Below are 72089 nucleotides of genomic sequence, written 5' to 3' on the forward strand. Positions count from 1 at the left end.
GCACGGCCGTGCCAGGCATTAGCACGGCCGTGCCAAATTCAGCACGGCCGTGCCATAATTGAAGATATTGCGGATCAGCTACTGCCATGCTTGCACGGCCGTGCCACTTCCAGCACGGCCATGCTGATTCACGAAGGGCAGCCTGCGATTTACTTTCCGATTTAAAACATATATATATAGCCCGATTGTAAGGGTTAACAGACAGTTTTAGAGATAGTTTTGAGAGCCTTTGTAGAGAGTTAATGGAGAACGTTCTTAGTATTAGAGATTCATTAGTTTTCTTAGAGATATTTCTAGAGATTTTAGTTTTCTTGGATTGATTTGAAGCAAGATTTGCGAAGATTCTTTGTATTATTCATTGACGACGGATATCAAAGTTCTGAACTTTTCCATTGATTCGCATCAATACAATTGGTATTATTCATTCTTGTTTATTAATCAAGCTTTATTATTCCTTAATCAGAATTCATGTTTATATCTATTATGCTTTTGGAATTCATTATTGCTTTGATTATGAATATGTGTGAGTAGTCTCCTAGCTAGGGTTTCGGGATGAAACCCGGCCTAGGTAATCTATGTAATTGAGGATTGATTTTGATAAACAGATTGTGATTAAATTGATTATATGCGATTGCATGTTAATTCATTATAATAGGAGTAGCTAACCTAGAATCTTGAATTTGATTGCATGATATTCTTGATTTGAACAAGAGATTGTGAATTGAGTATTTCATTATTGAATGTGGTTTGATTATGTATCGAGTAATGTTAAGTGCATGAGAAATCCAAGCTTAGTATTGCCCGTTGTCTTCCTATCACATGATATTGATCAGACATATAGTCTTTGCATATCCCGTTTGTCTCTGTGATTCCTTGTTGCTTAGTTACCAATGGTTAGGCGGATTCCCGTTCTCCTTAGTGTCTTAGTTTATTGATTTATTCCATCTTATTAGTAGTATTTTAGAACACCATTTTTCCATTGATTTCGAACTAGCTTAGGTTTAAGATTGATTTGCAATTACTCTCGTTCCTCGTGGACCAAACCTTTATTTGCCATTGTACTTGGTTATAGGGTGTTCGTATAAGTATTGTTTGATTAAGAGTTAGATTGTAGCGACCGATTTAACCCTCTTCAAAATGGCGCCGTTGCCGGGGAACGGTGTTTGTTAATTGCTTTTTGATTTCTTGAGTCTAGTTCATCATAAAAAAAAAGCACAAAAAGATTTTTCCCTTTTGGCTACACTTGTAGCCCTGCTATTTAATTGGTTTGGTTAGTGTGTATGCGCAGGTCTAAACACAGAGAATTAATACCCTTCGATCCAGAAATCGAAAGAACTTTGAAGAACAATCGTAAATCTCGATTGACGTCATCAAACTCTCAAGGAAAGGAACACAACACACAACAGGTTCCAATGGCAGACATACCGCGCCAACCCAATCGGCCAGCACCACGACCCCTTAAGGAGTTGGGAACTCCTGGGGCGTATAGAGCTTCAAGTGGGATTGCTCCACCCACTATTGAGGCCAATGATTTCGAGATCTGGCCGGCTATGATCACCCTCATCGAGAGAAGGCAGTTTAGTGGTGCCAAGCATGAGAGCCCTTTGGCTCATTTGAACGAATTTGAGAAGTACTGCAATACCATCAAGGTTAATGGGGTGAATCAAGAGTTCGTGAGATTGAAGCTTTTCCCCTTTTCACTTATTGGGAGAGCTCTCGAATGGTTAGAGAAGGAGGTGAAGCCAAACTCTCTACACACTTGGGATGATGTCACGACAGCATTCTTGGGAAGATTTTATTCCCAAAAGAAGACGACCGATGCTAGAGCTTTGATCCAGGGATTTCGGCAAAGGAGTGGGGAGTCAATCTATGAAGCATGGGAAAGGTACAAGGAGTATCAAAGAGAGTGCCCACACCACGGAATCTCAGCATATCAAGTTTTACAGATTTTCTATGGAGGATTGAGTCCTCAAGGGAAGACCAGTTTGGATGCGGGAGCAGGTGGCCCCATTATGAACAAAACCGAAGAAGAAGTCATTGATATCATAGAAGATGTGGTACGACACCACATGGATTGGCAAGATGGAGAGCGAGAGGCCATGAGCAAGAGTGGAGGAGCGGTCTATTCAGTGGACCACTTCAATGCCATTAGCAACCTGACATCACAAATTACGAACCTCGGGAAGGAGATGTCAGTGATTAAAGCCAAGCTCGATTCCGTGCCATTGCAAGATCTTCCCTCCCAATCTAAGGGGAGAGGTATGAATCCTAATCCTTCCGTTTCTAATATGCCTGTAGGATGTATTTTCTGTGAAAACTGTGGGTCTTATGATCATTATACTAATGCTTGTAATTTTGATCCCTCATATGATCCTAATAATAATGATGGTAATAGATATAATAATGAACATGCCAATTCTATGTCTTATGATAACGGACCTAGGAATGACAATAGTAGATATCTGCCACCTAATCAAAGAGGGAACAATTATAATCAGGGAGGTAATGATTTTGATTATCAAAACCAGTGGGGAAATAGGGGCCAAAGGGACCAAAATTCCCAAGGACCCTATAATCAACATGGTGGTTTTGGAAATCAAAACCAATACCAACAGGGTAATCAAATGAATCATAATTCCCAAGGGCAATTCAATCAAGGGGGAAACGACATTAATAACAGGGGAAACTGGAATAATAATAAGGGGTACTCTAATCAAAATCCCCAACAATCCAATGTGCGTGGTTCCCGAGCTACAAATGATAATTATTATGCTCATGGACCACCACAGAGATCTAGCTTGGAGGAAATGATGGAGTCCCAGGCCAAAATGTTCAACACTTTTATGTCCACCACTGATAAAAAGTTTAGTGAAGTGATGACACATAATAAGATGCTTGAAACCCAGATTTCTCAGTTGGCTAGTGCTATAAAAGATGGGGTTGGAGTTTCAAAACTACCGCCTCAAGGTATTGACCCTAAAAACTCTGTAAATGCTATCACCACTAGGAGTGGAAAGACATTGAGGGGGAGCGATGAAGTAGTACCCCCTAGGAGTCAACCTGTGACTCCACCTATCACTGATAATGTTGTAGGAAGTGAGGATGAGAGGACCAGAGAAAAAGATAAAATTAATGAGGTCCCAAAGGAACAGGTGGGAGCACAAACCAATGAACCCGACCTATTACATAGACTCCCCTACCCCCAAAAATATGTGAGACATAAGCTAGATGCCCAATTCGGGAAGTTTTTAGAGACCTTGAGAGAAGTCCACCTTTCTATACCATTCACTGATGCTATCAAGAAAATGCCTAACTATGCTAGGTTTTTAAAAGATATATTGAGTGGTAGAAGAAACTGTGAAGGGGTAGAAACTGTTAACCTCACTGAACACTGTAGTGCTATAATAATGAACAAAATGCCTCCTAAGTTAGGAGATCCGGGTAGCTTTTCAATCCCTTGTGCTATAAACAAAATGAATATTGATAATGCTTTGTGTGATCTTGGAGCTAGTGTTAGTCTCATGCCATATTCTGTTTATCAACGATTAAATATAGGAGAACTTCTTCCCACTAACATATCCCTTCAATTAGCCGATCGATCGATCAAATTTCCAAAGGGTAAAGTGGAAGATGTTCCCCTAAGGGTGGGGAAGTTTGTCATACCTGTTGACTTTGTGGTCCTAGATATGGATGAGGATGTTCATATACCTATAATTCTAGGACGTCCTTTCCTAGCTACTTCGGGGGCCCTTATTGATGTAAAGGGTGCCAAGATTTCATTGAAAGTAGGAAAGGAGGTTTTAGATTTTGATTTAAATAAAACTATGAAATATCCTTGTTCTAATTCTGATAATTGCATGATGGTTGACACTGTTGATTCCATTGTCTCTGATATGCGTAACGAATTATTCTATACTAATCATGATTTTGAGTTGAATGAGAACAAGGAAAACAGGGACATGGAGGAGAAATTTCTAGATGCATTAGATGTGGCCACTGAAAAGGAGGCTAATGAAGCACCAAAGGTAAAGCTTAAACCCCTTCCAACACATCAAGGAAGGGTTTCCCCTGTGTTTGTAGTACCTAAGAAAGGGGCGGTGACTATTGTCAAGAATAAGAATGGTGAGCTTATCTCCACTGCAATGGCAAGTATTGATTATGGGTAACCTGTAATCCATGTGTTGCGTCAAGCTAATGACATTAAAGAAGCGCTTCCGGGAGGCAACCCGAGACCCAGTCAATGAGGTACTTTTCTCTTCCCCTTTTTGCCTTCTAGGTAGTCTCTCGATGCCTGACATTGAGGACAATGTCTATACTAGCTTGGGGGGGTGAATGGTTTCCTTGTTGATTTTCCCTTGTTTTCTTCATATTCCTATAAAAAAAACGAGTTTCGTTTTGTTTCGTTTTGGTTTGTTCCTATCTAACCTGTGCAGATATGAAGACTCATGGAGGTAGCATTAGGAGCTTCGCCGCATCTCATGTTGTCTTAGTGTGTTTTCAAGAAGCATCTGGTGAAATCTTTCCCTTTTTCCTTTAGTTTTTTTTTTGTTTTTGTGTGCTTAGGATAGTTTAGTTTAGGAAGAAGTTGAATGGTTCGAGGATGTTTGATCGGTTCTAAAGAACCTGGGATCATTGATGTTGATATCAATTGATCACTTGTTTGTCGATTGGGATTATTATGTGATTTTCATGCCTCTTTATGAGCCATTTAGCTTGTTTAGATTACTTAGTTGTTTATATATGTGTGCAATATAGGAAAAGCTTCTGTTATGAGAATGTGTAGTCTAGTTTATATGATTTGCCTCATAGTCTTTTCCTATATTTTTGGATCGTGATAAACTTGTCTAATTGCATAAACTTTTGGAATAATGCTCATATTTGGATTCAAAACGTGAATGAATGTGTGTGGAATATATATTTCTACTTAAGCCAGTGATGAATACACAGTTTGAGTCTATTGTTGATCAATGTAGACGAGTCTAGGCGAAGGTAGTTGGTTAGAACACTTTTGTCATGTGAAACTCTATGCCTTTGGGCTGTGGTAAGATGGAGTCGCTTCCCATTTGTGGATTTGATCCCCTTAATTGGTAGTTGCTTTGTTTTTGAATCCCGTGAGGTTTTATTGTTCTAGCCTTCATCATTCATCTTGAGTGACATATTTGGATCTTTGATTACGCATGTTTAATAATGCCTAGACACATAATCTAGGTTAAGAAAATTGGCCGTTCAATTCGAAGTTTTCCCGCCTGATCGCGGTATCCATGTATATCCGAAGGCTGTGGTTAAGTCAGACTATTACGGTCGGGTAGAAGCTCTCACTTTCTGCCCATTGGCCTTTTGTGTTGACTTGTAGCTCCCAAGACCGACTTGACACTTTTAAGGGAGGAAGAGGGCACCCTTTTTCATTTTTCTTATTCTTGTTCCTTTTGTTTTGTTACAAATTAATTTTCTTTTTACATCATCCTACTTGCTAACCATGTTGAGGCTTTAATTCCATTCTTGGTTACCCATGTTACAAACCCAATGGCCAATGTTTTACCAACCCGTAGTTGTGAAGCGTTTACCTCGCAAGGTTTGTTTGAGCTTATTGTGTATAAATCAAAAATAATGATCGATAGTTGGTTTGAGCAAGTTCGAAAGTGACCTTAATTGTAAAGATGTAATATGAAAATTTGTTTTTGAAAAAAAAGAAGAAAAAAAAAGAAAATAAAATCAAAATAAAAAAAAAGGAGAAAAGCCGTCCGAATTGTGAAAAAGGCGAGGACATATGAATAAAAGCTTTGAAGTTTGAAAAAGGTGATTTGAGTGTGTATAACATAGAGAGTTTGGGATGTGTAAAAGTGTGATCAATGTTTATTGTGGAATGTGAATTACATCTTTTGAACTATTGTTTTTGAGAATTGTGATTCTTGCGCTTCATTTAGGAATTAACCCCATTTTTTAAATTGTTTTCACCTACCTTACCCATTGGCAATACATTACAACCCTTTAAGACCCTTAGACTTTAGAGGTGTTCGGTTCTCAAACGGTGGAGGGAGATACCTTTCAACCCTATGGAAAGATTATGCGTAATCGAGATGTCGGGATACCTTTGTTATTTCCTCAAAATATCACTTTTTCCGGTTCCTTCGAGGAATCACGAGGGGCCAATTAGGGTGGTGATTTGAAGCAAAAGGGGAGGACGTGGCCGGTTTGGTTGGGTTTAGAGGGAAGCATGACTTCTTTGTTCTCTATGCTTGGTTTAGGTTTTGTTTGCATTTTGATCAACAGTACCTTGGATTGTGTGTCTCGTTGCTTGTTTGAGTGAGTTTTCATTCCGTGCATGGTTGTTCTAAGTAGGATCCATTGACTTCATTCCGTGCTAAATTGGATTTATATGTAATGGCAATAGTTTATTTGATCCTGTGTGTGTGTGTATCCCTTAGTTTTGCTCGAGGACTAGCAAAAGTGTAGCTTGGGGGATTTTGACAAGCTCACATTAGGGCGCGCTTTAAGGCATATAAATGGGTGATTTTGGATGTATTTAGGCCCGTTTTGGTCGTTTATTTCCTTGTTACACTCGTTTCCTTCATATTACGTGCTTCACGGGTTTCGGTCTGTTTTTGGTGTGTTAACAGGTATAGTTGACAAAGTTATGTCGAGTCCCGAACCATTGGTGCGTAATCAGGCTATTATCGATCCTAGTCCACCAAGCTAAGGCTTTGCTGCGGCTCTCAAGGCCTTGAAAGGCAAGTTAAGTAGCAGGCAAGGCAGAACAGTTCACAAATATGACACCTGTTCACTATTTTGCTCACAACTTTCGGTATACAAATGATAATGGGGTGATTCCAATTGCATTGGAAAGTAGACTTGAAGAGCTTTCCAACGATATATTGCTCGCCTCAAACGGAGCTCTGGATAAGAAGTTGTGACTGTTTTAAGAAGACCAAAGTGCCTGCAACCTTCCTGCCTATGCTGCACGGCCGTGCCACTTTTAGCACGGCCGTGCCAGGCATTAGCACGGCCTTGCCAAGCCAATTTCCATGCCCGTGCCAGTGCCAGATTCAGCACGGCCGTGCCAGATTCAGCACGGCCGTGCCAGGCATTAGCACGACCGTGCCAAATTCAGCACGGCCGTGCCATAATTGAAGATATTGCGGATCAGCTACTGCCATGCTTGCACGGCCGTGCCACTTCCAGCACGGCCGTGCCGATTCACGAAGGGCAGCCTGCGATTTACTTTCCGATTTAAAACATATATATATAGCCTGATTGTAAGGGTTAACAGACAGTTTTAGAGATAGTTTTGAGAGCCTTTGTAGAGAGTTAATGGAGAACGTTCTTAGTATTAGAGATTCATTAGTTTTCTTAGAGATATTTCTAGAGATTTTAGTTTTCTTGGATTGATTTGAAGCAAGATTTGCGAAGATTCTTTGTATTATTCATTGACGACGGATATCAAAGTTCTGAACTTTTCCATTGATTCGCATCAATACAATTGGTATTATTCATTCTTGTTTATTAATCAAGCTTTATTATTCCTTAATCAGAATTCATGTTTATATCTATTATGCTTTTGGAATTCATTATTGCTTTGATTATGAATATGTGTGAGTAGTCTCCTAGCTAGGGTTTCGGGATGAAACCCGGCCTAGGTAATCTATGTAATTGAGGATTGATTTTGATAAACAGATTGTGATTAAATTGATTATATGCGATTGCATGTTAATTCATTATAATAGGAGTAGCTAACCTAGAATCTTGAATTTGATTGCATGATATTCTTGATTTGAACAAGAGATTGTGAATTGAGTATTTCATTATTGAATGTGGTTTGATTATGTATCGAGTAATGTTAAGTGCATGAGAAATCCAAGCTTAGTATTGCCCGTTGTCTTCCTATCACATGATATTGATCAGACATATAGTCTTTGCATATCCCGTTTGTCTCTGTGATTCCTTGTTGCTTAGTTACCAATGGTTAGGCGGATTCCCGTTCTCCCTAGTGTCTTAGTTTATTGATTTATTCCATCTTATTAGTAGTATTTTAGAACACCATTTTTCCATTGATTTCGAACTAGCTTAGGTTTAAGATTGATTTGCAATTACTCTCGTTCCTCGTGGACCGAACCTTTATTTGCCATTGTACTTGGTTATAGGGTGTTCGTATAAGTATTGTTTGATTGAGAGTTAGATTGTAGCGACCGATTTAACCCTCGTCACTTTTAGATGATGATTTCATGCCTTTGAAACGCTGTAACAGTCGCTAACTTCTTTGCCTTAAAAGGTGGCAATGACCGACAATTTTCTATGCTTGGTAAAAAACTTGTCTGATTGAAGATAGCTTCCTCGCCTCAGGAAAAGCTATCGTGAGTTACCTCGCCTCGAGTAGCCTATTGAATGAAGATAACTTCCTTGCCTCAGGAAAAGATACCGTGAGCTACTCTGCCTCAAACATCCCATTGAATGAAGATAACTTCCTTGCCTAAAGAAAAGCTATCGTGAGCTACTCCGCATCCAGCAAACTATCGGATGAAGATAGCTTAGCTTCCTCGCCTCTGGAAACATTATCATGAGCTACTCCGCCTCGAGCAGCCTATTGAATGAAGATAGGTTCCTTGCCTCCGGAAAAGCTATCATGAGCTACTCCGCCTTGAGCATCCTATTAAATGAAGATAGCTTCCTCGCCTCAGAAAAAGCTATTGTCAGCTACTCCGCCTCGAGCATCCTATTAGATGAAGATAGCTTCCTCGCCTCAGGAACTACTATCGTAAGCTACTCCGCCTCGATCAGCCTATTGAATGATGATCATTGTGTATGTGATGATGTTTTGCTTTTTCATGAACATGGGGCGTAGATGGTTTTCTTTTCTTCGAACGTGGGATATAGATGGTTGGCTTATCCCAGAATGTGGGCTATAGATCGTTCGCTTATCCCTAAACGTGGGTTATAGATGGTTCACTTATCCCCAAACATAGGTTGTAGATAGCTCACTTATCCCTAAACGTTGGTAGTACCTGAGACCCACAAAATGGAATTTACAAAAGAACTCGCACAAACTCTTATTGACCTGACCAACTGACTTGGCCAAGCTTAACTAGACATGACATTTGTATGACTTGTGATTGTGTGTGTGTGTGTGTGCGTGTGTGTGTGTGTGTGCGTGTGTGTGTGTGTGTGATTTGAGTTTGTGTAAAGACACATGCAAATGAAAAGGCAAAAGAAAAAATTTTCGTCATTTATGGTCTTGATTGGAGGGTACCGACTTTCTCCCGAAAAAGAAATACGTGAAAAATAAAGTAAGAGTTTTCGAACTTCCCTCAAAAAAGATTTTGAAAAAGTTTTTGAACTTTTGCAAAATAAGATGATGAAAAAAGGAAATGAGTTTTGAACTTCCTCACTGAGAAAATTTTAAAGAAGTTTATGAACTTCCCTAAGAGAAAAGACATGAATACAGGGTGAAGTTTTGAACTTCTTTGTTAAGCAAAGGGAGATGAACTGCATAGATTTTCTTCTTGTCAAATTGACTCGTTCATCTTTAAAAAATGTATGCATGATTGTAGGGAATATTTCAAGCATTACCCAAAACTTGAACCCCACTATGATCATACACTAAAGTACGGTGGCGTCCAAAGGGAAGGAAGCTAGAGCAAAAGAGTCGCCAACAAGTTTTAGGAACTTGTAAACCATTCACAGGGTGAAAGTTACACCCCTTAACGATCCAGGAGATCGTTAACTCCAATAGGTCTGGAACCATGACTGGAAGTTCGGGGATGAAGGTACAAATTTAATTTAAAAGAGAAAAAACCTGCCTTAAAATGGGCCTCTACTTTATTCTTCTCGTATTCATGTGCACTTTCTCACTAACATGCAATGAATATGTTAACATTACACCCGTTTATCTATGTTGGTTGAATATTAATGCACAAATAAAAATATTATTGGAGATCACTTGAATTATAAACAAATTAACCCTAAACAAGATTATTAATTATCTTATTAGGTGTGATTACAAGTACAAATTCCCTTTAAACATGCATAAAAGGTGTGATCAAGCAATAACAATAAATAAGCATCAAGCAACATAATAAATAAAATAATCATGTTTATCATAAAGCATAATAATAGCAAGATCCTAGGCATGATACTAACAAGATTAATAACAAACCCTAGCATGTCACTAAACAATAAAGATCAAAGCCTTAGCCCTAACATGATACTAACATGCTATTAGGAAAGAAAGTAGGAAGCATCATAACAATCATACTTGATATTAGGAATTTTTAGGTATAACCCTAAACATGATACTAAGAAGCAAAATAATCTAAGCATGATTTTTATATAAAAATATCAATAAAGTAATTAAATTACTTACTTGGATTCCTCGTACCTCTTTCTAATAACAAAATACACACGTTAGTAACTTCAAGGAAAATAATAAAATCAAAGAATTAAATTAAATAATTGAAAGAGGGATTTGGGACCAAACCCTCAAAAATACCAAACCTTTTACGTCTAGGGCGAAGTCAACTTCGAATTGGGCTAGGTGTGTCTAGATCTTGTGAATGCGAAATTTTGTTTGTGAAAAGGTTGGTTTAGGAAAGAGAGAGAGAGAGACAGAGAATATCAAGAAATTCTTGATGAGAGTTGATGGAAAATTGATTAGAATTGATGATTAAAAACGAAGGTTTAAGGAGGCTATTTATAACGAAAATCAGCCAAAATATGATAAAAAAGAATCAGAGTTTCAAGAAGAATAAAACACGACGATATCGCCGCACAAGCCTCTGTCGCGAGGCGACAACTTGTGGTGCGGCGCTGCAGGCAGTTTTTTCACACGTTTTCATATTTTGATAAAATTTAAGCGTACGAGGGGTAAAAATGTAATTTCCTTTAAAACACTTCTTTTATTTTAAATAAAAATCTTAAAACTCAATTGTCAATGCTAATCACATTAGGATTCAAAAGAACCTTCTAGAATAATCTAAAAGACTATAATCAATCCTAATTGCATTAGGAATGATAAATCATAATAGGCGCTCCTCTAGATCATTGGGCCGCATATAAAGATCAAACCGATCCCAATTTAGTAATTTGGCCATAACTTCCTCATTATTCATCGGAAATGGGCTTATAAAATGTCGTTGGAAAGCTCTTTTCGAGCCAATCCAACTACACTATTATTGGACCCTTGCCATGGACCAAACTAAACTGGATTGGCTATTTTCATAAAATAGGTTTTCAAAACCAGAGAGAAAGAAGAGAATTAAAACTAATCGTAGAGTTAGACTTTCCACACTTTCATTTCATTCGATTATGATTCGACGTGAAAGGTATTCATCACTGGGTTTGGTTTTAGGGAGACACATTTTGGTGTCTACAGAAGCCCCCACTTTGACTGAGTTTGGAGAAACTCAAGTTTTGAAAACAAAAGTCAAAGTATCGATAGGGACGGAGAATGATTCAGAACATTCTGCGATCCTAAATCATTCTTGTAACGCCGATACCTACAAACTAGCGTTATTTAAAACAGATAAGAGAGTTAAGAAACACGTATCTTGCATCGTCGAGCACACATCTCTAGGAGTAACCGATTGTTGCTGCATCGTTGTTGTGACAACCTTCTACAAGCTAGGGAACGCTATCTTGCTGTTTTGATGTTGATATGTCCACGTGTCTCTGAACAAAGAGCTTTGACGATCTTCCTCAAGTTAGGGGATACCGTATGAATATTGCTACGCCTATAAATGCCTACAATTTCCGCTGTGATAGTCTTCTGCAAGCCAGAGAACACTATCGAAAACTGCTTCGCCTGAAACGACCTTCTACCGCTTTGTGACCATCTTCTGCAAGCCAGGGAACGTGATCGAAGATTGCTTCTGTAGGCGTCGCTCGAAGTGCGCCTACGTTTAAGCATGTGTGAATATGCTTGGCACTCTTAAGAAGTGGGAACTGACATAATACGATTAGGGACAAATAAAGTAGGGAGCGGCCAACAAGTTTGTAAGGAACTTGTAAACCATTCACGAATCATAAAAGGCAACCACGATAAAGGGACAACGAAGGCAACAACGTTTAACCCGTGAAGGTTAAACCCCATTCATAATCCATGAGATTACTAACTCTATATGATTCGAAACAACGAAAGGAGGATCGGGGATGATGGTACGAAGTGAGTCATTGAGTCTTATTCGCCCGTATTGGCCTCTACTCGATTCTTATAGTGAAAAGCGATTCCTGCAATCTCAAAGACATGCAAACAAAGATTTAATTTGCTCCAAACTATTATTAAGCTAAATTGGTTGAATATTAATGCAACATATCATTCTAAAATATTTGTGATCACTTGAATTTATAACAAGATTAAAAAAAAAACCTAAACCGGTTGTCCAAATTATCTTATAAGGTGTGATTTTCAATTACATATTCCTTTTAAACATGCAATATGGTGATCATAAATAAATAATAAAATAAACATTAATATTGGAAGAAATTTAACAATAGTAACGTTAGTCAAATAAAATAATAAATTAGCCTAATCATGATACTAGCAACAAGAATAAAAATCAGAGTAGATAAGTGACTAATTACTCACTTTCCGCCTTTCCTTGAATTGCTACATCATGAATAAACTGTTAGTAATTTCAATAAAAATGTAAATCAAATGGAAATTAAATTAAATTAAAAGTAGAGTTGATTTGGTTTAAACCCTCAGTTAGTTATAACTTTCACGCCTTGGTTTAAGCATAGAACTTCGAGTATTATATGGACTCGTTGGAGTGCTTAGGGGAAGTATTGTGGATGAATAGGGAGGCTAGTGTTTAAGCTAAAGAGGGATAAGAGAATTATTTTATGATCAAGCTTGTTGACGATTGAAAAAGGGGAGATATTACCTCTATTAATAGAGAAAAAAGTGGGATCGAAGAATCAAGAAAAGATAAGAATTCGAATCGGAATAATACTCTTGCGATAGACAACAATTTTGCGGTTTTAGTTTTTATCATATCTTTTGATCTACAAATTGGAGTAATATTAATAAGATATTGTTGGAAAGCTCTTGAAGTCTACTTTCTAACCCAATTTAAATAAAATTAAAATATTTTGTAGAATAAAAGATATGGCCGAAATAGTGAGGTAGTGTCAGTTTTGGATAGAGTTTGATATTTTATTCATATCTTCTCCATTATAGCTCGGAATTGATAATATAATATATCATTGGAAAGATAATTTCAAGGGATATCCAACCATCTAATATTTGGATAAAAAATATGAGGCAAAAAAATAATATATATCTATCTTTGAATGTCTTTTAATTCGGATAGAATTAGGACTTTCAAAAAAAGGTGTTTTATTCAATTTCATACTATTTAATCTTATCTTTTCAAAAAGGATAATTAAGATCTTTTAAAAACTTAAAGAAGTTTTTAATTAATCCTAATTGGTTTAGGAATTGGATTAAATCATTTAGACCCTCCACATGATCATTGGGTCGTAGGTAAGGTGGGCTTAGGTTTGGTTTGGGCTCAGTTTAATATTTTGGCCATAACTTATTCGTTATAATCGGAGTTGGGCTTATAATATATCGTTGGAAAGATATTTTAAAGCCCCATCCAACTATTCAATCATTATACCCAGATTATGGACCAAAATAAACTGGATTAAACTTTTTGATAAAAAGGACACGAAATGAATGATTTTAAATGACACGAAAAGAATTATTTTGGGTTTAAATGCACGAAATAAGTCATGGTTTGGGGAAATGGGCTAGAAGTTGGGTTGGTTTATAAAATGGAAATATGGATTTAAGCACTCCAAGATTAAATACTCAACCTGACCAATAATGGCGGTGAAAGGTTGTTCATCATCGGGTTTGGTTTTGGGGAGTCATTTTTAGGCGTCTAAAGAAACCCCCACTTTGACTGAGTTTGTAGAAACGTCAGTTTCAAAAACGACAGTCAAAGTAGTAGATGGGGACGGAGAATGATTTAAGACGTTCTGCGGTCCTAAATCACTCTGTATACGCCAATACCTACAAAAAATGTTAATTCCACAGATAAAAGAGTAAAGAGATAGAATACGTATTTGACACCAGTGTATCGGTGACAAATGAGTTTGGTATTTTCCTATGCTTGAAGGAATCCACCGGATGACGTTTGTTGAATTGCTTTCCATGCTTGAGGAAAGTCGACAGATGAGTTTGGTAGCTTTCTAAGCCCGAAGAAACCTACCGGATGACACTTTTCATGCTTAAGGAAAGTCGACATATGATTTTGGCGTTTTCTATGCTTGAAGAAATCCCCCGATAATGCTTTCCATGCTTGAGGAAAGCCGACAAAGGAATTTGGTTGTTTTCTATGCTTGAAGAAATTCACCGGATTATACTTTCCATGCTTGAGGAAAGTCGACAGATGATGAGATTGCAAGTCTCTGTATATCGAGAACCTTACGTCATGAAATGATGGTGGTTCGATTGTCCCCGAACGTGGGCTGTAGTTGGTTCTCTTGTCCCCGAACGTGGGCTGTAAATGGTTCGCTTGTCCCCGAACGTGGGCTGTAGATAGTCCGCTTGTCCCCGGACGTGGGTTGTAGATGGTCCGCTTTTCCCCGGACGGGGGTTGTAGATGGTCCGCTTGTCCCCCGACGTGGGATGTAATTGAGACCTGCAAAATAAAATTTGCCAAGGGACTCATATACACTATGATTGACTTGATCAACCGACTTGACCAAGTTTGACTTGACACGACATGACATGATATGAGTATGACTTGTGATTGTGTGTGTATAGTTTGAGTGTGTGTGTGCAGACACAAGCAACCGAAAATGCAAAAGAAAAAATTTTCCATCATTTTTGTCATGATACTAGTGGAGGGTACCGACTTTCTCCCAAAAAAGAAAGACGTGAAAAATGAATTTTTGTTTTCGAACTTCCCTCGATGAGAAAATTTTGAAAAAGTTTTTTCAACTTCCTTGAAAGAAAAGATATGAAAAAGGGAAGAATTTTTGAACTTTCTTGTTGAGCAAGACGAAATGAATCGTATGGATTGAATTTCTTATCTTGAAAATAATGTATGCATGATGCATGTCCTTAGGCCAGGAGGCTAAGGACAATCACATCATGTGACACGATAGATGAATGAACTTAGGTCATGGAGCTAAGCATCATATATGGTGTAAAACACCATCTTGAACGTCACTTAGGTATGGAAGCTAAGCACGTATATAGATGAAGTGATTATGAATGTTGCTTAGGTCAAGGAGCTAAGCACGATATGCTTTGTATGATTAAAAAATGTTGCTCAGCACATTATGCGATGCGTGAAACAATGAATATTGCTCAGGTCAGGAAGCTAAGCAAGTATACAACGTTTCTTCTAATGAATGTTGTCCTGAAAGATAATGAAACATGCATAGTGTTGAAACAAGATTCCATGATGAAGGGTTCCTAAGGGAAAGATGATATGGCTATGTATGTTTGAAAGAAGTGTATGAAAGTGATACTAAGGTGAGGCTGCAAAGGCTATGGTGAGGGAAATAGATGTGAGAAGAGTCGAGATGGTAACTCTTTAGGCTAGGTAGGCTAAATTATGTAGGTTAAAGCCCCAAGTCTATCTCTAAATGGATAGGGACATAGGGATAAGCATTGGATATTCTTTGACTTGATTAAGCACGGATATGAATATGAATGTTGCCGCACCTCGATGTGAGGTTGCCTACGTATCCATTAGGAATCAGGCCGAACGTAGCTCTAGCCGAACTTTGCATAATTGTGTGTACACCTCAAAGAGGTCTTTCAAGGGTTGCAAGGTAGTTAAGCTGAAGGTTTAAGGAAGAAAGGCATAAAAGGCTCAAGACCAAAGAGAAGCCCCCAAGGTATGAAATTATGTATTAGACTTTGCAAGTTTTATTTTCAACATTTTTTTCATTCTTTTGTTACAATGTAGGTAATCTCAGATCATGCGGTCCATCACTCACTTAGCATTCATGTTTCTCAGGCACAGTACCAAGCACTCGATGAGTGATGCAATTTGAGACGTGTTCATATCAAAGACATTGGAACACTTGCCTTTAGACATTGTTTTATTGTTGCTTTGCTGCTTTTTTTTTTACTTGCTTTTTGAATGTTATACAATTACACATCTTCCAATCCCTGGGTTAAGTGAATGTGGGTTGAAGAAATGAAGGCCAAACGTTAGACGAGGCTCAAAGTGGTTGATGAAGAAATGGATATGTGATTTGAGTGGTTAATGGGGAATGACAGGGTTGCAAAGTGACTCAAGTCATTGTGTACCTTGTGTTTAGTTCGGAAATTGATGATTTTTTTTTTAATTTTTTCTTATCACGTGATCGAATGTAAGAAAGAGATGCTCATTTATGAAGAAGGTAATAAATGTGACATATAGACATATGGATAAGGAGAACTTATGCTAGACTTTTTAGGGGGAAGGGTTTGAAATAAAATAAGAAGAAAACATGAAATCTTGGTGAGAAGCTTGCATCGTGCTTTGTCTTCATGGCTGTTTATGAGTAACTTCTTGTCGCCTGGTGAGGAAAAAAAGTTTCTTGATGTTGATGCTTTGATTGGAAGGAAAGAAGGAAGGAGTGACGTTCCCCTTATTCTTCCAACTATCCTAGTGATTTTAGACTCAAGTACTGTGTAAGGAAGAACTCACTTAATGCATTCACTCAATACTCGAATTAGAAAGGAAGATTGTATGAAACAATTTTGAAATCTTATGGGAAAAATACTCCACTCATTCCTATTACGACGGAAAACGACGCATGCATAGTCCTAGTATACGATCATAAACAATGTAGTGCTTTACTCGAAGAAAAAGTGTGTGCAATGACTCAACATGTGTGATTAGGTGAGTTTATTAAGACTCGTGGTATGATCGCATGGCTAGACATGAGGACGTTGTGAAAAACAAAGGACACAATGACCAAATACCACGGAACACTAAAAGACAAACTAACTTGATTAATTTTGTGCAATTTTAATGTTTATGCTATTTACTAGGTGAAAACAGTCCATTGGCAATCATTAGTGATAAATAAGATCAACCACAATCAAAGACAAAGAAAACATGTTAAGGTTAGCACAAAAAATAACAAGAAACTAGGAAGAGGACTAGAATTCTAGAAGAGTTAGGACTCATGGATATAAAAAATAAATAAAATAAAAATCTATAATCCTATGTTATTTGAGTTGACACGGATTAAAGGACTTGGCTAAGACTAGCTTGAAACGAAAAGATATAAAAAAAAAAGAAGAAAGTTGATGCTAAAAAGACATCTAAACTAGACAGGCTGTAGTATATCGGTTATAACTTTTTATCTGTGACTTTAATTGAGACAAACCCAACTCCAAATGAAAGATAAAACTCGGGGCTAATGATCCATAGGTGGCACGACACGTAACTCTTTCTAGAACTCCGGATATGACCAAAACAAGTTGACTCCTGTACAAGATATGAGAATAAAAAGGGTTTGATAAGAGAAATTTTTTTAAAACAAAAGTAAAAAAAATGCACATATAAGCATATCATCACACATGATGCAATGAAGTTCGCAATCTAAAGTCAAGTTCTATGTTCGATTATGGTCAAGCTTTTGGGTGTCAAAGGGTACCATGGTTAAGAGTTTGAACGCGTTAGCAAGGCAGCCTCCCTTGAGGGTGTATGCCAACGAGTGGCTCCACGAGTTTGTGATGAAATCGAAATCGACTCCATGGTTTGGGTGGATTTAAAAACTCGGATGAACCCTTATTGCCATGAGCGTTTTCAGGTTGATAGAGCATATATAAATCCCCCGGGCTAGCCACATACGTAGAACACGTACTATTGTGGCAAAATAGGTAAGCTAAAATGCATATGCATATGTGACTATGCCAATTAAATCGTAGGAATACAATCCAAGAATCTTTCAAGTCTCATCCACTCATCTCAATTAAATACCGATCACTCAAATCGATAAATAACCAAGAATCCTCCCCAGTGGAGTCGCCAAATTGTAGGCGTCGTTCGAAGTGCGCCTACGTTAAAGCATGTGTGAATATTCTTGGCACTCTTAAGAAGTGGGAATTGACATAATATGATTAGGGATAAAAAAAAAGTAGGGAGCCTCCAACAAGTTTTTAAGGAACTTGTAAACCGTTCACGGATCATAAAAAGCAACCACAATAAAGGGACAACAAAAGCAACAACGATTGACCCGTGAAGGTTACACCCCATTCATAATCCATGAGATTACTAACTTCATATGGTTCGGAACCACGAAAGGAGGATCGAGGATGATGGTACGAAGTGAGTCATGGAATCACATTCGCTCGTATTGGCCTCTACTCGATTCTTATAGTGAAAAGTGATTCCTGCGAGCTCAAACACATGCAAACAAAGATTCAATTTGCTCCAAACTATTATTAAGATAAATTGGTTGAATATTAATGCAACATATAATTCTAAAATATTTGTGATCACTTGAATTAATAATAAGATTAAAAGGAACCTAAACCGGTTGTCCAAATTATCTTATTAGGCGTGATTTTCAATTACATATTCCCTTTAAACAAGCAATATGATGATCATAAATAAATAATAGAATAAACATTAATATTGGAAGCAATTTAAAAATAATAACGTTAAAATAATAAATTAGCCTAATCATGATACTAGCAACAAGAATAAAAATCAGAGTAATTAAGTGATTAATTACTCACTTTCTGTGTTTCCTTGAATTGCTACATCATGAATAAAATGTTGGTAACTTCAATAAAAATATAAATCAAATGGAATTAAATTAAATTAAAAGTAGAGTTGATTTGGTCCAAACCCTCAATTAATTATAACTTTCACGCCTTGGTTTAAGTATAGAACTTCGTGTATTGTATGGACTCCTTGGAGTGCTTAGGGGAAGTATTATGGAAGAATAGGGAGGCTAGTGTTTAAGCTAAAGAGGGAGAAGAGAATTATTTGATGATCAAGATTTTTGATGATGGAAAAAGGGGAGATATGACCTCTATTAATAGAGAAAAAAGAGGGATCAAAGAATCAAGAAAAGATAAGAATTCGAATCGGAATAATACTCTTGCGATAGACATCAGTTTTGCGGTTTTTGTTTTTATCATATATTTTGATCCAAAAATAAGAATAATATAAATAAGATATATTTGGAAATCTTTAAGTCTACTTTCTAACCCAATTTGAATCAGATTAAAATATTTTGTAGAATAAAAGATATGGCCGAAATAGTGAGGTGGTGTCAGTTTTTGATAGAGTTTGATATTTTATTCATATCTTCTCCATTATAGCTCGGAATTGATATTATAATATATCATTGGAAAGATAATTTCAAGGGCTATCCAACCATTTATGATTTTGATAAAAACTATCTGGCACAAAAACAATATCTGTCTATCTTTGAACGTCTTTCAATTCGGATAGAATTAGGACTTTCAAAAAAAGGAGTTTTATTCAATTTCAAACTATTTAATCTTATCTTTTCAAAAAGGATAATTAAGATCTTTTTAGAAACTTATAGAAGTTTATAATTAATCCTATTTGGTTTAGGAATTTGATTAAATCATTTGGACCCTCTACATGATCATTGGGTCGTAGGTAAGGTGGGCTTAGATTCAGTTTGGGCTCAGGTTAATATTTTGGCCATAACTTATTCGTTATAACTCGGATTTGGGCTTATAATATATCGTTGGAAATTTATTTTAAAGCCCCATCCAAATATTCAATCATTGGACCCAGATTATGGACCAAAATAAACTGTATTAGACGTTTATAATAAAAGGACACGAAATGAATGATTTTAAAGGATTCGAAATGAATTATTTTGGGTTTAAAGGCATGAAATAAGTTATGGTTTGGGGAAATGGGATAGATTTTGGGTTTTTTAATGAAATGGAAATATGGATTTAAGCACTCCAAGATTCAATAGTCAACTCGACCAGTAATGGCGGTGAAAGGTTGTTCATCATTGGGTTTTGTTTTGAGGTGACATTTTTAGGTGTCTACAGCTTTGCTTGAAGCCGTCCTCATTTGTTGCGATAATATTCCGAAAAATATCACCGAAGAATAACACTTGTCGATCCTTTAAAGTTCGCTTGAACTTGCTTTTGTTATGCCAGTGCGTCGGCGCTTTTGCTTCTTGAGAACCAGTATGTCGGTGCCTATGAATTGTGAACCATTGCGTTGGTGCCTTTTCTGTTTATGAACTATTATGTTGGTGCCTTTGCCATGAGCAAATGTTTAGGCGCTTTAAGCTAAGTGAGATGATCATTTATCAGGTCGATCACTTAATGCAATTGTAACCGAGCCGATTACTAAATCATGTCAAATTGCTTATAGGGGCTAACTAGCGTACTAAGGAACTTGAAAATTGTTGCACGAGGTTGAAATAATCATTCTAAGAGACCTAGAATTCTGTCGCCGCTGGAACTTTGCTGTTGCCGCGATTTTTCCATGTCGCTCGGCGCTGCACTCTGTCGCGCGGCGATAGAGCTGTCGTGCGACGCTGCTGTCGGGATTTCTGAATAAATCCCCTTTCTTCCTCATTTCGCTGCTACTGCTTATTTTTCATTCGAGTTTCTCCACGAAAAGTTCTAGTCGTCCGTTCTTGCTCATTTCTCAACCAAATTGGTTCAAATTTGTTGAAAATCAAAGCTTTGTTCATCTACTTTGCTAATCTATGTAAGGTTTTTGCAAACTCACTCGAATTTTGCATATGTTTATTCACGAATTTCTTAAAAATTCGAAACTTATATTGCTTGATTTGCTTTGTTTGTCAAATTTTATAACATGAAATTGCTTGATTATGTTTATATATTTCCTTGGGAGTATTTTGAGACTTGTTTGACTCAATTTAGTGAAGAAACGAGCGATTCACCATTGTTAAACCTCTTATGGTCGGGAGAACAATGTGGCTCATTCTTGATGTTTTTGCTAGTAATTCTTGTCCAATTTGTCACGATAATTATCATAAAATTGCAAGAAATTGTTTGATTTCTTGAAAAAATGCCATACATGCTTGAATTGAAATTGTGCTCTGTTTTAGTACTACGTACTCAGGTTTTTGCGAACATAGTATCATGCGGCTAAGCAAACCTTAGATACTATATAACCTTAATTTTTGTCTATTTTGCATAATATAGTATGGCTAGACAGCGAGGTTCCGGTTCCCAATCCCGAGACACACGACGGAGCACGAGCCCGTTCAGGAGAACACCGACCCGTCCACCTCCCTCGGTCCCTTCCCTGAGTGGGACGAGCGGACGTTGTTCTTTGCCCCGAGCACCACATTTCTGAGAGGGTGCGTCGTGGGATTGTTAGTGGTAGGACGCACAGCCATGGATCGGGAAACGAGACCCTAGGCAGGCTGTACAACAATTATTTCAGCCAGGATGAGGGGCTGCGACTTCTTTGGGAGTCTTGTGGGCGGACTGCCCTGTTCCGGGCTACGTAGGCCATGTACTTGTTCGCCGCGGGCCACCGCATGGTTCGCGCTTTCGGGGAGTTCTTCTGGGATACCACCAACACTTTTCACTTTCCTTAGGGTGAGATGACTGTCACACAAGCCGATTTCAGTCTCATCTCGGGACTGGAGTTTCGCTCGACTGCGCTGCCGTTCGACAGCTCCATTAGTGTTTTCTCTCCTGTGGTCGACGACCTGTTGGGTCTGATTGCTGTTTAGGCCCGTGCTGAGGTAGAACCATCATGATTTAGCTTCAGGTGCATTCGCCGGTCGACTCTAACGATTGCTTTTGAAGACGATGTGACCACCCGAGAGCAGCGGGTGCGCAACTTTGCACTTATTTTGCTGTCAGGACCTTTTCTCCTAACAAGGGTAGTCAGGTGCAGCTTTACTACCTTCCTGCTCTCTACTATCTTCAGCTGATCAGGACTTACGATTGGGCCAGCTTGGCTTACGCTGACTTTTTACAGGGATTGCGAGACTCTTGTCGACATCGGTCCTACATAGGAAACATCGCTCTCTATAGCTTTTGGAGAATCGTAGAGGTACACTTTATCTCTTAAAATTTAGCTCTAAACTCTTATTAGCACCTGCTGATATTCTTTTATGTTTGTAGATCTGGTTCTACGAGTACTTTCCTTCGCTTGCGCCAGCTAGACAATCTCCATGCGAGCTCCCTATTGGCGCCTGTTGGGGAGGTCGCTTCAGTAACCAGACGGCTACTGCCCGTGTCCGAGAGCTGATCCTCTTAGTATGTTCTTTTTGAATACTTGACATCTTTGTATTGCTTTTGGTAGAAGCTTTATCTTATAGGCATTCTTTGCAGGAGTCTGATGTGTTATACCGGCTATGGGGCGGTCTAGTTATCCTTGTGTTGGCTGCGTAGTACACTGTTGAGCGTCGCTACTTCTAGGGGACGTATGAGGCGGCGGTGTACCTAGAAGAGAAAGTTGCTATTCAGCACTCCTAAGAGATTTTCGACGTCCCAGCTCCTCCGCCACGCCACATGTTTTATGACGCGATGCTGCTCAACTTGTCGGAGAGGTCGCCTGCTGGTACTCCTTGGCGATCTCATGCTAGCTCGGGGCGATGCTACGAGGAGGATTTACTGCCGTTGTTAGCTCCGACCCCTGTTTTGTCTGATGAGGCAGCGGTATGATTTTTATCTTTTATCTTTTTGCTAAGTAGCCCCCAAGTGGTATTTTATTCACTTTGATTTGCTTTTTGCCAGACCCAGCCTACTGAGTTTGTTCCCCCTCGTATGTCCATCCACTGTCAGGGGACATACGGTCCTATTGAGGAGATGATCCCTTCGGATCCTAAGGATCAGTGTTTCGTAGAGCGATCTATCCCTCGTCACCGGACTCGGTTGAGTTATTTATTTGCTATTTTTTTATATCTGTCTTGTATTGCTACTGATTTTATTTCTTTGACAGTTCTTGCGCAAGGTGGTTATGGCGATGGCGAGGTGCATAGACACCTTTCGGAGCCAGCTAGTGCGGATGAGGAATGTGGCTTCCTATCGTCGCGATGACACCGTTCGCGAGGTTGCTTTTCCTCTTTATTTCTGCATTTTTTGTATTTCTATTTTCCAACCTATTCCTTCCCGTACTCGGACGAGACCTGAGGTTCGGAGAAAGCTGGCTAGGTCTAGCTCGAGGCGTCACCGCACTACTTCTGGTGGTCGGGGTGGTCGATCTAATGCTGCTCGGACCGAGGCGGTGGAGGGCTCGGTCTATTCATCTGAGAGTGCACAGGTTGGGCCGATGGGCCAGGGAGAGGCGACATCGGCTTCGGTAGGTGGTGGGACGTAAGAGGTCGGCTCGTCGTCGCAGCAGCCTCCGCAGCCTTAGTCTTTGTTTATTCATCCAGGGCGACCTTTGAGTTTCCCTCCTCCTTGTGAGACCGGGGCTGGTGGGGAGCATACTCCTCGATCTTCGCAGTTCTTTGATATGATGAACATTCCTCATCATCTGCGTCCTCCAGCGCCGTAGTTGTACCTGTGTTTATTTATTTTGACTTTTATAGGACTTTTCCTAACTGACTCGTTTATTAGCTATATTTATTAGACATATTTTGTATATATAGAGTATTATCTATTATGACTGTATTATCTTTTCATTTTTATGTGCATATGTGTGTGTGCAAAAAATTGTGATTAATTTTGCGTAAAAATTTCCATCCATTTTTTATTACTAATGAAGAGTATCCGACTTTCTCCCCCAAGAAGAAAAAATGACAAAATAAATCGGACTTAAACAAACCTAATAATTTAATTAAGTTTGAATAAATCCAAATAGAAAAGGGAAAGAAATATATTAAATATGGGAGCGGTTTGCATAGCACGTTGAGTCATTGTACGAATTCGAATCATATCCAGAAAAACGCGGTTTCTATAGCAAGTTGAGGAAGCGCTGCAGCGCCGCGTGTCGCTGAGCGCTGCCGTTGTCGCCAGGCGACAGACTCTGTTGTCAAGCGATAGGCTTGTCATTCGGGGCTGCAGTGCGCTGCTTCCGAATTCTTTCCGGAGTCAAACTGCATTGATTTTGTAAATAAATAGCCCCCTGATATGTCGATTTTCTATATAATTCGAACAGATTAATTATAACCTTAGTTTCTCAACCAAAAAAAATCATGTCTTTAGTCACTAAGAGTTTTAGCAATTCCACTCGTGAATGGTGTCGGTCTTTAACTGCTAAAGAGAGAAAAGAACTCGACTTTTTCCACATGGGAGGTATTTATGGTATTAAGGGGGTAGATCTTGACATATATTTTATTCATACCGCCTTAGAATATTGGGACACAGATACACATTACTTTAGACTAGGGTGTGATGAAATTACCCCTTTAACGGAAGAATTTGGTGCTATCCTAGGTTTCCCTTCATTAGATCTTGCGGTAACCCCTAGGGTAAATGAATATTACTATAAAGATTTTGAGCGCTTCTTTAATTTAAGAGACAGAGATCTAACAAATATTGTAGATGGTAGCGTAGTTGATCAAAAAGAATTTGCACGCCACTACCTTGATAGACCTTATTATGAATCTTTTCATGTTTATAGAAGAAGGGCTTTTCTCTTTCGCATGCTTAACCAATATCTTCTTACTAGTGGTAGAACTAATGAGGGTCAAGCAATTATATTAACTGTTTTGGAGCAAATGGAATCTGGAAGAAATCCAATGCCATTAATTGTTGGAGAGACTATGCTTAGTCTTGATGAATTAAAGAAAAATCCAAAAGCACCTCTTCGGGGCTCTCCAATTTTATTACAGGTAGAAGAATAATATTTTTAATTACAGAAATCAAAAACATATTTTTGTATAGTAATACTAATTTATTTGCATTGTTTCTTTTTTTTTTAGCAGATATGGCTAATGGAGAGGCTAGAATTAATTAGTCCTCCTGACAATATTGAAAAATATACTCCAAATTGTTTTGTAAGGCAAAAGAAATGCTTCTCTAAGATGGGGCGCCATGAGTGGAATAAATTCTTTGCTATCAAGTGGGTCGTTCCATGGTGGAAAATAGAGAAGATGAATGGTGTCAACAAGCAACCCTTCTGCCGTCTTCCAAGCTTAACCAAGATGACTTTTTATTATCCCTGCAGGGTAAAAAACAGTACGGTCTACTTCAAACAATTCCTTCTAGGGATTTCCGTCGTCCCTATGAATTCCCTATTTCACAAGAAGTAGAGAAATTTGATACCTATTGGAGTGCTAGGACTTTATGGGAAGTGATTACACAAAAGGTTCCTCCTTCCTTTCCCAATGATGTGAAGCGATGGCTTCCTAATAATCCTACAAAGGACATGAAGAAAAATCAGGGTAGAACCAATGTGAAGAATCGTCTAGGTGACAAAGTGATTCCTGTTAAGGAACGTTTGGGTGAAAAAGTTGAATTTAAAACACCTGTGATGCCTAAGAAGTAAAAATGTACAAAGGATAAAGGGAAAAGAAAAGCTGACACTTCAGAAAATAAGGTTTGGGTAGAAAAGAAACATGACGTCCTAACTAAGGGAGAAACCATTTACTCTAAAATTGAATTTAGGTCCTCTAAAGGATGCCTACTAACTAAAGTCATGGACGATGAAGAAGATGCAGATAAAAATTGGAAAAGGGCAAAGAAAGAGAAGAAAGATTGAAGCATTGCTTGACTTCCAATTTATTAGACTAGTTTAAATTTAGAGTTAATTTGTTTTATTAAGCTTTTATCTGAATTCCATCAATAATGTAATTTTTGCTTTATTTTATTAATGAAATTTCAGCCTTTTACTTAAATCAACTTTTTAAAATTTAATTTATTAAAGCAATGAAAACGAATTATTAGTTTCCATATTTTTTCTCGAGTATGGAAGTCGAAAATTTTTCGAAATACACCGAAATTTGCCCAGATATTCCAAGAGAAACGGCGCCGTTATTTTGCGTCTGTCGCCAAGCGACAGGCTCTGTCGCATTGCGCTGCAGTCTGTCGGCCGGCGACAAACCTCTTTCTGTGGCGCTGTTATTCCGTCGAATTTCTATTGCTTCTGGGATGTGAGGTTTGCGAAAATTAAAGTGGCCGCACCCTGTAAAGGTTTGCCTACGTATCCTTTCCTAAGGAATCAGGCCAAACGTAGCTCTCTTGAGTGTGCTACTCAAGCATTTATAGGTAGTACTTTTTAAGTTGGTCAAGGTTCGTCATGTTTGAGGACTGATTGCCATCCATAATAGTTAGTTTTGCTGCACCTCCAGATAGGATGGTTTTGACGATATATGGTCCAGACCAATTAGGCTTAAATTTTCCCCTTAGATCCAACCCATTTTTCCTTAATTCTTTTAACACCAAGTCTCCTACTTTGATGTTTCTTTTCTTGACCTTCGTATTAAAGTGCCTAGCCATACGGGTTTGAAAGCATTGGGTATGATGTAGAGCTTCTAGTCGGTTTTCATCAAGTAGAATTAGCTCTTCATATCTTGCTCTAGTCCATTAAACTTCATTGAGTTTACTTTCTAATGCAAGGCGTAGAGACGGTATCTCTAGCTCTACAGGTTGTACGACATCCATTCCATAAACTAAAGAGAATGGCGTATTTCATGTTGATGTGCGAATTGACGTGCGATAACCCCAAAGTGCAAAATGGAGTTTGTCAGGCCAATCCTTGTTATTTTCTGTCATTTTCTCGATAGTAGTCTTTAAATTTTTATTAGCTGCCTCAACTGCTCCATTTGCTTGAGGTCTATAGGGGGAAGAATGATGGTCTTGAATACCATATTTTTGTAGCAATTCTTCACATTCAGCTTGAAAGTGAGTTCCATTGTCACTTATCATCTCATATATGTGGGACTCCATATCGACAAATAATATTCCTTTCAATAAAGACTGCTACATGTTTCGCAGTGAGTTTAGCATATGATTGTGCTTTAACCCACTTTGTGAAGTAATCAATTGCTACTAATATGTATTCATGACCTCCTGTCCCAGGAGGATTAATTTTACCGATAATATCAATTTCCCATGTAGAGAATGGCCATGTTGAAGTGTAGGTGTAAAGTAGAGATGGAGGAACATGTTCTAAATTGGCGTAAATTTGGCTCTTAGGGCATCGTTTTACATATTTATGACAATCCCTATTCATGGTAGTCCAATAATACCCTTTTCACATTATCTTTTGGACTAGCATTTTTCCATTTACATGGGTTCCACAAATGCCTTCATGGATTATCCTCATAGCTTTTTGGGCATCCTTTTTTCCTACACATAAGAGAGCTCGACCCTTAGGTACCCTTCATGGATTGTCTATGAGTACGTATTGGGAAGCCAAGAGTCTTAATGCTCGTTTTGCTCTTTGGTCAGCATGAGGAGAATATTATCCTTTGGTGACGTAATTAAGTATATCTGTATACCACAGTTATTCTTTTTCTTCTTCATCATCTTGGATCACTTTATCATCTTCTATAGCTTGAATGTAATCCGGTTTATGCCTTTTCTCTATGGTTAGAGGCATTTTCTTGATTTCTATAGGAATCCTAACCATTGAGGCTAGTCTTGCCAAGACATCAGCAAATTGGTTTTCCTCTCTAGGTTGATAGGTTTATTCTACCTTTTACAACTGGTTGGTGAGAGTTTCTAGGTATGTTTGGTAAGGGTCTAGACTTTCACTCCTTACTTTCAATCTTTTGGAAATTTGGTTGATGATCAACGAAGAGTCTCTGAATATTCGTAATTTATTTACTCCCAATGCCAAAGCTGTTTCAAGGCCTACCACGCATGCTTCGTATTCGGCAGCGTTGTTGGTAACATCGAAATCTAGTTTTATAGAGATTGGAAATGTTCTTCTTTAGGTGATACTAATAGTACTCCAACGCCACATCCCTTTTGGTTTGAGGCTCCATTGAAATATAAAGTCCAAGTATCATCTTTTTAGACCATCAAGTCTTCGTCTAGAAATTCGTTGTCATGTATTGGCGTCGAATCTTCTATTGGGAAATCCGCTAGGAAGTCCGAGACCATAGATCCTTTGATAGCCTTTTGAGGCATGAATCTTACATCGAACTAGGCTAAATTGACTATCCACCTTGATATGCGTCCATTGAGTGTAGACTTTTCGAATAGATACTTAAGTGGATCCATTCGAGAAACTACAAGACTGTATGCACGAGCATGTAATGTCTTAGCTTGGTTGTGGCCCATACCAATGCGAGGCACAATTTTTCAAGCGGTCTGTAACGTAATTCATACTTGAGCATCTTTTTGCTTAGATAGTAGATTGCATTTTCTTTACCTTCTACTTCTTGTGCAAGCATAGCCCCCATTGTCTCCTTGGTGACTGTTAAGTACAACCTAAGAGGGATCCCTAGAAGCGCTAGTGCTAATACGAGAGGATTTACGAGATAGGCTGTGATCTTTTCAAAGGCTTTTTGATACTCGTCATCCCATATTACTGGCACATTCTTTTTGAGCTTCTTGAATATTGGTTCGCATATCATTGTTAACTTTAATATGAACCTACTTATATATTACAACCGGCCAATAAACCCTCGAATTTGTTTCTCTGTTTTGGGCGATGGCATTGACATGATCACTTTGATCTTGGTTGGGTCTATCTCTATTCCTCTAGAGCTTATGACCTACCCCAAGAGCTTTCCTGTGGTGACTCCGAAAGCACACTTAGATGGATTCAACCTCATGTTGTATTTTCTTAGCCTTTCGAAAAGTTTTCTTAAGGCTACTTGATGTCTTGGGCGATGTTTTTATTTCACAATCATATCATCGACATATAATTCAACCTCTTTGTGCATCATGTCATGGAGTAGGGCAGTTGCTGCTCATTGGTAAGTAGCACCCGCGTTTTTCAACTTGAATGGCATTACCGTGGAACAGTAAGTACCCCATGGTGTTATGAATGTTGTTTTCTCCATGTCTTCTTCTGCCATGAGAATCTGGTTGTATCCCGCGTATCCATCCATAAATGAGAGAAGTGCATGATTTGCTGTATTATCTACTAAAATATCGATGTGTGGTAAAGGGAACTCATCTTTGGACTTGCCTTATTTAAGTCTCGATAGTTGACACACATTCTTACCCTTCCGTCCTTCTTCGGAATTAGGACCACCTTTGCTACCTATTCTGGGTATTTGGATACCCTGATAAAACCTGCAGTTATTTGTTTTTGAACTACTTTTTTTATTTTAAGAGCTACGTCGGGTTTCATTCGACGCAGCTTTTGTTTTACAGGTTTCATTCCTGGAATTAGTGGTATAGTGTGTTGAGCTATTTCTCTATTAATACCTGACACATCTTCATACGACCAAGCAAATAAATCGATAAATTCTTTTAGTAGATTAATTAAATCGGTTCTTTCTTGTTTATTAAGCGTTAATCCGATTTTAACTTCTCTTTTAATGGTTGAATCATTTGAGATATCAACCATTTCAGTATCCTCAATTATTGGTGTTTTCTTTTCAAGTGTTTCCATTGCTTTAATAATTTCTTTGTCATTTTCATTGTTAGTTAAGCAATGCTCGTCATCTTGGGTTAATGAAAAACATGAGTAAGAGGAAGAAGACATATTATTCAATTATGAGATCATTACATCGAAAAGAGAAATGTCCTCAGGTACTTGATTGCTAACTATCCTAGGAGTAAAAATAGAAGAATTAGAAATAGGGGATGCTATAGCTAAAGACTTGGAAGACTACAGAAATAGACTCTGACTCTGACTCTAACTCAGACGACTCTTCAAATATTGGTCCTTGCCCTATTGTTCTTGAGGTTTTTCTTCCACTCGGAGTAGTCACCTTGACCGTCTTGCGCCATCCTTGCACTAAACCCTCCGCTGGAGTGATGAGCTTCGAAGGGTCAAAGTTCTCTCTTTGTAGGACCGTTTGGATGAGCGAGGAATTATCCTCTACATATTTCGGCTCATCCTTTTCACGCCCAAAGAGTAGTCCCATGACATTAAATTCAAAGCATGGGGGTGCTTTCTCTTGTGAATAGGAGTTGAGATCTCATCTAGAAAGTAACAATCCAGAAAGATTTTGAACGCAGGTTGCCTTATGTCATTTACAAAAAAAGGTTTGGGAAATTCATAGCATGGATAGTCCTCTCCTTCTCTCATGAAGTGTCCGTTGAGAGTAAGAGGGTACTGATCCATTGGGATTGCTTTCTTTAGGGTGTGAGCGTTCCTACGCGCCTTAGACCTTTCCTGGGCTCGTTTAAGATCTTACCGAGTCGGTTCAAAATGAAGTCTGAAAGTATCTAACTTAAGGAGGCTAGGTAATTCCATTTGTTTTGTTATCTCCTTTTTCTTTCCAAGAGTCATTCTGGGAAAGTGTCCCTGTCTCCTGAGAATAGTATTTACCGTCATATTGGAGTGGGGGTCGTGACAAAGAGGGGTCCTTTCATCCTCCTCGATTAAGAATACCTCTTCATTAAAGACCCACAAGTCTTCATCATCCTCATCGTGCTCCACATTAATGATCAGATTTTTAACAGCTTTAATCCTCATAGGTGAAGCATCGCTTGTAATAGAGATCCCTCCAACTATAGCCTTTAGTTGCTGGTGAAGAGATGAAAGAACGGTCTTGAGGTCATGAAGCCAAGGGCGTCCTAACAATAGGTTGAATGAAGCCTTAATATCTACCACTTGGAAGGTAGTGGCATGTTCTATTGCTCCCGCTATTACATTCATAGTGATTTTTCCAAGAGCTTGGCGACGTGTATTGTCATAGGCTCTTATTCCTTGTGTCGACGGGGTTAAGTCTTCATCCCTTATGCCTAACATCCTCGCAGATCTGAGTGGACAGACATTGATTGCCGATCCATTGTCTACTAGAGTCATTGGGATGTTCATCCTCTTGCAGACTACTGTGAGGTTTAGAGTCTTGTAATGCTCACTACTACAATTTCCATATTTATGGACGCTTTTCTCTCGACGCTGTGGTACTAGTGTCAATGTAGATGGATTTATATTCCGCTTATTGTCGACGCTTTTTCAAGTCGAAGCCATCTTTGGACACTAAAAAGCGTCGAAAAGTCACATGACCCGCACATGACTATTTTTGGTTGCCCGTGATTTCAATTTTTAGGGAAAAAAACAGCGGGGTTAAAAGAAACATACAAAACCGCCTAATAATTAGTTTCAGGAAAAAAAAAGCTAGGTCAGTCAAGTGAATTGCGATTGCGAATTGCTACATCCATCATTTTCCACTCAAATTCTTCACCCAATTCGTTCTGGAAATTGTGGGAATTTACTTCTTCAACCTGTCAAATTCATCGATTTATAGAGGTAAAACTTCATGCTTTTCCTTAATCTCTGGTTTGAATTTCATCTAGGGTATAGTATAATGTTCGATTTCTCATGTTTTTTGTTTAATCTCTGGCTGAAATCGAAACATCTTTGCCCTTATACGGTTTTGAATTGAAGGAGAACAAGAATCGCGCGATACTTCGAAGAATTCATTGACGATGCATCAAGTAATTTTCTGCACTTAATTAGATACAATTACTTAAACGTTTTTCAGTTCATAATTTGCGCTTTCAATTTCCAAATTTGTTGTTCCTCAATTATTCCTTTTTTTTAATTAATAAAAATGGGTCGTGAGTAGTTCTTAAATTTATGGCGATTTTTATGGGTTTTTTGTTTGGATTTTCTGAATTTTTTCAGCCTAAAGTAAAGTTTTCATCAGTTTTTGTTTAGTTTAGCTTAATTTCCCCTTTTAACTTTGCCTAATTTTCAATAGATTCGCTATAACTCGGGGAACCGATTTAATAAAAATGTTTTGGGTTTTGTCAATTTCTCATTATTATATGCTTGTTCTGCCAATTTCGATTTTGTTATGCTTAATTTTGTTGAAATTTCGTGGCTAAATCTATACTGCCTAATCCTATACTGCCTAATTCCTACTGTAGTTTTACCAATTTGATCTATACTGCCCAAGTCCTACTGTATTTTTACCATTATAATACTTGCATTTATTTTTGCACCCATGGATTTCAAACACTACTCTCTAAAGTAAAGGCTGAACGTTGGTATTACACATGCAATTGAAATTAATAATTCTTAAGTCTGTCTGAAAAATAAACTCAGAGTAATACAATAGATCAAGCCTAATATAGAGGGATAAATAGAACTTTTTGAGTAGTAAAAATTTGAATTTAGAAATTCTTTGAAGGTTTGGATTTATTTGGAAGTTTGATCTATGAACATTCCATGGAGGTCTTTAAAGTCAAAACATTGTCTGGAAAGTTCCTCTCCCTATAATAAGCTTGTTTTTCTCTCAATTTAATCTATAATTGAATTTTATTATTTGTTGTCTCTGTAAGCAGCACTTTGAAGAACTTCGTTTCAAGAAGAAAGAGGCCAAGAGATAGAAGACAATTAGGTATGTTTACAGCATGTTTGAGCTAATATATACTTCATATTTTTTAAAGCAATTTCTCATCAATAGTGAATTTGTTTGGCTGTATTGAATATATGAATCAATGTTTAGTGTATTTTGCTGTGTATATAATGGGTGTTTAATTCATTAATATTAATCTCTTCTTATATATGTGTGAATTTATTTATTAATACACTCTCGCTGATGTTTCTGTTTTAAATTGAAATATTTCGGAATCTGAATTATGAGAGTTTAATTTAATAAAACCTCTTGATAGCCTTGGTGGTGCAATTGTACTATACGGGGTTGAAACTTTTATTTGAATAATTCCTTCTTTTCAGCATTATTAGAATCACAATAGAATTATATGTATGAAAGTGACACATTCTCGATGTGATTAGTTTTTGTTTCATGGATTATCTTTGAGTTGGTTTGGTTCAATTTTGTTTTCTTAGACTGTTTCTTGGGTTTTGTTTGCTTTCTGCAATTACTCAATACTCATTTACTTTGGTTGGTAAATTAGTCGCATTATGGGTATTAGGATGAGAGGTTGATGGTGGATTTGGTTTAATTTATTATTGCTTGAGAATTTTAACTAGTTGACAAGCTTCATGTGTAGCAAACTATGTGTCCTTGGTTAACATCGAAGGACACATTAAAATCTATCTTTTTTGTTTTTTCTCTTTTTTTAAGGGGCATTTTTATCTATCTTAGCATAGGGCATCTATGCTAGCTAGGATGTAGATATTGAGAATTTAAGAAAGATATTAAGAAAGAATGCTTGTAAAATAATATTTATAATGTACATATATATAATTTGTAATTAACAATATATTTCTTTATAGACATGGATACTAGTTTTATTTACTGAAGGAACACTTTGTGATTCCTCCTGGTGCGGAATATGACAACCAGGCTCTCAAGCGTGCCAATAAATGTTGGAGGCAATACAAATACTCTTTGAAACGGCAATATTATAAGCCAGAACAGAAGACATTGGATCAGATTTGCAATAATGTGCCACATGGAATTACTAGTAGTAATTGGGTAAAGTTAGTGAAATATTGGGATTCAGATAAAGGGAAAGTATGTTCAATACTTAGCTTACTGTGCATGAAGCAATATTTAATATCTTATTCATAATTATATAATAAATACATACTCTTTGAATGTGAGTGCAGGATATGTCAGAATGCGGTAAAAAAGCACGAGCCTCCCAAGACCAGTTTCATACATCTGGCTCTAAAAGTTTTGCAAAGCGACAAGCTGATTATGTATGGAATATATATGTCATTTTGTAATTACCTAGGATTGTATTTAGAGCATGTCTTTTTATATGCGATTGATATTGTTGACTTTTCATATTAAAGCTCTTGTTGCTTTATTATTTATAGGAAGATGAACATGGAAAGAAAATGAGCTTGTTAGAGCTGTGGATTAAAACCCATACGGGTAAAGACGAAAGCTTTCTTCCTAACACAGTCACCGAATATTTTGTGGTATGGTTTTGTGACAGATTTCTGGTATGATTTTGTGCATATTTTGTGGTATAATTTGTTATAGGATGATGTTAAAGCTAAGGTTGAAGAGCTGAGGATGATGCACCCTAAGATGTCTGAACAAGAGCTCGAAGATGAAGCATTTCAGCAAACTATGTATGGCAACGAGATTCCAGATCGTCCTGTGGGTTACGGATTAGAGGTTAAAAAGGGGGACATTTTTGGAGTACGTGGTGTGTTAAGGAAGGAAGGGTATGGAAAAGTTCAAAAGAGGAATATTGTGATGGATAGTGTTAAAGAAGAAGTGAATGCTTTGCACAAAAAAAATGATACACTATCCCAAGAAAATGAAAAGATGAAAGACCGGGTCGGCCACAACAGTCTTCTTCTTAAAGCGCTTGTTGGAAATTTTCTCAGATTGTAGGTGCAGTTCGTCAAGGGAATGCATCTCCGGATCTTTTAAACAAAGCATCTGAGTTCTTAGGGAAGGCTAAGCATCAGGTAACAAAGTCAGATTTCTCTTTATAACTGAAATCAGAACTGAAATCCAAAACTGAATTCAGATCCGAATTTCAGAACTGAAAATCAGATTTGAAATCCAGAACTGAATTCAGATCTGAAGTTCAAAACTGAAAATCTAATTTGAAATCAGAACTGAAATTCAAAATGGTTGTGTGTGTGTGTGAAATTCAAAGCTTGTGTGAGTGTGTGTGAAAGTCAAAGCTTGTGTGAGTGTGTATGTGTGTGAAAGTCAGAGCTTGTGTGTGTGTGTGTGTGAAAGTCAGAGCTTGTGTGTGTGTGTGTAATAATAATAATCTGCCTAAGGTTTTCAACTCTAGAATACTCCCGTTTATACTGCTTGTCTTCCCTTCATGCTTGCTGTCCTGCTCCCCTTCATGCTTGCTGTCCTGCTCCCCTGCCTAAGCTTTGGACTTAAGGTAGAAATAACAGTGAGACAGTAGACAAGCATAGTCAGAGGATATACATGTGTTTGAATACCCTCGTGCAGTGATTTTACAGAAAGCAGAGCAGAATTTCATAGTTGAATTCAGAGCTGTATTTCAAAGCTGAATTCAGAGCTGAATTTCAGAGCTGAATTCAGAGCTGAATTTCAGAGCTGAATTCAGAGCTGAATTTCAGAGCTGAATTCAGAGCTGAATTTCAGAGCTGAATTCAGAGTTGAATTTCAGAGCTGAATTTCAAATCTGAAGTTCAGAACTGAATTTCAGATCTGAAAATCAGATTTGATACATTTATACTTAAGTCGTTGCTTAGCAGACTAATCTAATTTCAATATGTGTTTGGTATTCATACAATGAAATTCACTCTTGAGTTCTTGTATGCTTAAAGCTTATTTACAATTGGTGAATGAAATGGCTATTTTAAGTTGTTAATAATCTGATAGGATTATTGTGCTTCAAATGCATCTGAATGCACACAAATTATATATGATGTGTTAGTATGAGTCATTCTGGTATTAATTCATGTTGTTCTTCCTGACATGGCTGCTATTCCTTGTCTCAAATTGTTGTCAAAAGATAAGAAGGTGCTTCTACTAGTTGATAATGCGGGCATTGTAGTGGATAATCATGGACAGCCCGTCGGTGGTACCCTGGTATTTGGTTGTTGTGCTCCTAGTTCGATTGTTGAGTTATCTTCGTATGTGGTGATTGCTAATAATAGAAAGATGGAATTATAAGCTTGTGTGTATGTGTATAAGCCTATATTGTGTAATGTAATAATTTATACTTTGTATTTTTTTTTTTGAAGATTGGAAAAGGCAATGTAGGTGCAACAACAGAATAGACCGGGACACTTGAGCATCAAAACAAGCGACTACATCGTCTATAACACCATCATCTATCTATTTTGGTTATTAGTCTTAATTATATTAGTGATGTATTTGTTAGGGAAAAGCTACGATAATATGCGACTTTTTTGTAAAAAAAAATTAACTGTGTTGATATTTTGGTTTATAAATTTGGTAATTTAATCAACTACGTACTCTTATTATTGTTGATAAATTATTGATTTTTTTTTAATCTGATCTAGTTATAAGAATATTTATTTACTTTAATTTAAATGTTATTAATTTAATTTATGATAAATTTAAATAACTATAATGTCTGTATGATGGTAATAATTTAATAAAAGGAACAAATAATAATAAAAAAAAAGCTTAAAAAAATTCTAGACGCTTTTTGATGTCTACATATTTTGCATATTTTCACATTTCAAAAGTTCCCGTCATACCATAGGTTGACACGAATAAACGCAAGACAACAAAAAGCGTCGCTAAATTTGAGTATGTGGACATGTAAAAGCGTCACAAAAAAAACTAAACAAACTTGGAAAAATGCGTGAAAATTAGTATTTTTCGACACTTCGTATATTAGTTTAGACACAAAAAAGCGTCGAAATTCCCGACGCTTTTTTTGAGTCCCTAAAAATTCTCGACTCACGAATTCTCGACGCTTTTTAGCAGCGTCATTAATTTGGAGGGTTAAAAATTTTAGCAACTCAGTAACACCAGCCATTTGCTTCTTGAGCTCGTTAACTTCTTCTTGAATCGCCATTATCTTCTTAGCTTTCCTTTTCCGACCGATTGATTTGTCAAAAAGCTGTACTTGAACAAAAAGGTTGTCTCTGATAAAACGCCCTTCCTTTCTTAACCACGCGCTGAAAATTAAACCATTTTTTTATTTTAATGACTTGATTCAAATTGACTTTGACTTTACGGGTTTATAAAGAAAAAAGCAAAAATAGGGTGTATATTTTTGGGAATCAAGTATATGGGTTCAAACAAGTGGTTTAATTGGAGGATTAATATCCGACTTACCCCCCTAAAAAAATGACGGAAAACACGCGCATACAAGACTCTCTAGACATGGTCAAAAATATTAGTGTGTGCTTTATTTGTGAGTGCAAGTGACATCTTTTACTCTTGTGTAAGACCATGGGACTTAGTGCCTAGACTCAATTAAGGACTAAACAAGGGTACTATCATTAACAAAATATTCAAACTGATTAACAAACTTGTTTAATTAGACATTTTGTGGTGACAAGAGCAAAATCCTGAACTGTCGCCAGGGCAACAGGACTATCGCCGCACAATGCAGCACCAGACGATAGGATTATCGCTCGGCATTGCATAGTAGTGTGTGGCGCTGCAGCCCAAATTTTTGCGCCATTACTGGATCATTAATCTGGGACTGCTTTCAGTATTTTTACTATACGGGACAGGCCTAAAGTCATAATAAGTCAATTTATTAAACTTTAATTACTCAAATTAATTAATTAATTAATTAATTAGGAAAAGTCTTTTTAGTCATTAATTGGTTTATTTAAGATTAAACACAAGTAAAAAAAAGGTTAGGAAAAACACATAGAATATGCACAAATAGTCAAGTAGGCACGATATAATGCAATGAGTTTGCAACCTAACCATGGCTCTAGTTCTCTAAAGTTCAGGATATAGATTAGTCAAAGAGGGTCCATGGTTATGAGTCTGGATGCACCGCGCGGAAGCCATATCTGTAAAAGGGTTGGCGTGAGTGGATGGGACCCCACGAGTTAAACTCGCTTCCATGGTTTGGTGAATTCAACATTCTCGGATGTACCCTTTGTTGCTCAGAGCGTTCAATCAGGTAGATGGAGCATGAATTCTCAGAGGGTTATGTCCATATGTAGAACGCATATGAGTTTCAGAAAAAAGAGAAAAACTCAATAAAGGAAGTAGAATCGAGCCAACAGTGCTAGAACTAGTCGAAATTAGAACTCGTATTTCTTGCTCGGTATTCGAAGAATGCAGCGCCAGCCAACAGAGACTGTCGCTGCAATATAGCCCTGTCGCCTAGCGACAGAATTGTCGCTCGACGACAGAGCCATATCTTCGGCGACATGCTCTGTTTGCTAGACGCCAGTTCTTACATGCCTCAGTAGCTTTCTGTGTTCGTAAAATTTTCCAATTTTTCGCAGCATTATTTCAATTCTAGTTGTGAAAGATATTCCTCAAATTTCCTACGTGTAAAGATCCTATGTTTTTGACTCATTACGGATGGTCTTTCCAATGAGATCCTTTTTTTTATGCATATGACAATAATGTTAATCAAAATTACGCACATGAAATACTTAGAACTTTTCGAGTCTCATCCACTCATTTTAAATCATTGTCGAAATAAATTTCAGGAATTAAAATAGAAATCCTCCCTTGTGGAATCGCCAAAAACTGTATGGAATATTTCAAGCATTACCCTAAACTTGAACCCCACTATGATCATACACTACAGTACGGTGGCATCCAAAGAGAAGGAAGCCAGAGCAAAAGAGTCGCCAACAAGTTTTAGGAACTTGTAAACCGTTCACAGGGTGAAGGTTACACCCCTTAACGATCCAGGAGATCGTTAACTCTAATAGGTCTGGAACCATGACTGGAAGTTCGGGGATGAAGGTACAAATTCAATCTAAAAGAGAAAGAACCTGCCCTAAAAAATAGGCCTCTACTTTATTTTTCTCGTAATCATGTGCGCTTTTTGACTAACATGCAATCAATAGGTTAATCCGACACCTGTTTATCTATGTTGGTTGAATATTAGTGTACAAAATCCTAGGCATGATACTAATAAGATTAATAACAAACCCTAGCATGTCACTAAATAATAAAGATCAAAGTCGTAGCCCTAACATGATACTAACATGCTATAAGGAAAGAAAGTAGGAAGCATCATGACAATCATACTTAATATTAGGAATTTTTAGTTAATACCCTAAACATGATACTGAGAAGCAAAATAATCTAAGCATGATTTTTATATAAAAATATCAATAAAGTAATTAAATTATTTACTTGGATGCCTCGTACCTTTTCTAATAACAAAATACACACGTTAGTAACTTCAAGGAAAATAATAAAATCAAAGAATTAAATTAAATAATTGAAAGAGGGATTTGGGACCAAACCCTAAGAAATATCAAACATTTCACATCTAGGGCAAAGGCAAATTTTAATTGGGCTAGGTGTGTCTAGATTTTGAGAATGCGGAATTTTGTTTGTGAAAAGGTTGGTTTAGAAAAGAGAGAGAGAGAATATCAAGAAATTCTTGATGAGAGTCTTGATGAGAGTTGATGGAGAATTGATTGGAGTTGATGATTAAAAACGGAGGTTTAAGGAGGCTATTTATAACGAAAATCAGCCGGAATATGATAAAAAAGAACTAGAGTTTCGAGAAGAATAAAACACGACGATGTCGCCGCATAAGCCTTTATCGCTGCGCGATAGAGTTGGTCGCCAGGCGACAACCTGTGGTGCGGCGCTGCAGCCAGTTTTTTCACATGTTTTTCATATTTTGATAAAATTTAAGCGTACAAGGGGTAAAACTGTAATTTCCTTTAAAACACTACTTTTATTCTAAATAAAACTCTTAAAACTCAATTGTCATTGCTAATCACATTAGGATTCAAAATAACCTTCTAGAAGATTCTAGAAGACTATAATCAATCCTAATTGCATTAGGAATGATAAATCATAATAGGCCCTCCTCTAGATCATTGGGCCGCATATAAAGATCAAACCGAGCCCAGTTTTCGAGCCCAATCCAACTACGCTATTATTGGAACCTTAACATTGACTAAACTAAACTAGATTGACTATTTTCATAGAATAGGTTTTCAAAAACAGAGAGAAAGAAGAGAATTAAAACTAACCGCAACGCTAGACTTTCCACACTTTCACTTCATTCGATTATGATTCAACGTGAAAGGTATTCATCACTGAGTTTTGTTTTGGGGAGACACATTTAGGTGTCTACAATGATGAATACTTGTAGGCCATGAAACTAAGGAAAATTACATCATGTGTCACGATCAATGAATGCACTGAGGCCGTGAAGCTAAGCACGATAGTTTGTTGACAATGTATTTTGCTTTGGTAAGGAAGTTAAGCATCATATGTAGTGTATGAAAAAAAAATAAACCATCTTGAAAGATGCTTAGATTTTGAAGCTAAGCACGTGTACAGTGGTGATTGCTGAATATTTCATAATGAACATTGCTTAGGTCAAGGAGCTAAGAACGATATGATTTGTATAATCATAAATATTTGATATAAAAATGTTGCTAAGAACATTGTGCGAGGCGTGAAACAATGAATATTTCTTAAGCCAGGAAGCTAAGCAAGTATACCATGTTTCTTTTTAATGAATGTTGTTCTGAAACAAGCTTTCATGATACGGGGTTCCTAATGCAAGGAATGGTGTCCTTCAAACAAGTGTATTATTCTGATAGTGGGTTCACAATTATTAGAAAGCTAATATATTCAGTAAGGTCAAGTGATCGGAATGCCTAGGTGGAGGCTACTTCCGATCAGTAATATTAATGTATAATTAATAATGTATAATTAATATTACAACTTAATCTTCACTGAACCCTTCGGGTCACACCCAAGCAATTAACAAACCAACTCGATGAATTAATTCGTAAGAAATTAATGAGTGGCCTGAGTATTAAATATTTAGACGTCGGAAATTCGAGTTTAAAGCATCGAAACCGAGCGTCGGAAGTCGAGTAAAAAATAGTAAATGTCGAGACGCGCAAAATAATAATAAATCGATAATATTCCCAAAATACCCTTAGCATCGGAATGCCCCGAGCATCCGAATGCTACGGGCATAATATGCTAGCACAAGTGGCTAGCATGCGCACCACGCCGAGCCAAGGGTGGCTGGCTAGTGCGAGCTAGCGCACCGTGCTAGCAGCCGCAAGCACACCAAGGCAGCAGCTGCTAACAGCCCGTACATGGTGTGCGCGGTGTGCTAATAGCATCCCGCACTTGGAGTGCGTGGCTTGCTAGCCACAACAGCAACCTGCAACTCCAAGTGCAGGGCTAGACTTTGGTTGGGCTACGGCAAGGCCTAAGGCATGGGTAGTAGGGCCGAAAACCATGGGAAGCAAATGGAAGCAAGTGGGTGAGGGACATCTGGCACAAGGAGAGTATGGAGTGGGGAGAAAGTATGGTCCCTTACTATCCAAGTGGTCCTCACTTCCCTTTTCATGTAAAAGTGACACTTGTAGATTTATTATTAGTTTGCTTATTTATTTTAATTTAGCTTTAAAATAAATTGTGGAATTTCATCCTCCCACATTGATGGGATAGAAATTCCCACTCTGCCTCTTGCCTATAAATACCCATGTTGAATTTTTGAGAAGAGTCCTTGAGTAGGAGTTCAATAAAGCATTGCATTAGCAAAAACTCTTAAACTCACATAATACTCGGGTTTTGGTCGGACCTCGCTAACCTCGAGGTAACGGACCTAAATGTTGGTAGTTGTTTTTGCGGGTGGATCTCCGTCGGAGGCTCTCGTATTTTCGGGGCAAAGCTTCTTAAGTAAGAGCCCAATTTGTGGGGCGAAGCACGCGCCAAAGATAAGTTTCCTATTTTTCCCTTTCATGTTTACTTATGCATTAGTGATATTATTTATTGCGAGCAAGATCCTTGGCTCGGGTTTTTTCCGCGGTGAGTGGGACTCACCAAACCCTAACAACGGTATCAGAGTCCTTCTCGTTTATTTTTAATTATCATATTTTTTCAAGGTATTTTTTATGCCTTAATTTTTCTGGTTTAACTTGCTAATTAGATTAGTAGCTCGTATTATCCATTTTAACCTCGTATTAAACCTCGTATTAATTATCATATTAAACCTGAATTCAGCTCCCAAACCTAGATTTCAACCCAAAAATAGTGAATTTTGGGTGGAAAAGGTGTTCTGGAAATGGGTTTATCCTATTAGGCCTCGGTTTTTCGCCAAAAAACGACCAAAAATGCATTTTTGAGGGGTTTATCGTTACGGAAAATTTTAAGTCTTTCTAACCTTGAAAATTAATTGCATATTTATGGTGGTTATGTAATTGGTTCAATACATATTTTATATGCAATTTTAAACCTCTTTAGGCGTGATTACTTGGTGGAAATTTGTGTTTTAAAGCTTGGTTTTATTTTTCACATAATTGCAAATTAATTGCATTAAGTATGAAATCTTTATTTTTTGAGGCTTCTAAAGCGCTAAAGATTCAATCTTTAATTGTGTTAAGTGATTGAAACTTTAAAAGCTACTAAATTCCATGAATTTTATGTTGAACTTTGTTGTTTTAATCATTTTGGTTGATTGGAAACATAAAGTTTCAAACTTTGTGATAGAAATTTGTTTATCTTCATATTTGAAGACATAATTTTTCAAGGATTCACAAATGTTAGTAGTTGGATTTTTTCATTTGAACATTAAAGTTCATATTTTTCCAACTCCCTCTTACTTTGTCAAAATCTCAAGATTAATTTAAATTTATTAAATTAATAATGAGAAATTACCTTGTTTATTTTGTTGCACCAAGTTAAACCAATTTAATTAAAGAATGGTTCTTGGGAATTATTTTGGTTGAATGCATCTTGTTAAATTTATTTAAGTTAGACTTATTTAAATTTTCAATTTTTTGCTCATTGAATTAGTTCTAAAACCAATTTAGAATTAATAATATGTCACGTGAAATTGGGATTAAAATCTCGAGGCTATGGCATGCAACACAAGGAAAAATACCCATTTGGATAGCCAGGCTACATAGCAGCCCACACGTGGCTGCCAAGAGGGGTGCTTCAAAGGAATGGTGTCCTTCGAACAAGTGTACTATTCCGTTAGTGGGTTCAGAATTATTAGAAAGCTAATATTCAGTAAAGTCAGGTGATCGGAATGCCTGGGTGGAGGCCGCTTCCGATCAGTAATGTTAATGCATAATTAATATTACAGCTTAATCTTGACTGAACCCTTCGGGACATATCCAAGCAACTAACATACCGAAGCGACAAATTAATCCGGAAGGAATTAATAAGTCAACCGAGTAATTAATATTTAGACGTCGGGAATTCGAGCTTAGAGCGTCGAAACCGAAGGTCGGAAGTCGAGTCAAAAATAGTAAAAGACGAGACTTGAAAATAATAATAAATCAACAAAGACCAAAATACCCTAGCATTGGAACACCGAGTGCTAGGGGGTATAGCCAAGCTAGCAGCTCGCACCAAGTGTAGGGATTGCTAGGAAGCTGCGGCTAGCTGCCCGCACCTAGTGCGTGGCATGCTAGCACGCTGCAGCTAGCATCCCGCACTAGGTGCACGGCATGCTAGCAGAAACTCTCATCGGTAGCAGCCCGCACGCAAGTTCATGGGGTGCCGGTCGACAGAGTGCGAGCAGCAGCCCGCATTTTGTGTTGCGGGGATGGCTGGGTCGAGAGAAGGGCAGCAGGAAATGGGAAGCCCACTTGGGTGCCTAAGTGACCAAGTGGGAGTTTCCAAGTGGCACAAGGTGAGGGAGAAAGTGGGGAGCAAGTTTGGTCCCCCCTCCTCCAAATGGTCCTCACCTAACCTCTCACATGAGTTTTCCACTTGTTGATTTTTTACTAGTTTGAATATCAATTTTATTTTTGCTTTAAAATAAAATGGGAAAATAAAATTCTCCCACATTGATGGGCGAGCTTTTCACACTCATGCATTTCCCTATAAATACCCAAGTTGGGGTATAGGGAAAAACACTTGAGTAAGAGTTGAAAAAGGCATCCCCATTGTGAAAACCTTTGAACTCATTAATTACTCGGGTTTTTGTCGAGCTTTGCTAACCCCAAGGCATTGGCCCGTTTTCGGTGGTTGAGTAGTGGGTGGACTATCGTTGGAGGCCGTCATAATTTCGAGGATTATTTTGAAGTAAGAGCCCCTTCCGGTTGGGCAATGCACGCTCCAAAGGTAATCGTATTATCTTAATCTTGTGATTAATTTAATTATGTTTATGGTTTTATTTATTGCGAGTGCGGTCTTGTATTTGGGTTTGTTTCCGCGGTGAGTCGGACTCACCATACCCCAAAAGCGGTATCAGAGCCTCGCTCATTTATTTTTTAAATCATAATATTTTTCATGGTGTTTTTATGGCTTAATTTTTCTGGTATTAAGTTGCTAGTTAGATTATTAGCTCGTTTTATTTATTTTAACCTCGTATTAGAGCTGTCTTCAGCCCCGAACCCAGATTTTGACCCAAAAATAATGAATTTTTTTTTTCTAAAAGACGTTCTGGAAATGGTTTTACCCTTTTAGGACTCGGTTGTTAGCCAGAAAACGACCAGAAATGCACTTTTCGAGGGATTTTTCGTTTTGATAAATTTTTTTAAGTCTTTCTAACCTTGAAAATTAATTGCATATTTATGGTGGTTATGTAATTGGTTCAATACATATTTTATATGCAATTTTAAACCTCTTTAGGCATGATTACTTGGTAATTTGTGTTTGAAAGCTTGGTTTTATTTTTCACATAATTGCAAACTAATTGCATTAAGTGTGAAATTGTTGTTCTTTGAGGCTTCCAAGTACTAAAGATTCAATCTTTAATTATGTTAAGTGATTGAAACTTTAAGTTACTAAATTCCATGAATTTTTGTTGAACTTTGTTGATTTAATAATTTTTTAGTTGATTGGTAACATAAAGTTTAAAACTTTTGATAGAAATTTGTTTATCTTCATATTGGAAGATATAATTTTTTCAAGGATTCACAAGTATTAAAGTTGGAATATTTATTTAACTTATGTTCATTTTTCAACTCCCTTTTATTTTGTCAAAAACTCAAAATTAATTAAATTGATAGTAAGTATTTGCCCTCTTATTTTTGTTGCGCCAAGTTAAACCAATTTTATTAATGAATGGTTTTTGGAAATAATTTTGGCTACATGCACTTGGATGATTTTTTATTTAAGTTAGACTTGTTTAAATTTTCAATTTTGCTCACGAAAATTAGTTCTAAAATTAATTTAGAATTAATAAATTGTCACGCGAAATTTGGGATTAAAATCCTGAGGCTATGGCACGCAAATCGAGGCAAAGCCTCCCTTGGCTAGTCGGGCTGCATAGCAGCCCGCATGTGGCTGCCAAGGGCATGCTCGATGCGTGCAGCCATGTGCGTGGGGTGTGCGAGCTTTTAGTTCGTGTATGTGCTTGGTGTTTTGGTGTAAAGGGGCAAGCAGCCGTGGCCTTTGTGTCTAGGACCTTGTAACCAACAGCAAACGCTATTAGGGTGTACCTAGCTAGTGCTACGTGGGGTGGTGAAAGTACGTGTGCCAAGCCGTATAGTGCGGGGTTGTTAGACAACCTTGACTTTCATTTGGCATGTATGTAGTGCGTGAACAACTTGAGTACGGTTGGCTTCGTGTTTGCTTATTTTGCCGTTTTAATTATTTTATTAATCTAATTTGGTTTTAATTATTTTAATAAATGTTGGAGGCTAGGCCTCGGTTTTTGAGCCGCATTGGCAAAATTTATTTTGACAAATATTTGGGTTTACCGACTCAATTAATTGGATTAATTAAGTTTGATGCGGAATTTTGTGGGAGCTTCATTTATTATTTTCATAATCGGTTAAACAACTTTGACTAGTTTTAATTAGGCGTGGTAATTGGATTAACCACCTAGATTAGTTACTAGTTCTCGCGTGTTAATGCATTATTACTTGTATGTTTAATACATGAACTATTCACAAATAGTGAATGGATGAATGGAATATATATTCTCTCACAGGTTTTATGAAATGACAACTAGTGGGACCCGATTAGGATAGAAAGTACGGACTACGTGCTGTGATGTATTTTTGTAAACCTAAATACGGTCTACGCACCGTTGAGTATTTTTGTGCCTTAATATTTAGATTACCCCTAATCGTAGATACTAGTATTTGCATAGTTTGGTTAATTCTTGAAGACGGAGTTTCTTGGAAGACGAAGCCTTGAAATTGCTAGTGAAGACCTTTTGAAGACTTGAAGATTTCAAGGGGTCATGCTAGTTTCCAATATGCATCTTATACTTATGATTATATTTATGCTAGTTCTTATATATGAATGATATATTAGATGCATGTTTAGGCTTTCTTTATGTTGCGATGATTAATTAAGTTCACTTAAATCAACCAAAATAGAAAACCTAGGTCCCTAATAATATTGAGTAAAACTTTCCTTACCAAAACAACACTTGCACACCGAATGAGTGTGATGGTGGGCTATACCAAAGCGAGGTACCATCACTACTCCAAGGATCGTAAGGCACACCGGGTGTGCATGTTGGTTTTGGTTGTACTCAAAGATATGAGTGATGGAGTCCATATATGTCGAGGAAAAAGAGATAAATAGTCATGAGAGCATTAGATGCGATGATTATCTAACCAAGAGTGGCTTGGAGCCATTAGCAAAGAGTTGCTTACCTTAGAAGATTGAGTGTTAAGACAAGCCAAAGCATGCTTAACCACTCTTTGTTTCTTTGGATCTTGGAATCGACTTATTCTCACCAAATGGGGACATATTTAATGCGTGGATAAGATGTTTAATAAGATTGAAGTTTGCATGAATGCTCTTAAATTTCAAACTTATTATATTCTTGAAAAATGGTTATACTTTTCACTTATATTTATAGTATTCTAAGTCAAATAATATTGTTTCCATGATTGGTAAAGGAAATCTTTGAGGATAGTTCTCAGAGAAAGGAAAAGCGTTTCTAAAATACAATTCTCATAAATGACTTTTATAAGAAAGTCCGAAAGGACGGTTGGACATCATGTATTCAAAATACTAGGTAGCTTAGTTTTGATAAAACATGAAGTATTGAGTTCCAAACTCAAATTGTTAATATTTGACAACCAACATATCTTTTCGCTTCATACATAAATGAGTAGGACTCATCGATGTAGTAATTCAAGCGTGAATTAAAGGAAAATATGGAACTTTGTTTTACGGCGCATTAGATGCTTAATTATGCCTAACAAAGTATTAAAGTCAATGTACTTAAAGAAATTGTTCTTAAAGTAAGGTCATGAGATATTGTATGATAAGAAATATAGGAAACAAGGAACGAAGAAAAGGAATAAGATTCCATTTCAACACATGAGTTCATGTTATTGTAGTTAACTTAGAAACTCATTATCTTCACAAATTATCAAATACTTCTTGAGTGTTCCACTTTAAAAGTAACCTCAAACTATTGAAGATAAGCTAAGTTACCGACTTACAAGCTTAGAATGAAGCAAGTGGTGCTACATCAGTTGTAAGGTCGTATGTTTTGTTTAATGACCTTTTAAGCAAAAGGCTAGAACAAGTAATGGTTATTATTATGTTTCGTAATCAGCAATTGATCCGTTTACACACGGAAAGACTCACATTCAAAGTAAAAGCAATAGTTGCGAATTTATTTGAATGGCATGGTTATCTAAGTGTTGAGTCAAGAAATGCTTGATTATAAACAAACATTTCTATGAACATGATAAACTCACTAAGTTCAAATCATAGGAATGATTTGCGTTCCGAACATCTTTAGCAATGTCACATCGACAAGAACGTACTCAAGGCTCTATTAGATAGGCTCTTGATAGTTGCTCGATTCAAAATCGTTCTAAGACAAGCAAGTCTTACTTGTTGGAACCGACAAAGTAAAGAGCTATTGTTCTTGGTATAGACAATTGACTCCGAAAGCTAAAGAGGATTCATTTACTTCAACTGTTCACAAAGAATTTGAAAGGATATGGCTATATTCATCAAATGTGAACAAACTTGACATGAGTATCTCAAGAGTTTAGTGAAGTACAAAATCAACTTGACAAGATATCAAAACGTCTAGATTAGATCGAGCGATATTTGCTTGTGCCAAGCGTGACCATCACAAAGTTATGAAATCGAAATTTTCATAAATAACTCCACAAAGAACATAGTGTGAGACCTCGATGCCATTTAAAAATGCCTCGAAAAATGATAAATCATATCCCTTGCTATAAAGTTCTTAAGATTTTAATGAAGGACTATTGTTACACTAAATAAAATGTCAAAGCTAAGAAAAGTCGCCATATTCAGTTATGGATAAAATTATCTTCTAAATGTCTTTTCAAGTATATGTCTAACTCTTAGCCAGTGGGAGTTCACTGGCTCAGTAGGAGCTAAGTGACTCAGTGGGAGCTCACCGGTTTAGCAAGAGCTAGGTGGTTGAGTGGGAGCTTAATGGCTCATTAAAGGCTAAAATAATTCAAGTGGGAGATTACTGTTTATTTTACAACGAACTTTTACCCAAAGACAATATACATGTCTCTTTGTAAGCCTTCAAGTGAGACCACGGGCATTACCTCCACAACCTAATTGAGAACATAGTGTTTGTTGCTCAAAGTGGTGTCTTTCTGGAAAATAACACATTTCCAAAACGACAAGTGGGAGGAAAATGAACTCGATGACAATTGAGCTTAGCAACAAACTAAAACTGAGAATGTCGGAAGACCTTAAAAGGACTTCGTGAGAATGCTTGATCAAGAATACTCAAAAGGAATTTACAAGTGCCTTAAAAGAGAATTCATTACTCACAAAACAACAGAAATGTTGGAGTAAGATCAACATAATAAAAGGGCTTAGGAAGCGCCTTGAAACTCAGTGGTTGATGCAATTGCCCTGTATAGGTATAGAATTCACCAAAGGTTTGGGTTGAATCCTATAAATTTTCTATTAATTTAAAAATAAACCTTAGACTTACAAGCATAATATTTACTATTAGATAGTAAAGGAATAATGCCTTGTAAGATAGCTACGAAAAATCCAAATTCCGAATAATGGTTAGAGGCCATGAAAATCCGAAACAGACCCATGTTTGAAAATCATGTTTGAAACTTGATTAATTTGCATGAAGGGTGAAAGACCCATCGATTGCAAATAAGTTTTCAAAGAGAAAACTAACAAATGTGGAAATGTATATGCATACATAGCTAGATTGGATGTAAAGGATACAATTAAATTCACAGAGTTGATTTTAATAAAAAAATTTATTTACCAATCGGAATGCTTAAGTATTTTCGTGATTGAACTAGCCAAATTGCACATATGAAATATGGAAAAATAGATACCAAAACCGCCTTCCCAAAATAGGATTATGGAAGGGACTATGGAATAGTCCAAGGGTTTTGGAAATCTAAATAATGCTAGATTTGAAAGCAAGCTCAAGGAATCCGTCATGGGATTAAAGGAAGCATTGCATATAGGAATTAGAACGTGGTTTCTCATAAAGTTAATAAGAGGATTGGCTTATGGAGAAACATAGAAATTATGATGAATAAGAAGTTTAGTGGGAGCAAAAGTAAAGGTCCAACGAGAAGTTTACGAACTCTATTGTGAAACCACTATCAAATGCTAAATGTTTAGATTTGAAAGTATTTTGACAATGGACCAAGCTAAAGGCGATACTTAGTATACATATTGGGAATTAAGTTCTAAGGTATAGACTTAATTAAATGTTTAAACGAGTAAAGGAATTTACCATATTAAACATGAAGGACTTTGAAAGGCTTTCGACCCATATGTATAAAACTAAGTAAATGTTTGAACTAAGTATAAGCTAGGCTAAATACTAAGTCAAACAAGAAATACTCTAGTAAGAGACATTCAACCATATCACAAAGCGAACAATTTAGCAATGACTCAGTGAAACTAAATGAGCTAAAATGTCAAATTGATGGGATAAAGATTTAGAATCATTCTACAATTAAATCCATCATGTAAAGCTATGATATGGTATCATCACACGAATTACTTGCTTAGAGCATGTGAAGTATGTATGTAGTACCAATCAACCTGAATATATGTAATAGATTGTAAGATTGTGGCCAAGAACATCCAAAGTACTTGGATAACTAACAGGATGAGTTCTTGACTTATGCAAACAGATACAATTTTAGAATTGACGTTGCAAGCACAAACCTTAACAAGGATTAGATCCTTAACAAGGAAGCCTTTATAAGCACGAGCTAAAAATAAGTCGTGGCTTGAGACGTGCATCCATGTGTAATGTGCAGGAATTTAATGAAAATTTCCATGATCACAAGTGATTAGGGTATCCCAAATCATTATGAGCCGTTTGGAGTGAAACCCAAGCAAAGAATCATCAGAAAGTCTACTAAAATATATGTTGAGAATATTGTTGCCTTAGAAGGCAATAGTAAAGAAGATGTTAAATGGAAAGTTCGTTGTTGAACGTTGATGATTGTAGGTTGTCAAGCTGAAGGTCGCAAATCATGAAAATGAGTGGGAGCCATTGCTTGGACAGTAAATCATAAATCACATGTAATTTATTAACACTCAAAATTTTATCATCTTATTATGGAAATGGGTGATAATTAAGATGCTAAGATTTGCAAAGTAATTATAACTAAACCTATGCAATAAGTGAACGACAACATTCACAAATTGCGTAAAAGAAATCAAGCATATTAGATATGGGTGTGATTTTTATAAATGTTTTATGAAGAGAACTACTCTTAAAACATTTGGGAAAACCAATTATCATAAGATGAAACATTGTGAAGTTTCATAGTGGAATAAAATTTTTCTAAATATTCCACAAAACTATTTAATTGTGGTTTAGAATTAAATAATGAGTCCATTCGATTTTATAGAATATTCAAAATAGGGTATCAAGACAATGTCTTGGATAAAGAAACACCTATTAAGTGAACATTGAATATTTTAATTGAAAATTATCCCTAATCAAGGTCATTTATATAGTGGACGATTAATGACCAATGGAGATTAGTGTGTAGTATGATTTATAGCACCGTTTCTTGTGCTATGAGGATATAAATCATTTGCACAGGTATTGGTTTAGAACCATACTGGATCGACCTATGAGAATACTTTAAGAGATTTGAAATCGTCATTAGTATATTTCTCATTATTGCTGTCGGAACTCTTTTCCTTGACCATGAGTATTGTGAGGTCTCTTGTTTGATTACTAGTCCGTTTTTGACGTCGATCAAACGTCTGTCGTATTTTGGGATTATAACGACGGCTATCAGGCGGCTAGGTCCTCTTAGTAAGAGAAGCTGCATTACAAGACTGGGAATGTCCTCTTAGTAAGAGAAGCTGCATTACAAGGCCTTTTGAAGAGCAAGACTGTGAAAATGCATGGCCGTGCTCAGATGGATTTTAGAAATCATCTGCTTATTGACAGTCAAAATCGGATTTCGAGAAACGCTTCTAGACGTAATAGGGATGACGAATAATCTTACACTATAATTCATGAAGAGACATGAAGAGCATAGGAAAGGGGTTGTGCACTAAATGCGCACTTGTCGGAGATTGAAAGGAATGGTGTCCTTCGAACAAGTGTACTATTCCGTTAGTGGGTTCAGAATTATTAGAAATCTAATATATTCAGTAAGGTCAAGTGATCGGAATGCCTGGGTGGAGGCAGCCTCCGATCGGTAATATTAATTCATAATTACTATTACAACTTAATCTTGACTGAAACCTTTGGGTCACACCCAAGAAACTAAAGAACCGAAGCGACGAATTAATTCGGAAGGAATTAATAAGTCAACCGAAATTTAGACATTGAGAATTTGAGCTTAGAGCGTCGAAACCGAACGTCAGAAGTCGAGTCTAAAAATTGTAAAAGACGAGACGTGAAAATAATAATAAATCAACAAAGAACAAAATACCCCTAGCAACGGAATACCGAGTGCTAGGGGGTATAGCCAAGCTAGCAGCTCGCACCAAGTGCAGGGCTTGCTAGGAAGCTGCAGCTAGTTGCCCGCACCTAGTGCGTGGCGTGCTAACATACTGCAGCTAGCAGGAGCGGCCCGCACGCAAGTGCACGGGTGCTGGTCGAGAAAGTGCGAGCAGCTTCCCACATTTTGTGTTGCAGGGATGGCTGGGTCGAGTGAAAAGCAGCAGCAAATGGGAAGCCCACTTAGGTGCCTTGGTGCCCAAGTGGGAGTTGCCAAGTGGCGCAAGGTGAGAGAGAGATAGTGGGGAGCAAGTTTAGTACCCCCCTCCTCCAAATGATCCTCACCTAACCTCTCACATGAGTTTGCCACTTGTTGATTTATTATTAGTTTAATTATTAGTTTTATTTTAGCTTTAAAATAAAATGGGAAAATCAAATTCTCCAACATTGATGGGAGAGTTTTTCACACTCATGCATTTCCTTATAAATACCCAAGTTGGGGGTATTGGGAAAAGCACTTGAGTAAGAGTTGAAAAAGGCATTACCATTTTGAAAACTTTGAACTCATTAATTACTCGGGTTTTGGTCTGGCTTTTCTAACCCCAAGGCATTGGACTGTTTTCGGTGGTCGAGTTGTGGGTGGACTATCGTTGGAGGCCGTCGTAATTTCGAGGCTCGCTTTCGAAGTAAGAGCCCCTTCCGGTTGGGGGAAGCACGCTCCAAAGGTAATCGTTTTAACTTAATCTTGTGATTAATTTAATTATGTTTATGGTTTTATTTATTGCGAGTGCGGTCTTGTATTTGGGTTTGTTCCCGCGGTGAGTTGGACTCACCAAACCCCAACAGTGCTCATGTGTGCATCCATGTGCGTGACTAGAGCACCCAGCAGTAGTAGTACACGGCCGTGCGTGCGTGTGAGCGTCTACAACAGCAGCCGTGGTTGTGTGCGTGCGCTATGGTGCGGCAAGGGTGCTCGAGCAATGTGTGTGTGTGCTTGGTGTTGCGGTAAGACAACGTGTGGGTGTGGTACGTGCTTGTGGCACGATGCGCACAACCCCACATTTGGCACTTTACCCCGGGTTGTAAGGCAATGCAATTTTGTTTATTTTGCCGTTTTATTTATTTTAATTAATCTTGTTTATTTTAATTAAAAATTTATGAGGCTAGGCCACTGTTTTGAGCGGCATTGGCAAAAATTATTTTTACGAATTTTTGGTTCTACCAGCTTAATTAATTATATTAATTAAGATGGATGCGGAATTTAGTGGGAGCTTCAACTATTAATTTCGTCAATTACATAATTTGTTAAATAACTTTGACTAGTTTTAATTAGGCGTGTTAATCGGATTAACCACCTAGATTAGTTACTAGTGCGCGCGCGTATTTAATGCATTATTACTTGTTTGTTGTAAAATGCATGGGCCATTCACATATAGTGAATGGATGAATGGAATATATATTCTCTCACAGGTTTTATGAAATGGCAACTAGTGGGACCTGATTAGGATAGAAAATACGAACTGCGTGCCGTGATGTATTTTTGTAAATCTAAATATGGTCTACGTACCGTTGAGTATTTTTGTACTTTAATATTTAGATTAGTCCTAATCGTAGATACTAGTAGTTTCATAATTTGGTTAAGTCTAGAAAACGGAGGTTCTTGGAAGACAAAGCCATGAATTTGCAAGAGAAGACCTTTTGAAGACTTGAAGAATTCAAGGGGTCATGCTAGTTGCCAATATGCATCTTATATTTATACTTTATATATTTATGATTTTGCTTATATATAAATGGTATGCTTGTTGCATGTGTAGGATTTCAAAATGTTGTGATGATTAGTTAAGTTCAATTAAATCAACCAACATAGAAATCCTAGGTCCCTAATAATATTGAGTTAAAACTTGCCTTTCTAAAACAACACTTGCAAACCGAATGGGTGTAATGTTGGGCTACGCCAAAGAGATACATTGTCAAGATGCATTGGATGCGTCGATTATCTAACCAAGAATGGCTTGGATCCATTAGCAAGGTAATGCTTACCTTAGGATAACTAGTGTTAGGACAAGCCAAAGCATGCCTAAAATACTCGTTGATCCCTTGGATCTTGGAATCGCCTTATTTTCACAATATGGGGATAATTTTATGTGTAAATAAGACGATAAATAAGTATTGAAATATGCATGAATTAAATACAATCTTATTTAAGTTTTTTTAATGGTTTTTCTTTTAAAATTCTTTCAATTGTAGAATCATGTCTTCGAACAACTCAAACAACCAGTTTTTATTACGCTCAATTCTCTATAAGGAGAAGTTGAGTGGGACCAATTTCCTTGATTGGCAAAGGAATTTACGCATCATTCTTATGCAACAACAGAAAGAGTATGTCCTTGATGAGGAAATTCCCGAGGCTCCTAATGAGGAGGTGACTCAGGCTGCCCTTAACCGATGGCAAGTGGCCGATCGGGATGTCAACAGAAAGGGTCGCTGACTTATTAGGCCTAATACCATACCGATGTATGTGGCCTGGGCCAATGAGTACACCTACAAGGAATGGTTATTGACATTTTATAACCTTCACGGACGACTATGGTAGATATGGATATGTCTACCTAATGTCGCACAAATCTGAATCGTTTGATAAATTCAAAGAATTTCAGATTGAAGTTGAAAATCATCTTGGCAAGAAAATTAAAGCGGTTCGATCAGATCGAGGTGACGAATATTTGAGCCAATAATTCGATGACCACCTGAAAGAAAACGGGATAATTTCAGAATTGACACCTCCAGGAACTCCTCAATGGAACGGAGTATCCAAAAGGAGAAATCGAACCTTGTTAGACCTGGTACGATCGACTATGAGTCTTAGTGAACTTCCAATCACTTTCTGGGGACATGCACTTTTAACTGCGGCACTAACACTGAATCGTTCTCCGTCAAAAGCTGTAGAAAAGACTCCATATGAATTATGGACGAAGAGACCTCCATGGTTAACTTTTCTTAATATTTGGGGATGTGAAGCATATGTTAAGAGACTAATGTCTGACAAAATTCATTCAAAATCTGACAAGTGTTTCTTTGTGGGCTATCCAAAAGAAACCAAAGGGTATTACTTCTACAACAAATCCGAGAACAAAGTGTTTGTTGCTCGTGATGGTGTCTTTTCGGAGAAGGAGCATCTTTCCAAAATGACAAGTAGAAGGAAAATCAAACTCGATGAAGAGCAACAAGGATAAATTGACAATCAAAGTGCTCACGAAGAATCTTTTGACATTGGTCAAAGTCAAATTATGCAAAGTCAAATCGATAATGCAAATGCTCAGTCCATTATCCTACGTAGGTCTCAAAGGCCGAGATCTCAACCTGATAGATATCTTGGATTGTTTTTAATTGAGAATCAGGACATCCTAATCATGGATGGAGATTAGCCGGCCACCTACAAGCAAGCTATGACGAGCCCCGACCCTGCAAAATGGCAAGAGGCCGTGAAATCCGAAATGGACTTCATGTTTGAAAATCAAGTATGGGACTTGGTCGATTTACCCTAAGGTTACACACCTATCGGATGTAAATGGATTTTTAAGTTGAAAATAGACAAAGATGGAAATGTATTCATTTACAAAGTTAGACTGGTAGCAAAAGGTTATAGACAAGTTCATGGTATTGATTACGATAAAACTTTTTCTCCAGTTGCAATGCTTAAGTCCGTTCGGATTCTTCTAGCGATTGCTGCATATTACAATTATGAAATATGGCAAATGGACGTCAAAACCTCCTTCCTCAATGGAATTTTGGAAGAAACTATGTACATGACACAACCTGAAGGTTTTGTCGACCAAAATAATGCTAGAAAGGTATGTAAGCTTAAGAAGACCATTTATGGATTAAAGCAAGCAAGCAGAAGCTGAATTTGCGATTTGATGAAGCCATTAGTAAATTTGGTTTTATCAAAAATCCAGATGAGTCTTGTGTTTACAAGAAGATCAGTGGGAGTGACATCGCCTTCCTATTCTTGTATATCTTGCTTGTTGGAAACAACATTCCGTTATTAGAGTCCGTAAAGGCTTGGCTCGGAAAATGTTTTTCAATGAAAGACTTGGGAGAGGATCAGTACACATTAGGCATCAAAATATATAGGGATAGATCAAAGAGGATGATAGGATTGAGTCAAAGTACTTATATTGATAAGGTACTAACACCATTCAACATGGAAGTAGCCAAGAGAGGCCACCTACCCATTTCACATTGCATAACCCTTAGCAAGAAGTAGTGTCCAAAGACACTTGATGAGCGAGAAAGGATGAATCATATTCAATATGCTTCGCTTATTGGATCGATCATGTATGCCATGATATTTACTAGGCATGATGTATCGTATGCCTTGAGCGCTACAAGCCGATACCAATCAGATCCAAGAGAGGCACATTGGACTGCGACCAAGAATATCCTAAAGTACCTGAAAAAGGAACAAGGATAAATTCCTAGTCTATGGCGGTAGTTATGAATTGGTTGTTGAGGGATACACTGACGCAAGCTTCCTGATAGATAGAGACGACTTCAAGTCATAGTCTGGGTACATATTCTGTCTCAATGGAGGAGTGTTTAGTTGGAAGAGTTCTAATCAAAGAACAATTTTTTATTATACAACAGAAGCCAAATACTTGGCAGCATCTGAGGCAGCTAAGGAGGCAGTTTGGATTCGTAAGTTCATTGGGGAACTTGATGTTGTACCCTTCATTAACGGTCAAATAGATCTCTATTGTGACAACAATGGGGCTATTGCTCAGGTTAGAAAGCCACGAGAACATTAGAAGGTCAAACATGTCAAGAGGCGATTTCACATGATTAGAGAATGGAAATCAAAAGGTGAAATCAAAATTTGCAAGGTCGGAATGGATGATAATGTAGCCGATCCAGTCACTAAACCTTTGTCTCAAGTGAAGCACAACAAACACGTTGAGGCAATGGGAATCAAGCACATTGGAAACTGGCTTTGATTTCCTTATTTTAGTGTTTTAATTAAATTTTGGACAATGTTCATGTAAAACACTATGATGAACCATTCAGTTTTTGAGTAATTGAATTTTTATGCGATTTAAATCACTCTGTTTATATTTAATTGTGGTTTAGAATTAAATAATAAGTCCATTCGATTTAATGAATAATTAAAATAGGGCATCAAGACAATGCCTTGGATAAAGAAACACCTATTCAGTGAACATTGAATATTTTAATCAAAAATTATCCCTAATCAAGGTCATTTATATGGTGGACGATTAATGACTAATAGAGATTAGTGTGTAGTATGATTTACAACACCGTTTCTTGAGCTATAAGGAAGTAAATCATTTGCACATGTATTAGTTTAGAAACATACTGGATCGACCTATGAGAATACTTAAAGAGATTCAAAATCGTCATAAGTATATTTCTCATTATTGCTATCTGTAGACACCTAAAAATGTCTCCCCAAAACCAAACCCGATGATAAATAACCTTTCACCACCACTGTTGGTCGGGTTTAGTATTTAATCCCGAGAGTGCTTAAAAAATCGTATTTTATTAAATTCTTATTTTTGAAAGGTCCATGGATTAGTCTTGGTATTTGGTAAAAGCATAGTTTTAATTTTAGCCCAAGCTTGTTAATTAATTTTAAGCCCAAACCTTTTTATTTTATTATTTTATTATTTATTTTTGGCCCAAATATTTTATTTATTTTTATTTCATTATTTTCTTATTTTAGCCCGAGTAATAAAAGTCAGGAAAAATCCCGAAATTATCAATCGGCACTTAAAAAGCCGAAAGAAATTAGGGTTAAAAATGAATTTAGACGGAAAAATGGACTAGAACTGACCGTGTCACGGTATAGCCTGACCGTGTAACGGTAACCCTTCCCGTCTGACGGGGGGACTTCCCGTGACACAGGAGGTCTGCCGTGACACGGGAAGTTCCAAGTCCTTTCCGCGTAAACCCTTAACGCGTTTTCCGTTCCGTTTTCTGAAAATTTCCCGCGTCACTCCAAAACTGTACCGTGTCACGGGAATATGTACCGTCTGACGGTACTGTCTAACCGTGTCACGGTACAGTCTGACCGTGTCACGGGATACTTTTTTAGGGTTTTTATCATTTTAGGGTTTCGTGTGCTCCCTCAGCACGTTTCCCTGTAAATACCCCCTCATTTCTGATGTACGGGGCAACCAGAATTGTTATGATTCTTATTTTCTCTCTTCTATGCTATTAACCTAAACACTAGCCTACCCTTTCCACTTCAAAATTCCTTCTTCAAGCACTCAAAGGAGTCCATATTTCACTTGAGGTTCTGTCCTTAAGCCAAGGCGTGAAAGGTAGAATCGTTTGAGGGTTTGGCCCCAAAATCAACTTTATTTTATTTAATTTAAGGAAAGTTTGACTTTTACCACCTTCAAATAACCACTTAATTGAATTTACCACCTCCAAAAAAAAAGATTTACTTTACGACCACCAAAATTTCCAAAAATTCGATTTTACCACCAACTAACGGATTCCGTCCATGAATTCGTTAGTAGGGCCCACCTTTTTGACGGTTCTTCTTCATCTTCCCCGATTTCCATATCAACCCAGCCGGCAACGAAATTAACACACCATGGTTGGTCGGAATTTCATGTGGGGGCAAGGGGGGGTCGGAATTTAGTGTAACCTAGGGAAATGATCGGAATTAGGTGGTGGTTAGGGTTTTAGGAGTGCGAAATTTGGTGTTGGCTAGGGTTTTAAGAGTTTTCGGAATTAGGGGGGCTATATGGTTGGTCGAAATTTGGTGGCTAGGGTTTTGAGGTCGGAAGTTGGTGAAAAGGGGGTCGAAATCCGGTGTGGGGGATGTGGCTGTGCGGTGCGATGCGGTGGTTGTGGATTAGTGGGGTCGTTGGTCGGAATTTCGTGTGGTCGGAATTTCATGTGGGGGCAAGGGAGGGATCGGAAGTTGGTGGTGGGGTCGTTGGTCGTAGTGATTAGGTGGTGACTAGGGTTTTGAGGTCGGAAATTGGTGGAAAGGGGGTCGAAATCGGTGTGGTGGTTGTGCGGTGCGGTGGTTGTGGTTGTGCGGTGCGGTGGTAGTTATTAGGTGGTGGGGTCGTTGGTCGTAACGGTTAGGTGGTGGGGGTTGGTAGCGGTTAGGTGGGGGAGGGGCTGGTCGTAGCGATCAGGTGGTGGGGCTGGTCGTAGTCGGTCCAGTGGTGGGGTCTCGACGGTGGCAACAACCACCAATTGATGGATGAGGTTTTTTAATTTTTTTTCTAAAGCTTACCCAATAATATGGCGACACGTGTGCAAGGTAGGCCCCACTAACGGATTTATGGACAAAATCCATTAGTTGGAGGTGATTGGTGGTAAAACTGATGTTTAATTTTTTTATGAGGTGGTAAAGTAAATCTTTTTTTTTTTGGAGGTGGTAAATTCAATTAAGTGGTTATTTGAAGGTGGTAAAAGTCAAAATTCCCTTAATTTAATTAAGTTATTGTTTTATTATTTCCTTGAAGTTACTAACTCGTTTATTATTTTGTAGTTGCAAGCAAACAGATTCAAAGTAAGGATCATGCTCTTTTATTATTATTATTATTATTTTTCTAACAATTTTATGTTGTTGGAATCCTAATTAAATTGGTTTTAATATTAATGTTTATTCTATTATTTTTATGATCACCATATTGCATGTTTAAAGGGAATATGTAATTGAAAATCACGCCTAAATAAGATAATTTGGACAACCGATTTAGGTTCCTTTTTAATCTTATTATTAATTCAAGTGATCACCAAATTTTTAGAATTATGTGTGCATTAATCTTAAACCAATTTAGTTAAATAATAGTTTGGAGCGAATTGAATTAGTGTTTGTATGCCTTTGAGATCACAGGAATGCTTTTCAATATAAGAATCGAGTAGAGGCCAATACGGGCGAATGTGACTCCATGACTCACTTCGTACCATCATCCCCGATCCTCCTTTCGTGGTTCCGAACCATATGGAGTTAGTAATCTCATGGATTATGAATGGGGTGTAACCTTCACGGGTCAATCGTTGTTGCCTTCGTTGTCCCTTATTCGTGGTTGCCTTTTATGATCCGTGAACGGTTTACATGTTCCTTAAAAAAACTTGTTGGCGGCTCCGTACTTTATTTGTCCCTAATCGTAATGTCAATTCCCACTTCCTATGAGTGCTAAGCATATTCACCACATGCTTTTAACGTAGGCACACTTCGAGCGACGCCTACAATTTGGCGACTCCACTGGGGAGGATTCTTAATTATTTATCGATTTGAGTGATCGGTATTTAATTAAGATGAGTGGATGAGACTTGAAAGATTCTTGAAAAAATATTCCTGTGATTAATTTGGCATTTTTGCATCTGCATAGACGTTTTAACGTCGTATTCAGGTCTGTCCCGTAGGAAAATTTGGATAACTTGGTTGCGCGCAAAAGCAAACAGGGCACCAGTCAGATTTTCTGACTGCCGTGTCACGGCAGAGTCTGCCGTGTCACGGCAGTCCTAAAATCTGACCGGTGGCTTATTTTCTTTTCTCACAGTTGACTTCCTTCGATTTTTCTGAAAAAACGTATGTGTTCTACATGCATCTTAGCCCCGGGGGATTTAAGCTCTATCAACCCAAAAACGCTCATGGCAATAAGGGTTCATCCGAGTCATTAAATCCACCTAAACCATGGAGTCGAGTTCGATTTTGTCACGAACTCGCGGAGCCGCCCGTTGGCATAAACCCTCAAGGGAGGCTGCCTTGCTAACGCGACCAAACTCTTAACCATGGTACCCTTTTGACACCAAAAGCTTGACCAATAGTTGAACATAGATCTTGACTTTAGGTTGCGAACTTTTTTACATCATCGTGCCTAAATGCTATGAGTTGTTTTGGTGCTAACCCTCATGTGTTTGCTCTTTTTGTTTAATCCATGACCGAGGGTTTTTATTCTCACATAGTAATTAGTACGGACTTAAAATCGATTAAAATCTGAAAAATCACAAAAACTGACCTGAAACTACGCACCGTGTCACGGCATGTTCTGCCGTGTCACTGTGAACAGTGCCGTGACACGGGAATGTCTACCGTCTGACGGTAGACTGCACCGTGTCACGACAGTCTGCATTGTGACACGGTGCCCAGGAAAGTGTCCCGTCAATCTTTTTTCTCGATTTTTGTGTCCAGTATTGAGTCGTGTCTAGCTATACGGTTAAAACACGCATCTATAACCTCACCTAATCACTCACATATTATGTCCACACACTTTTTTTTAGTCATGCACCACTTTTGACCGTATTTTAGGGAAGTTTCGTTTTTTGTGTCTTTTTTTTTTCGGAGTAAGTCGGATGGTATCCTCCCATGTTTTCTTTTTTTAATAAGTAGAGCTTCAATAATAATAAATAAATAAAAAATTTCTGGATAGGTTAAGGTCAAGTTTGGTCATTAAAAGTGTGTTTGTTTCGGTGTCACAGCACTTGGGCAAGAAGAAAGGGTAGATTGTTACGGTTCGAGTCCATACCTCAACAACCTCTTATACCAAAGAGGCGTACAAGGAAACCACCTCAGTCATCTCCACAAGATCCGTCTCCAGTCTACTTCCAACCAATGGCCACTCAAGAAGACATCGAGAACCTCAACAGGACAAAATCGAAAGATTGTGTGACATGATGCAAACACTCACCACTAGAGTCAGTACTGTAGAACAGGACAATCAAAACAATGTCACTACTGCTGCAATGGACAAGATTAAGGAACAGATGAGAAAGATCTCTGAAGAGTTCACTTATGTAGAACAACCTGTCACCTCTTCATCCATAAGAGAGAAGCTTCCTGAGAAGTTTTCCACTGTTGATATTCCCAAGTTCAAGCCTACTGATAATCCACTTTTCCATTTGAAGGCTTTTTCTGCAACTATGGCTCTTAAGGGAGTAGATGTGACACTCTTCCCTATGGTGTTTCCTCTTTCCTTAGAACATGCATGTCAACAGTGGTTCTATTCTCTGGAATCCAAGCATGTCGCGACCTGGGAGGATGTTACTGAAAGCTTTATGAACCGGTACAAGTGTAACATCCAGGCCAAGACTTCTGAACGTGAACTCTCCATTCTCAAACAGAAAGAGAATGAAGGCTTCACCACTTACCTTAGCAGGTGGAGAGAAACAGCTGCGCTCTTGGTGGATCCTCCCAAGGAGAAGGAAATGGTTCGCTTGAAGTTTCTGCCTCTTAGTACCTTTGACGCTGTATACAATATTGGAATCAATATCGAAGATGAACTAATGAAGTCTGTTGGTAGCAACAATAACAACAACACTTGGAAAAACAAGAAGAACGACACTCCTTCTTCTTCGTCTTCTAAGCCAAATAATGCTACCAACAATATCAATATCAATGATGTGCTGGCCCTTAATGCTCCTCCTCAAAGATTCCAAAGGCAAAGGAGGGTTTATACGCCTTTGGGAATGACTTATGATGCTGCTTATGGCCGTCTTCATGGTCAGGGACTGATTATGCCAATCGGACCATTTCCAGAACCTCGACCTGAGAATAGGACCGCTAGCTATGACCCCAATGCTTATTGCAAGTATCATCAAGGCAAGGGTCATAACACTGAGAAGTGTTGGAGGCTGAAAGATGCAATCCAAGATCTGATTGATGCTAACCAACTTCCTGTCCCTCCAGGGGGCAAGAAGCCTAATATTCAAACAGGTCCTCTTTCTGATGCTTTGACTATCATGGGAGATGAAGTCTCCTTTGATCCGTCAATACTCATTCAACCTGTGAATGAACTTCTACCGGAAGTTGTATTTATCTCAAGCACTGAAGAAGTGAACGGGATCTAGGATAGTGATGATGAAGACGTCTATCTCAAAGACATAGCTTGTTCATCTCTCGGCACCAGTGAAGATGTTTGGGGGGACTTTGAGGTCAAGGTTCTCACCAGAAGTGGACGGGTGCAACAACCTAACCCACCTCCACCTCCACCATAATCACATCCGATAGTTGATCCCATCGACCCTGTGAATAGCGATGTGGTCAAACAACTGCAAAAGACCAAGGTGGAAATGAATGTATGGAAGCTTTTGGCCACTTCCCACGAGCCTTACACCTCACTGTAGTGTGTAGGCAGATGAATGTTCCTATGAGCCTGGTTGATAATGGCTCTGCAATCAATGTGTGCCCACTCCGTACTGCAAAGAAGTTGGGCATAAAGAATGAAGAATTGACTCCCTCCACTTAAGGGATTCGAGCTTACGATAATACTCGCCGTCAAGACGTGGGTACTATCATATTGAATATAACTACTGGGGCCATTGAACGTCGCACCAAGTTTCTGGTGGTGGACATTAAGGCCTCTTTCAATCTGTTGTTAGGACGCCCTTAGCTTCAGTAGCTAAAGGCGATTCCGTCATCGCTTCACCAGAAAGTGAAAGCCATAGTTAGAGGGGTTCCGATTATTATCGATGCTTCTCCTATGCGCATTCAAGTTATTGATACTCCTATCGTCCATGTTGAACATGACGACGAAGATGATGATCTTTGGGGGTTTTCACTAGATGATGTTCTTGTGATCGAAGAGGAGGAAAAGTGCCATCTCGACTTCGATCCCTATTCAAACACCAGTATCAATGCCATTCTGAAGAAGCAAGGTCATTTCCCTGGAATGACCCTTGGACTCAAGAAGAAAATGGCTGAATCTTGGGGCCATCCTGGTGCGCTCATGAAGGATAATTTCGGCTTGGGATTCAAGCCAACAAAAGAAGATCTGAAACGAGCTGCATTTAAGATGAAGGCTCGCAATAACGCTTCATGAGCTAAAGGCGATTCCGTCATCGCTCCACCAGAAAGTGAAAGCCATAGTAGGAGGGGTTCCGATTACTATCGGTGCTTCTCCTATGCGAATTCAAGTTATTGATACTCCTATCGTCCATGTTGAGCGTGATGAAGAAGATGAAGATCTTTGGGGGTTTTCACTAGATGATGTTCTTGTGATCGAAGAAGAGGAAAGGTGCCATCTCGACTTCGATCCCTACTCAAGTACCAGTATCAACGCCATTCTTAAGAAGCAAGGTCACTTACCAGGAATGACCCTTGGGCTAAAAAAGAAACTGGCTAAATCTTGGGGCCACCCTGGTGCGCTTAAGAAGGACACTTTCGGCTTAGGATTCGAGCCGACAAAGGAAGATTTGAAACAAGCTTCCTTGAAAATGAAGGCTCGCAACAACGCTTGAACTACAAAGATGGAAATGGCCATGGATCCATATCCGTTCACTCTTAACGACCAGTACATCAAAGAAGGGGAGGACTTCCCATGCTATGAATTCCCTAAACCAATTGTCCATAATGGGATCCGTGAACCAGGATTCGAGGTGTTCCTCGATTGTGACTTCATCGATGAAGAGCTCTTCACAGTCGAGAAGTCAGCTAGCCTGAACTCTGATGATCTGGGAATCAACCTTCTTTTTGGAATGAAGAAGAATAAATCCAAGCCGGTCTGCAATGATAACTCTAAGCTCGTTCAATCCATCATAGCAAACAAGGATTTCGACCCCTCCGAGTTAATCGTCCAAGATGACAACATTTCAAGGGGATGGCGCAAGACATTGAGGATCATTACGCCGAGTGGAGAGAAGTTGGAAATAACCGCTGGCGAGGGTCCTATGTTTGATGAGTCTGAATCGTCTGGGTCCGAGTCGGAGTCTGAGTCTAAGTCTGTAGATGAGTCCTTAGAGTATGAGGCTGACCCTCTTTCTGCTATAGAGTTCAACCCTGAGTCTCTTGTTGAGTCCTATCCTTCTAGTCCTAATAATTCTGGTGAGGTCGCAGCTGACCTTGCTTCTCTTGATGTATTAACCAGTGAATTCAATGAAATGAATACCTTTGCTTACGATGCGTGCCATTCCCCTAGCCCTGATCAATATTGCTTTGCTAATGATAAAAATGACAAAGAAATAATAAAAGCAATGGAAGAACACGAAAATAAAACAGCAGTTATTGAAGATACAGAAACTATTAATATTTCCAATGATACGACTGTTAAAGAAGTAAAAATTGGATTAACACTAAGTCGAGATGAACGCAAAGAGCTAATTAACTTGCTTAGTGAATTTGTTGATGTATTTGCTTGGTCATACCAAGATATGCCAGGAATTGACAGGGATATAGCTCAGCATACGATACCACTCATTCCAGGTATGAAGCCTGTCAAACAAAAGCGGCGCCGAAAGAAACCAGATGTGGCTCTCAAAATCAAGGAAGAAATCAGGAAGCAATTGGCCGCAGGTTTCATCAGAGTATCCAAGTATCCAGAATGGATAGCAAATGTGGTTCCAGTTCCAAAGAAGGATGGAAGGGTCAGAATGTGTGTTGATTACAGGGATCTCAATAAAGCAAGCCCAAAAGATGGGTTCCCTCTACCTCACATTGACATTCTGGTCGATAATACAGCAAACCATGCACTCCTGTCATTCATGGATGGTTACGCCGGATATAATCAGGTATTGATGGCCGAAGAAGACATGGAGAAAACCACATTCATCACACAGCGGGGTACATATTGCTATACGATAATGCCATTCGGGTTTAAAAACGCAGGTGCCACCTACCAAAGAGCAGCTACAGCATTGTTACATGACATGATGCACAGAGAGGTGGAGGCCTATGTCGATGATATGATTGTCAAGTCTAAAGATCACCCAGGCCATATCGTCGCACTTCGCAAGTTTTTTGAAAGACTCCGTAAGTACAACATGAGATTAAATCCGGAAAAATGTGCATTCGGAGTCACGTCAGGCAAATTACTTGGATATGTGATCAGTTCTCGAGGGATTGAAATAGATCCTTCAAAAGTAAAAGCAATCATGGCCATGCCACCACCCAAAAATGAGAAGGAGATTCGAGGCTTCATTGGAAGGTTGCAGTATATAAGTAGGTTCATATCAAAGCTCACAGCAATATGTGAACCTATATTCAAGAAGCTTAAGAAGAATGTCCTAGTCACATGGGATAATGATTGCCAAAAGGCTTTCGACAAAATCAAAGAGTATTTGGCAATCCCACCTGTGCTAGCGCCAGCAATACCTGACTTTCCTCTTCGACTCTACCTTACGGTCACAAGAGAAACGATGGGGGCAATGCCAGCACAAGAGATCGAAAGCAAGGAGAATGCAATCTATTACCTGAGCAAGAAACTCCAAGGATATGAGACACGATACACGCCACTCGAGAAGTTATGTCTCGCACTCGTATGGGCCGCACAGAAACTAAGGCATTACATGCTCACTCATACAGTCCATGTCGTGTCTAAGATGGATCCTCTCAAATACTTGTTCGAGAAAGCAACACTCAACGGCAGATAATCAAGGTGGATAGTCAATATAGCTCAATTTGACTTGAGATTTGTGCCACAAAAGGCCATCAAAGGTTCTGCAGTTTCTGACTTCTTAGCAGACTATCTGCTAGAAGAAGCTGAAAAAGAAGAAGATGAGTACGATTTCCCTAACGAAGATTTACTCATGACCGAAGACGATAGTTGGACGCTCTATTTCGATGGAGCTTCAAACCAAAAAGGATGTGGTGTGGGAGTCTTGCTCGTATCGCCCAATGAAGAACACATCCCAATTTCCATGAAGCTCGACTTTGATGTCACCAAAAATGCCGTAGAATATGAAGCATGGATTTTGGGATTAGAAACAACAGTTGCCTTGGGAATCAAGAAACTCAGAATCTACGGTGACTCTTCACTAATCATTAACCAAATCTCTAAGAGATGGAAAGTGAGGAGTGAAAGTCTCGCTACGTATCAAGCTCATCTGGAAACTCTCACGGAGCAACTAGATGAAGTAGAATATACGTATTTGCCAAGAGAAGAAAACCAGTTCGCCGACGCACTAGCTAAGTTTGCATCAATGGTGCGAATTCCAGCTGACACGATCAGAATGCCACTGACCATAGAGAGAAGATATGAACCAGCTTATGTTCATGCACTTGATGATGAACAAGAACCACAGGAAGAAGATGAAGAGCCATGGTATACATACATCCTTAATTATGTGACAAGAGCAGCATATCCTCCTAATACTGATAAAAGGGCACACCGTGCTTTGAGGCTCCTGGCCTCACAGTATGTGCTCATCAGGGGAGAACTGTACAAGAGAACCGCAACGGGAAGGAATCTCTTATGTATAGCCAAGAAAGAAGCACATAAAACCATGGAAAACCTTCATGCTGGTATATGTGGAACTCACATGAATGCAAAGATGCTAGTCCAAAAGATCCAACGACAAGGTTACTATTGGACTACTATGGAGAGAGATTGTCACGAGTACGTCAAGAAATGTATGAAGTGTAAAATCTATGCAAACTTACAGCATGTTCCACCTTCGCTTCTCTACACGTATACTTCTCCATGGCCTTTCTCCACTTGGGGAATTGACATCATTGGAAAAATCACACCACCAGGACAAGGGGGGCATGAATTCATTCTCGTAGCAATCGACTACTTCACTAAATGGGTCGAGGCAGCCTCATATGCCAAGCTGACTGCAAAACATGTAGCTCAATTCATTGAGAAAAATATTATATGCCGCTATGGGGTACCACATGAAATGATCAGTGAAAATGGAACACATTTCCAAGCCGAATGCGCGGAATTGTTGTAGAAATATCATATCAAACATCATCGATCATCACCTTACAGACCACAAATAAACGGAGCAGTCGAATCGGCCAACAAAAATGTGAAGACCATCATCGAAAAGATGACGGAAAATTATAAGGATTGGCCAAGTAAGCTACATTTCGCCCTTTGGGGTTATCGAACCTCTGTTCGTACATCGACAGGGGCTACCCCTTTCTCTTTAGTCTATGGCGTCGAAGCTGTACAACCAATCGAGCTTGAGATACCTTCTCTCCAAATCGCATTGGAAAGCCAACTAGATGAAGTCGACTGGATTAGAGCAAGATACGACGAACTGGTCTTGCTTGATGAAAAACGCTTGGCAGCTTTGCATCACGTCCAAACCTACCAACAGCGTATGGCACGACATTTTAATAAAATAGTCAAGTCCAGGAATATCAAAGAGGGTGACCTAGTGCTTAAGGCACTTCGTAAAAATGTGTTAGATCCAAGAGGAAAATTCAGACCGAACTGGTCAGGCCCGTACATTGTTAAAGCCATCCTGTCTGGCGGAGCGGCACAGTTGGTAGACATGGACGGTAACGGCTTCCATAATTTAACCAACTTGGATCAACTCAAGAAATTCTACGCCTAGTCGCATGGGTTCATGACCCAATAGAGCTACGTCTGGCCTGATTCCTTTTTAGGATACGTAGGCAACCCTTCAAGGGGGCCCAGCCACTTTAAAATAAAAAATCCTCCCTCTGTTGATCTATGCGCGTCGGTTTAGCATTGCGTCACGACAAAATATTAAAAATAAAAAAAAAGAGGGGGAAAAATGCCCCGACACGGGATTTCTTCCCGTCTGACGGGAGAAATTCCCGTGTTACGGCAACCTCTGAACGGAAAAAAAGGACAGGGTGCCTCCCGTGACACGGGATTTGTTCCCGTCTGACGGGAGAATTGTTCCGTGCCACGTCATCCCTGTCTGTCAAAAAAAAAAAAAATTGCCGTGACGCGGGAATTTGAACCGTGACACGGCAGATTTTCAGTTTCCCGTTTTATTTATTGGCGCATTCGTTGCGGATTCATTGTTCGAGTTTTTATTTTTATTCTCCCATTGTGTCCGACTCCTTGACTCGGATAAATAAATAATAGATAAATGTCATTGTAATTTTTATTTTTAAGGCTGAAATAATATGCTATTATTAAAATAAATGCGACTACAAATATTGGCATCAAGTGCCTTATTTTAAATATAAATTACAAATTATAAAATGCAAAGCGCTATTGATCTAATCCCTCTTCTCTTTAGGAACATCCTTTTTTGCTCAATTAGGTCGGCCTTCACCATTAGTGTGTCTTTTGTAGCCCGAACCGTCACACCCCTAGTCGAACTTTCACCCCTTTCACGTTTCTTGAACTTTTTCGGTTGTTTCTCCTTATACACCATCTTTTCTTTACCCTTTCCTTTCACATAGGTCTTTTTTCTTGGCATCTTAGGAGTCTTAAACTCAATTCCTTGTGTTCTCGGACCTAGATGATCTTTAAGAGGAGCTTTCTTATCTCCAAGACGACTCTTCACATCAGACTTGCGTGATCCAAATCGTTCCCTCCTACTTCTAGGGTTCAACCATGCCTTGTATGCACTAGATAAAGGAGGAGGAGCTTGGTCACTTGCAGAAACGGTCCACAAAGGTCTTCCAATCCAATAAGCCTCGTACTTGTGAACGTTACTTTCATGCAACGATACTTCACGAGGACTATCGTTATAGCGTGGAATTACTTGTTCAAGTCCATACTGCCGCTCAGTCGAGAGGGACAGTAAAAGGTCAATTTGGAGATACTAGGAACGCGACAATATGGAGTTTCATTCGTGCCAACCATCCTAGTAAGCCTCTACCAAGGCACCACCCAACAAATGGAAAATTCCCTCTTTGCGAAGAAATTTTTCCAATCTTCATACAACATATTCGCAGAGTAATTCTTCTTCCTACGGACTAAGTCGTTGGGGCCATATTTTTCAATATCGTCGGGGGATTCAAATAATTCTAAACGCTCCATCAACCAAATCTGCAAAAAAAAAAAAAAATAAAGAAAAAAAAAAGAAAATTAGTCAAAAAAAAAACTGCAGATTCCCGTGACACGGCAGTTTTAACTGTGTCACGGCAGACCCCAACGTGACACGGCGACAGTTTTGTGTCACGGGGGCTATTCGGAGCATATTTTTACCTGTAATAGTACCAGAGAGCCCTTCCTGATGGCTTTTCGGTCAGCTTTTGCCTCGTCAAGGCCACGAAATGTTTCTCCAAGGCACGTTGGCATAGGAGATCTTCCGGATTCTACATGCTCAAGTACAGACGCTAAACAAGCATGTCCTACCCTACCGTTTGCAAATAGTAGCTTGCTAAACATGCAAAAAATATATGCCCTTCTACGATATACATGATAAGACTCAGAGATAGGGCGATTAAAATATAAGTTAGCAAGTTTTTCTAAGTCTACTTCATTACCACAAACAATTCTATTTAAATCTGGATCTGTTAGATTCAGATGGCGTTCAAAGTCTTGGTAATAATATTCACGTAAGGTAGGCATGGCTATAAGATTCCCAGCAGGAAATCCAAAGATTGCACCAAATTCCTCCAGCAGAGGACAGATTTCATCATAATCAAATTTGAAACAGTGCGTTTCTGGACTCCAATAATCTAATGCTGCTCTAAGAAAATCATGTTCAATAGCTACATGTCGCAGGGCTAGCAAACCCCTGACATGAAATAATTCTAACTCTCTTTTTTCAGCATTGGTCAAAGAATAAGACCAGTCGCGCAATGTATTATCAAAATTCTGAGACATGATTATTGAAATATGAAATTCTAAATTATTTTGTGTTTCGTAATTATGCATATCATGAATAATCTGGTCTTATTTTATAGCAAAAGCGCTCAAAACTGCCCAGAATTTATCTTCTCACACGCGTAAAACAAACCGCGGAATAATACGCGTCCCGTGACACGGAAAATTCCACCGTGTCACGGGAATCTTTGCCGTGACACGACAGGTTTTGTCGTGACACGGTGAACAGTGGCGTGACACGGCACTTTGCGCGCTATATTTTTTCATCTTTTTCGTATCTATCCGGATTTTTTATATTTTCTTATCTTTAACGTTTATTTTTCAGTCTTTTCTGAGAGTTTTATTTCTAATAAAATTCTCACCTTTTTTATTTTTATCTTTATTTTATTTTAAGATTTTATTTCTTTTGTTTTTTATTTTATTTTTATTTTGGGGAAGATGTTTTTTTATATTTATTTATTCATCATTTTATTTTTATTTCTTCTCTTTTCTTTTCTTTTGGGGAAAGTAATTTTATTTTGAGTGTCTTTTTATTTATTTATTTTCTTTTGGGGAAGGTCGGTACCCTCCATTACTCCACTTATGTTTTTTCGTCGTGTCATTAATAAGTACACAATCACACACAAAGAGTCTCAAACACACACAATAGTAGATATATAAACTGTAAATAATGTACAAAGAGTCGTAATACATAAATGTGTCAAGTGTCATCATAACATGTACAAAAACCCTCGGTAAAAAATCTTTAGAATCAGAATCAGTCTCATCTCGACCCTGTGCATTTGTTCCACCTTGTGTGTATGGGAACGGCAAACCGAAGAGTCCCTCGACCATCCGAGTACGGGGAGTAGCGTCCCTACTAGTCCCCGTAGGCCCAGTAGTAGTCAAGCTCAAAGCAGGACCCGTCCAGCCGGAAAACGGAGTAGACTGGCCCAAAGATAATGGAATCGTCGGCGAAGGCATCGTCCCATACATCGGAACCGAGAACAAGCCCGACAGCTGTGGAGGAATCCAGATAATGGAGGCTGTGAAAATGACGGACGCTGAGAAGACTGACCCTGCTGCCACTGAGCCTCCTGGAGGCTGTGAAAATGACGGACGCTGAGAACGTCGATGAGCCTCAGGAGATCGTCTACTACGACCAAGCTCCTCCTCGTCCGAGCCTCTGGGCCTCGAGCGCGAGCGGGACCTCCGTCGCTCCTGAAAAACACAAAATCAAAAGGTGTCAATGATGCAAAATAAAACAAATGGTAGAAATGAAAAAAAATAAGTGATACCTCAAGAACGTCGCTAGAGCTCCGACAACTCGCACCACGCCGAAGCTTGATGATGCTATACTTCAGCGCGTCCACCAACTTCATGATTCCCATCACCTCCGGGCGGTTAGGCTGAGGATAAAACAAAGAAAAATCAGTAATAAACAGCATTAAAAGAGTGGATAATGCGTCGAAGAAAACTCACCGGCTCAAAAACCTCGGGCACTGACTCCTGCGCCAGTCTATAACCCTCCGGCGCGTCGGCAATATGGTCCTCCTTGATACCGATCGGCCCAGGGTAGCGGATAGACTGAGGAGGAATCTGAAAATATTCGATCATATTTTCAGACGACCATCCAACAATGCGCGAAAGACTGCCGCGCCGCAACCCTGGGGGCTGCGAAACCCTACAACCGCCGCGTAAAAATCGACCAAGCCAGACGACTCCCATAGGGCGCTCGTAGCAGGATCCCTCGTAATGACTTGGTGAAGTCGAGGGATCAAATAGCCGGCCCCGAAACCATGCTGGCAAAGTGTGCCATCGACTATGCCGGAGAGCGCGCGGTGAGAAACGTGGTTTTCACGGCAGAAAACCAGCTGGTCTGGGGTCCACGGAGGTGGAACCCACCTACCTATACTCGTAGAAGTCCGAGGCTCGGACTCCAAGACGTCGTCGTCCATGCCCTCAGGGACAGTGGGAGTTTCCTCCCGAAAAGCCCGACGCCGGCCGAGGGAGGAAAGGTCGCAATCTCGTCGTCTAGGCATGCTATTATCACAATCTAAATGTCTAGCATCATTTCCTAAACATTTAATTCAAGTTGCATATTTATAATAAAAATCTAAATACTTAGCATCATTTCCCAAGTTATTTAGTTGTTTATTGAATTATATGCTAAATTTTATTAAAATCTAAGTGTTTAGCATCATTTCCTAAACATTTTAAAGATCTAAATACTTAGCATCATTTCCTAAGTTATTTAGTTGTTTATTGAATTATATGCTAAATTTTTACCT

General features: G+C 38.4%; 1 protein-coding gene across 1 annotated transcript; it reads left to right on the forward strand.

Moving 5' to 3' along the window:
* The first annotated feature begins 22477 nt into the window (after positions 1-22477).
* LOC110683296 lies at positions 22478-35840 on the forward strand. Its single transcript, XM_021859648.1, has 8 exons — positions 22478-22609; positions 22688-22792; positions 22893-23252; positions 33175-33402; positions 33498-33590; positions 33711-33815; positions 33880-34316; positions 35586-35840. The coding sequence occupies exons 1-7, from the start codon at positions 22478-22480 to the stop codon at positions 34237-34239; spliced, it is 1383 nt and encodes a 460-aa protein (XP_021715340.1). The 3' UTR covers positions 34240-34316; positions 35586-35840.
* The last annotated feature ends 36249 nt before the right edge of the window (positions 35841-72089 follow it).

The sequence above is a fragment of the Chenopodium quinoa genome, unplaced genomic scaffold (genome assembly GCF_001683475.1).
Source record: "Chenopodium quinoa cultivar QQ74 unplaced genomic scaffold, ASM168347v1, whole genome shotgun sequence".
NCBI lineage: Eukaryota > Viridiplantae > Streptophyta > Magnoliopsida > Caryophyllales > Amaranthaceae > Chenopodium > Chenopodium quinoa.

Coding starts and splice junctions, on each gene's coding strand:
- LOC110683296 (XM_021859648.1), top strand. CDS start 22,478: ATGCTGCTCAACTTGTCGGAGAGGTCGCCTGCTGGTACTCCTTGGCGA. Junction 22,610..22,687: donor TTTTGTCTGATGAGGCAGCG/GTATGATTTTTA, acceptor GCTTTTTGCCAG/ACCCAGCCTACTGAGTTTGT. Junction 22,793..22,892: donor ATCCTAAGGATCAGTGTTTC/GTAGAGCGATCT, acceptor TTTCTTTGACAG/TTCTTGCGCAAGGTGGTTAT.